Source organism: Ranitomeya imitator, chromosome 1, assembly GCF_032444005.1.
Source record: "Ranitomeya imitator isolate aRanImi1 chromosome 1, aRanImi1.pri, whole genome shotgun sequence".
NCBI classification, from domain to species: domain Eukaryota; kingdom Metazoa; phylum Chordata; class Amphibia; order Anura; family Dendrobatidae; genus Ranitomeya; species Ranitomeya imitator.
In genome coordinates this window covers 600,937,414-601,009,502 of record NC_091282.1, presented here as the reverse complement: position 1 = coordinate 601,009,502, position 72,089 = coordinate 600,937,414, and the positions used below count along the sequence as shown (strand labels likewise).

Here is a 72,089-nt window from a genome sequence, read left to right as displayed (position 1 = left end):
CCATTTTAGAGAACCGGTCACAAACAACCCAGATAACAAACATCTTCTGGGAAACAGGAAGATCCGAAATAAAATCCATGGAAATATGCGTCCAGGGCCTCTCAGGGACCGGCAAAGGCAGAAGCAACCCACTAGCGCAGGAACAGCAAGGCTTGACCCGGGCGCAAGTACCACAGGACTGCACAAAAGCACGCACATCGCGTGACAAGGAAGGCCACCAAAAGGACCTAGCAACCAAATCTCTGGTACCAAAAATCCCAGGATGCCCAGCCAACACTGAACAATGAACCTCAGAAATTACCTTACTTGTCCATCTATCTGGAACAAACAGCTTCCCCACTGGACAGCGGTCAGGCCTATCAGCCTGAAATTCCTGAAGCACCCGCCGCAAATCAGGGGAGATAGCAGAAAGAATCACCCCCTCCTTAAGAATGCCAACCGGCTCAAGGACTCCAGGAGAATCAGGCGAAAAACTCCTAGAGAGGGCATCAGCCTTAACATTCTTAGATCCCGGAAGATACGAGACCACAAAATCAAAACGGGAGAAAAACAGGGACCATCGAGCCTGTCTAGGATTCAGCCGCTTGGCCGACTCGAGGTAAATCAGATTCTTATGATCGGTCAGGACCACAACACGGTGTTTAGCTCCCTCAAGCCAATGTCGCCACTCCTCAAACGCCCACTTCATAGCCAACAACTCCCGATTGCCGACATCATAATTGCGTTCCGCAGGCGAAAACTTTCTGGAAAAAAAAGCACACGGTTTCATCAAAGAACCATCAGACTCCCTCTGAGACAAAACGGCCCCTGCCCCAATCTCAGAAGCGTCGACCTCAACCTGAAAAGGAAGAGAAACATCAGGTTGAAGCAACACAGGGGCAGAAGTAAATCGGCGTTTAAGCTCCTGAAAGGCCTCAACAGCCTCAGAGGACCAATTCGTCACATCAGCGCCTTTCTTCGTCAAATCAGTAAGGGGCTTAACCACACTGGAAAAGTTGGCAATGAAACGGCGATAGAAATTAGCAAAACCCAAAAATTTTTGAAGACCCTTCACAGATGTGGGTTGGATCCAGTCATGAATAGCTTGGACCTTAACAGGATCGATTTCTATAGATGAGGGAGAAAAAATAAAACCCCCAAAAGAGACCTTCTGAACTCCGAATAGGCACTTAGACCCCTTCACAAATAAAGCATTATCACGAAGGATCTGGAACACCATCCTGGCCTGCTTCACATGAGACTCCCAATCATCGGAAAAAATCAAAATATCCTCCAAATATACGACCATGAATTTATCAAGATAATTGCGGAAAATATCATGCATGAAAGACTGAAACACAGATGGAGCATTAGAGAGCCCAAATGGCATCACAAGGTATTCAAAATGGCCTTGGGCGTATTAAATGCAGTTTTCCATTCGTCACCCTGTTTAATACGAACAAGATTATATGCCCCTCGGAGGTCAATCTTAGTAAACCAACTAGCCCCCTTAATCTGAGCAAACAAATCAGTAAGCAAAGGCAAGGGGTATTGGAATTTGACCGTGATCTTATTAAGAAGACGATAATCAATACAGGGTCTCAAGGAGCCATCCTCCTTAGCAACAAAAAAGAAACCCGCTCCCAATGGTGATGAAGAGGGCCGAATATGCCCTTTCTCCAAAGATTCCTTAACATAGCTCCGCATGGCAGCATGCTCTGGCACAGACAGATTGAAAAGTCGGCCCTTAGGGAACTTGCAACCAGGAATCAAGTTAATAGCACAATCACAGTCCCTGTGCGGAGGAAGGGAACTGGACTTGGGCTCATCAAATACATCCTGGAAATCCGACAAAAACTCAGGGACCTCAGAAGAGGGGGAAGAGGAAATTGACATCAAAGGAACGTCACTATGTACTCCTCGACAACCCCAACTAGTCACCGACATAGTTTTCCAATCCAGCACTGGATTATGTTCCTGTAACCATGGAAATCCCAGTACAACAACATCATGCAGGTTATGCAACACCAGAAAACGGCAATCTTCCTGATGTGCAGGAGCCATGTACATAGTCATCTGTGTCCAGTACTGAGGTTTATCCTTGGCCAAGGGTGTAGCATCAATGCCCCTCAAAGGAATAGGGCTCTGCAAAGGCTGCAAGGAAAAACCACAGCGCCTGGCGAATTCTAAGTCCATTAAGTTCAGGGCAGCGCCTGAATCCACAAATGCCATGACAGAAAAGGATGACAATGAGCAAATCAGGGTCACAGATAAGAGAAATGTAGGCTGTATAGTACTAATGGTAACAGACCTAGCGACTCTCTTAGTATGCTTAGGGCAATCAGAGATAACATGAGCAGAATCACCACAGTAAAAACACAGCCTATGCTGACGTCTGAATTCCTGCCGTTCTATTCTAGTCAAAATCCTATCACATTGCATAGGTTCAGGACTTTGCTCAGAGGATACTGCCATATGGTGCACAGCTTTGCGCTCGCGCAGACGCTGATCAATCTGAATGGCTAGAGACATAGATTCGTTCAAACCGGCAGGCGTAGGAAAGCCCACCATAACATCTTTAAGGGTTTCAGAAAGACCTTTTCTGAAAATAGCAGCCAGAGCCTCTTCATTCCATTTAGTGAGCACAGACCATTTTCTAAATTTCTGGCAGTATAACTCTGCCGCTTCCTGACCTTGACACAAGGCCAACAGGGTTTTTTCTGCATGATCCACAGAATTAGGTTCGTCATACAATAATCCGAGCGCTTGAAAAAATGTATCTACATTCAATAATGCCGGATCCGCTGTTTCAAGAGAAAAAGCCCGGTCTTGAGGGTCACCACGCAGCAAGGATAGGGTGATTTTTACTTGCTGAATGGGATCACCAGAAGAACGGGGTTTCAAAGCAAAAAACAATTTGCAGTTATTTTTAAAGTTCAAAAACTTGGATCTGTCCCCAAAAAACAAATCAGGAGTAGGAATTCTGGGCTCTAAAGCCGGAGTCTGGACAACATAGTCCTGGATACTCTGTACTCTTGCAGCAAGTTGATCCACACGAGAAAACAAACCCTGAACATCCATGCCAAAGCATATATCCTGAACCACCCAGATATCAAGAGGAAAAGCAAAAAAAAAGGACAAACTAGAGCACAGAAAAAAAAATGGTTCAGAACTTTCTTTTCCTTCTTTTGAGATGCATTTAATTCATTTTTGGCCACTTGTACTGTTATGATACGGTGGTCTAGGAGCAACATGGAATGAGCTCTGAAGGAAGTGGTAACTGTACTGACCGCAGTCCCTAGACTAGAAGTAGCCGTGGAATGCTCCTAACTCTCCCTAGGCATCTCGTCACAGCCTAAGAGCTAACTACCCCTAAAGATAGAAGCAGGAAAGCTATCTTGCCTCAGAGAAAATCCCCAAAGGATCGATTAGCCCCCCACAAATAATGACTGTGAGTGGAGAGGGAAAAGACATACACAGAATGAAACCAGGATGAGCACAGGAGGCCAGTCTAACTAAATAGATAGGACAGGATGGAATATTGCGCGGTCAGTATAAAACACTACAAAAATCCATGCAGAGTTTACAAAAAACCTCCACACCTGACTAAAGGTGTGGAGGGCAAATCTGCCTCCCAGAGCTTCCAGCAAGACAGAATTAATTCACACTGATAAGCTGGACAAACATAGAAAGCACAGAATGGATAAGTCCACAATCTATGGACAGAAAAGGGTGTCACGCTCACGCCCTGACTGGTGGGCGTGAGCTCGGGGGGTTTGTGGCCCCACTGTGCCACAAATCAGACTACCCTGGAAGGGGCATAACTATGACAGCTGCCTGGGTTTTCACTGGAGCATCTGATGGTGAGGTCAGGCTTGTGCAGCAGGCAGCTGCCAGGTGCTACTCCAGGGTGGTGTCTGGCTGTGGCTGCTGATCCCACTTGGGAGACAGGAACACCAGGATTGGTGTGGGCATTAGGCAGGTCAGCAGAAGAGCACGGCTGGAACTCAGACGAGTAGGCTGGCACGGCTGAGACAGAGCTGGCAGAGACACGGCAGAGAACACAGGGCTGGCAGAGACACGGCAGGAAACAGGACTGGCTAGGACAGCAGGAACACAAGACTGGAAGGCAGGGCAGGAACGGAAGGACTGTCAGGAACACAGGATAGGGAGGCACGGCAGAGAACACAGGACTGGTTGATGTGGTATATGAAGGAACAGGTAGGGGCCTGTTCACACTGGAGGTGCAGGTACAGATATGTATTTTGGAGGAACAGGTAGGGACCTGTTCACACTGGAGGTGCAGGTACAGATATATAGTTTGGAGGAACAGGTAGGGACCTGTTATGACCTGGTGGTCAGGACAATAATGGACCTGGTGGTTAAGAGCGCACGGAATGACCTGATAGTTTCTGATAATAAAGGACAAGCTCTGGGACGTGGGAACTCTGCTGACCGCAATCCCTAATCCTATCAAACACACTAGAAATAGCCGTGGATTGCGCCTAACGCTCCCTATGCAACTCGGTACAGCCTAAGGAACTAGCTAGCCCTGAAGATAGAAAAATGAATCCTACCTTGCCTCAGAGAAATTCCCCAAAGGAAAAGGCAGCCCCCCACATATAATGACTGTGAGTAAAGATGAAAATACAAACACAGAGATGAAATAGATTTAGCAAAGTGAGGCCCGACTTACTGAACAGACCGAGGATAGGAAAGGTTACTTTGCGGTCAGCACAAAAACCTACAAAAAGACCACGCAGAGGGCGCAAAAAGACCCTCCGCACCGACTCACGGTGCGGAGGCGCTCCCTCTGCGTCCCAGAGCTTCCAGCAAGCAAGACAACAATAAAAATAGCGAGCTGGACAGAAAAATAGCAAACCCAAGAAATACAAGCTGGAACTTAGCTTTTGCTGGGAAGACAGGTCACAAGAACGATCCAGGAGTGAACTAGACCAATACTGGAACATTGACAGGTGGCATGGAGCAAATATCTAAGTGGAGTTAAATAGAGCAGCCAGCTAACGAATTAACCTCGTTACCTGAGGAAGGAAACTCAGAAACACCCACCAGAGGAAGTCCATGGACAGAACCAGCCGAAGTACCATTCATGACCACAGGAGGGAGCCCGACAACAGAATTCACAACAGTACCCCCCCCCCCCCTTGAGGAGGGGTCACCGAACCCTCACCAGAGCCCCCAGGCCGACCAGGATGAGCCAAATGAAAGGCACGAACCAGATCGGCAGCATGAACATCAGAGGCAAAAACCCAGGAATTATCTTCCTGACCATAACCCTTCCACTTGACCAGGTACTGGAGTTTCCGTCTCGAAACACGAGATTCTAAAATCTTCTCCACCACATACTCCAACTCCCCCTCAACCAACACCGGGGCAGGAGGATCAACGGATGGAACCACAGGCACCACGTATCTCCGCAATAACGACCTATGGAACACATTATGGATGGCAAAAGCAGGAAGGGCCAAACGAAATGACACAGGATTGATAACCTCAGAAATCTTATACGGACCAATGAAACGAGGCTTAAACTTAGGAGAGGAAACCTTCATAGGAACATAACGAGATGACAACCAAACCAAATCCCCAACACAAAGATGGGGACCCACACAGCGCCGGCGGTTAGCGAAACGTTGAGCCTTCTCCTGGGACAATGTCAAATTGTCCACCACATGAGTCCAAATCTGCTGCAACCTATCCACCACAGTATCTACACCAGGACAGTCCGAAGACTCAACCTGCCCTGAAGAGAAACGAGGATGGAAACCAGAATTGCAGAAAAACGGCGAAACCAAAGTAGCCGAGCTGGCCCGATTATTAAGGGCGAACTCAGCCAACGGCAAAAAGGACACCCAATCATCCTGATCAGCAGAAACAAAGCATCTCAGATATGTTTCCAAAGTTTGATTAGTTTGTTCGGTTTGGCCATTTGTCTGAGGATGGAAAGCCGAGGAGAAAGACAAATCAATGCCCATCCTAGCACAAAAGGATCGCCAAAACCTCGAAACAAACTGGGAACCACTGTCAGAAACGATGTTCTCCGGGATACCATGTAAAAGAACCACATGCTGGAAAAATAATGGCACCAAATCAGAGGAGGAAGGCAATTTAGACAAAGGTACCAAATGGACCATCTTAGAAAAGCGATCACAAACCACCCAAATGACCGACATCTTTTGAGAGACGGGGAGATCCGAAATAAAATCCATAGAAATATGCGTCCAGGGCCTCTTCGGGACCGGCAAGGGCAAAGGCAACCCACTGGCACGAGAACAGCAGGGCTTAGCCCAAGCACAAGTCCCACAGGACTGCACAAAAGAACGCACATCCCGTGACAAAGACGGCCACCAGAAGGATCTAGCCACCAAATCTCTGGTACCAAAGATTCCAGGATGCCCAGCCAACACTGAACAATGAATCTCAGAGATAACTCTACTAGTCCATCTATCAGGGACAAACAGTTTCTCCGCTGGGCAACGGTCAGGTCTATCAGCCTGAAATTTTTGCAGCACCCGCCGCAAATCAGGGGAGATGGCAGACAAAATTACCCCCTCTTTGAGAATACCCGCCGGCTCAGGAACACCCGGAGAGTCAGGCACAAAACTCCTTGACAGGGCATCAGCCTTCACATTCTTAGAGCCCGGAAGGTACGAAACCTCAAAATCAAAACGGGAGAAAAATAACGACCATCGAGCCTGTCTCGGATTCAACCGTTTGGCAGACTCAAGATAAGTCAAATTCTTGTGATCTGTCAAGACCACCACGCGATGCTTGGCTCCTTCCAGCCAATGACGCCACTCCTCGAATGCCCACTTCATGGCCAACAACTCACGATTACCAACATCATAGTTACGCTCAGCAGGCGAAAACTTTCTAGAAAAGAAAGCACATGGCTTCATCACCGAGCCATCAGAACTTCTTTGCGACAAAACAGCCCCTGCTCCAATCTCAGAAGCATCAACCTCAACCTGAAACGGAAGCGAAACATCTGGCTGGCACAACACAGGGGCAGAAGAAAAACGACGCTTCAACTCCTGAAAAGCCTCTACAGCTGCAGAAGATCAATTGACCACATCAGCACCCTTCTTGGTCAAATCAGTCAACGGTTTAGCAACAGTAGAAAAATTAGCGATGAAGCGCAGACAAAAATTAGCAAAAGCCCAGGAACTTTTGCAGGCTCTTCACAGATGTCGGCTGAGTCCAATCGTAAATGGCCTGGACTTTAACAGGGTCCATCTCGATAGTAGAAGGGGAAAAAATGAACCCCAAAAATGAAACCTTCTGAACTCCAAAGAGACACTTTGACCCCTTCACAAACAAGGAATTCGCACGAAGGACCTGGAACACCATTCTGACCTGCTTCACATGAGACTCCCAATCATCCGAAAAGACCAAAATATCATCCAAATACACAATCAGGAATTTATCCAGGTACTCTCGGAAGATATCATGCATAAAGGACTGAAATACTGATGGAGCATTGGAAAGCCCGAATGGCATAACCAGGTACTCAAAATGGCCCTCGGGCGTATTAAATGCTGTTTTCCATTCATTGCCTTGTTTAATACGCACAAGATTATACGCCCCTCGAAGATCTATCTTGGTGAACCAACTAGCCCCTTTAATACGAGCAAACAAATCAGACAGCAACGGCAAAGGATACTGAAATTTGACTGTAATTTTATTAAGAAGGCGGTAATCAATACAAGGTCTCAGCGAACCATCCTTCTTGGCCACAAAAAAGAACCCTGCTCCTAACGGTGATGACGACGGGCGAATATGGCCTTTCTCCAAGGATTCCTCTATATAACTCCGCATAGCGGTGTGTTCTGGCACAGATAAATTAAACAATCGGCCCTTAGGAAACTTACTACCAGGAATCAAATTAATTGCACAATCGCAATCCCTATGAGGAGGTAGGGCACTGGCTTTGGGCTCATCAAATACATCCCGATAATCCGACAAAAACTCTGGAACTTCAGAGGGAGTGGAAGACGAAATAGACAAAAATGGAACATCACCATGTACCCCCTGGCAACCCCAGCTGGACACAGACATAGATTTCCAGTCCAATACTGGATTATGAACCTGTAGCCATGACAACCCCAAAACGACCACATCATGCAGATTATGCAACACCAGAAAGCGGATATCCTCCTGATGTGCAGGAGCCATGCACATGGTCAATTGGGTCCAGTACTGAGGCTTATTCTTGGCCAAAGGCGTAGCATCAATTCCTCTCAATGGAATAGGATACTGCAAGGGCTCCAAGAAAAAACCACAGCGCCTAGCATACTCCAAGTCCATCATATTCAGGGCAGTGCCTGAATCCACAAATGTCATAACAGAATAGGATAACAAAGAGCAAATCAGAGTAACAGACAATAGAAATTTAGACTGTACCGTACCAATGGTGGCAGACCAAGCGAACCGCTTAGTGCGCTTAGGACAATCGGAGATAGCATGAGTGGAATCACCACAGTAAAAACATAGCCCATTCCGACGTCTGTGTTCTTGCCGTTCAGCTCTGGTCAAAGTCCTATCACATTGCATAGGCTCAGGCCCATGCTCGGATAATACCGCCAAATGGTGCACAGTTTTACGCTCAAGCAAGCGTCGATCGATCTGAATGGCCAAGGACATAGACTCATTCAGACCAGCAGGCATGGGAAACCCCACCATGACATCCTTAAGGGCTTCAGAGAGACCCTTTCTGAAGATTGCTGCCAGGGCACATTCATTCCACTGAGTGAGCACAGACCACTTTCTAAACTTCTGACAATATATCTCCGCTTCATCCTGACCCTGACACAGAGCCAGCAAGATTTTCTCTGCCTGATCCACTGAATTAGGTTCGTCATAAAGCAATCCAAGCGCCAGGAAAAACGCATCAACATCACGCAATGCCGGATCTCCTGGCGCAAGGGAAAATGCCCAGTCTTGAGGGTCACCACGTAACAAAGAAATAATGATCTTTACTTGTTGAACAGGGTCAACTGAGGAGCGAGGTTTCAAGGCAAGAAACAATTTACAATTATTTTTGAAATTCAAGAACTTAGATCTATCACCAAAAAACAAATCAGGAATTGGAATCCTAGGCTCTGACATCGGATTCTGAACCACAAAATCTTGAATGTTTTGTACCCTTGTAGTGAGATTATCCATCCAAGAGGACAGACCTTGAATGTCCATGTTTACACCAGTGTCCTGAACCACCCAGAGGTAAAGGGGAAGAGAGAGACAAAACACACTGCAAAGAAAAAAAAAATGGTCTCAGAACTTCTCTTATCCCTCTATTGAGATGCATTAGTACTTTGGGCCACTTGTACTGTTATGACCTGGTGGTCAGGACAATAATGGACATGGTGGTTAAGAGCACACGGAATGACCTGATAGTTTCTGATAATAAAGGACGAGCTCTGGAACGTGGGAACTCTGCTGACCGCAATCCCTAATCCTATCAAACACACTAGAAATAGCCATGGATTGCGCCTAACGCTCCCTATGCAACTCGGCACAGCCTAAGGAACTAGCTAGCCCTGAAGATAGAAAAATAAAGCCTACCTTGCCTCAGAGAAATTCCCCAAAGGAAAAGGCAGCCCCCCACATATAATGACTGTGAGTAAAGATGAAAATACAAACACAGAGATGAAATAGATTTAGCAAAGTGAGGCCCGACTTACTGAACAGACCGAGGATAGGAAAGGTTACTTTGCGGTCAGCACAAAAACATACAAAAAGACCACGCAGAGGGCGCAAAAAGACCCTCCGCACCGACTCACGGTGCGGAGGCGCTCCCTCTGCGTCCCAGAGCTTCCAGCAAGCAAGACAACAATAAGAATAGCGAGCTGGACAGAAAAATAACAAACCCAAGAAATACAAGCTGGAACTTAGCTTTTGCTGGGAAGACAGGTCACAAGAACGATCCAGGAGTGAACTAGACCAATACTGGAAAATTGACAGGTGGCATGGAGCAAAGATCTAAGTGGAGTTAAATAGAGCAGCCAGCTAACGAATTAACCTCGCACCTGAGGAAGGAAACTCAGAAACACCCACCAGAGGAAGTCCATGGACAGAACCAGCCGAAGTACCATTCATTACCACAGGAGGGAGCCCGACAACAGAATTCACAACAGAGACCTGTTCACACTGGAGGTGCAGGAACAGATATGAAATATGAAGGAACAGGTAGGGACCTGTTCACACAGGAGGTGCAGGAAAGGAAACAAGCAGAAAGGAATGAGGTATGAAGAAACAGGTTGGGACCTGTTCACACAGGAGAGGAGTGCAAGACTGCAGATAGGAGTGGAAAAGCAGCAAGAGATAGCGTAGCAACAAAAGCTGAGCAGAGCCACAAAGAATGTGGAGAGAAGCTGCAGCAAGAGATACTGCAGAAGCTAAGCAGAGTGGAACCGCAAGGATTGCAGAGAGGAACTGCAGCAAGAGGTTTCTGCAGCAACTGGAGCGGAGCAGAGTAGAACGGAGCAGAACCGCAGGAGTGCGGAGCAGCAGTAAAGCCACCAAGATACAGAGCAGGCAGAGCCGCAAGAGTGCGGAGTGTAAGCAGACAGAGAACACAAGGAAAGACACAGCAGGGAAGGAAGCCACAGACAAGGAGACCGAGAAAAGACAAAGTACAGACAAGGCAATGGAACAAGACACAGGGACAAAGACACAGGGACCAGGATATTCTGCCTCCTGGAGGGCGGACTACAAGATCAAGGCAATAGCACAGAGAAAAGCCTCCAGAGAGGGAGTAACTCAGAGCAGGACCTGGAAACTCAGAAGCAAGAAACAAACTGAGCTAACACATTGCACAGGCCCAGACCACAGGGTGGAGCTGCACTATATACAGGAGGCCTCTTGATAATTGGTCAGGAACTGATTAGACAGATGCACCTGATTCCTATCAGAACCAGAGAGTTCAGGCGCCGGCCCCCTATACACATAGCCATGAGGCATGCAGAGAGCAGAGACACAGAACATGGAGATGGCATGAAACAGAAACCACATCATGGCCTGGAGCAGTGGGTAAGATTGTGTGAGAGATGTGAGGCCATGCTGTGATGCCAGCAGAGTTGTTACAAAGGGCAAGCAAAAACTTAGCTTAGCTGAACTGGTCAGGATAACAGGGAACTCCAAAGAGATGTGAATCCAACCAGGAACCATTTACAAGTGGCACTGGCTGAAGATAGAGCCAGACTTAAATAGCCGAGCAGAAAAGACGATAAGTGGAGGCAGCTGAAGACAGCTAACTCCAAGGAGCAGCCATACCACTAGAAACCACAAGAGGGAGCCCAAGAGCAGAACTCACAAAAGTGTCACTTACAACCACCGGAGGGAGCCCAAGAGCAGAATTCACAACAATTATCGTAACAACAAAGCACAACCGACAGTCACTATAATAGATCACAACAAACAGGCATCATAAAGGAGCGCATCCGACAGTCATCATAATAGATCATAACCGGCAGTCATCATAAAAGAGTGCAACCGACAGTCATCATAAAAGAGCACAACCGATAGTCATAATAGATCACAATCGACAGTCATCATAACAGAGTGCAACCAACAGTCCTCATAACAGAGCGCAACCGACAGTCATCATAAAAGAGCGCAACCGACACTCATCATAAAAGAGCGCCACTAACAGTCATCATAAAAGAGCGCAGCCGACAGTCACCATAATAGTGCACAAAAGACAGCCTTCATAAAAGAGTGCAACCAACAGTGATCATAACAGAGCGCAACCAACAGTCATCATAACAGAGGACAACCGACAGTCATCATAACAGAAAGCAACTGTCAGTCATGAAAGAGCCCAAACGGCAGTCATCATAAAAGAGTGCACCCGACAGTCATCATACCAGAGAGCAACCGACAGTCACCATAACAGAGAGCAACTGACAGTCATCATAAAAGCAAACAACTCACAGTCATCATAAAACAGCGCAACTGACAGACATCATACCAGAGAGCAACCGACAGTCCTCACAACAAAGCGCAACCGACAGTCATCATAAAAGAGCGCAACCGACAGTTAACATAAAAGAGCGCAACCGACAGTCACCATAACAGAGAACAACTGACAGTCATCATAAAATAGCGCAATCGACAGTCATAAAAGAGCGCAAGAGACCGTCTTCATAATAGATCACAACTGACAGTCATCATAAAAGAGTGCAACCTACAGTCATGATAATAGATCACAACCGAAAGTCATCATACTGTAATAGATCACAACCGACAGTCATCATAGAAGAGCGCAACCGACACTCATCATTTAATTGCAGTACCAAGAAAAGCCGCTACTTTGCCTACATAACTGGATCTCGTAGATAATGAAGGGATTGTGACAACCAAAGGCTATGGAACCTCATTCTGATGCTCCATAAACTTTGCCTACAGCCACATTTGGTTCCGCTGCGCAGCACGAGACACGGTGACTCTGAAGAGTGGTGACATCAGAAACGTCACCGCTCTTCAGATATTCCGGGTCTTGCCCTGACCTCGGCGACTGTGAAGAGAGGTATTGTTACTACCGTCACCGCTCTTCAGAGTCGCTGGGTCTCGCCAGGTCTGGGCTAGTAGTAGGGTTGTCTGATAGACACCTCTCCATTACTTACACCAGGGATTGATAGCAGCTGACATTACGCAGCTGACATCAACCCTACAAATCATTACACATACCAGAATTAAATGCTCTGGCGGCTGGGAAAAGCAGTAGAGTTAGCACTATTCCCAGGCGCTGGGTGCTAACTACTACTGTCATCATCCTTGCCTGGTCTCCCTGCGAAGCATTTCTGCTGTATTTACATGCGCTGTGTTGTGAATTCTGTGGTCAAGCTCCCTCCTGTGGTCATGAGTGGTACTTCGGCTGGTTCTGTCTATGAGCTTCCTCTGGTGGATGTGAGTGGGGCTGCGGTTTCTGAGTTTCCTTCCTCAGGTGACGAGGTTAAGTCGTTAGGTGCTGCTCTATTTAACTCCACCTAGTTCTTTGTGCCTTGCCTCCAGTCAATGTTCCAGTATTGGTCTTGCTCTCTCCTGGATCGTTCTTGTGGCCTGTCTGCACTGCATAAGCTAAGTTTTGCTGGTGTTACTTTTGTTTGCTATTTTTTCTGTCCAGCTTGCTATATTGGTTTTCTTGCTTGCTGGAAGCTCTGAGACGCAGAGGGAGCACTTCCATACCGTTAGTCGGTGCGGAGGGTCTTTTTGCGCCCTCTGCGTGGTTGTTTGTAGGTTTTTGTGCGGACCGCAAAGCTATCTTTCCTATCCTCGGTCTATTCAGTAAGTCGGGCCTCACTTTGCTAAAATCTATTTCATCTCTGTGTTTGTATTTTCATCTTTACTCACAGTCATTATATGTGGGGGGCTGCCTCTTCCTTTGGGGAATTTCTCTGACGCAAGGTAGGCTTATTTTTCTATCTTCAGGGCTAGCTAGTTTCTCAGGCTGTGCCCGAGGCGCCTAGGTCTGGTCAGGAGCGCTCCACGGCTACCTCTAGTGTGGTATGATAGGATTAGGGATTGCGGTCAGCAGAGTTCCCACGTCTCAGAGCTCGTCCTATGTTATTAGTAACTATCAGGTCACTTTGTGTGCTCTTAACCACTAGGTCCATTGTGGTTCTGAATCACCAGCTCATAACAGTACTGGAGGCCAAAAGTACTAATGCTTCTCAATAGAGGGAAAAGAGAAGTTCTGAGACCATTTTTTTTCTCTGCACTGTGTTTTGTCTTTCTTTTCCCCTAGACATTTGCATGGTTCAGGACACAGGTGTAGTGATGGACATTAAAGGTCTGTCTTTTTGTGTGGATCATCTCACTGCAAGAGTACAAAATATTCAAGACTTTGTGGTTCAGAATTCTATTTTAGAACCAAGAATTCCTATTCCTGATTTGTTTTCTGGAGATAGAGCTAAGTTTCTGAGTTTTAAAAATAATTGTAAACTGTTTCTGGCTTTGAAACCCCGCTCCTTTGGTGACCCAGTTCAACAAGTTAAGATCATAATTTCTTTATTACGTGGCGACCCTCAAGACTGGGCATTTTCCCTTGCGCCAGGAGATCCTGCATTATGTAATATTGATGCGTTTTTTTCTGGCGCTCGGATTGCTTTATGATGAACCTAATTCAGTGGATCAGGTAGAGAAAAATTTGCTGGCTCTGTGTCAGGGTCAGGATGAGGTAGAGATATATTGTCAGAAGTTTAGGAAGTGGTCTGTGCTCACTCAATGGAATGAATGTGCGCTGGCAGCAATTTTCAGAAAGGGTCTCTCTGAAACCCTTAAGGATGTCATGGTGGGATTTCCTATGCCTGCTGGTCTGAATGAGTCTATGTCTTTGGCCATTCAGATCGATCGACGCTTGTGTGAGCGTAAAACTGTGCACCATTTGGCGGTATTATCTGAGCATAAACCTGAGCCTATGCAATGCGATAGGACTTTGACCAGAGCTGAACGGCAAGAACACAGACGTCAGAATGGGCTGTGTTTTTACTGTGGTGATTCCACTCATGCTATCTCCGATTGTCCTAAGCGCACTAAGCGGTTCGCTAAGTCTGCAACCATTGGTACAGTACAGTCGAAATTTCTTTTGTCCGTTACTTTGATCTGCTCTTTGTCATCCTATTCTGTCATGGCATTTGTGAATTCAGGCACTGCCCTGAATTTGATGGACTTGGAGTTTGCTAGGCGCTGTGGGTTTTTCTTGGAGGCCTTGCAGTATCCTATTCCATTGAGAGGAATTGATGCTACGCCTTTGGCCAAGAATAAGCCTCAGTACTGGACCCAACTGACCATGTGCATGGCTCCTGCGCATCAGGAGGATATTCGCTTTTTGGTGTTGCATAATCTGCATGATGTGGTCGTGTTGGGGTTGCCATGGCTACAGGTCCATAACCCAGTATTGGATTGGAAATCAATGTCTGTGTCCAGCTGGGGTTGTCAGGGGGTACATGGTGATTTTCCATTCCTGTCTATTTCATCATCCACCCCTTCTGAGGTCCCAGAGTTCTTGTCGGATTACCGGGATGTATTTGATGAGCCCAAGTCCAGTGCCCTACCTCCGCATAGGGATTGCGATTGTGCTATCGATTTGATTCCTGGTAGTAAGTTTCCTAAAGGTCGACTGTTTAATTTGTCTGTGCCTGAGCACGCCGCTATGCAGAGTTACGTAAAGGAATCCTTGGAGAAGGGTCATATTTGCCCGTCGTCGTCGCCATTGGGAGCAGGGTTCTTTTTTGTGGCCAAGAAGGATGGTTCGCTGAGACCTTGTATTGATTACCACCTTCTAAATAAAATCACAGTCAAATTTCAGTACCCCTTGCCGCTGCTGTCTGATTTGTTTGCTCGGATTAAGGGGGCTAGTTGGTTCACCAAGATAGATCTTCGTGGTGCGTATAATCTTGTGCGTATTAAACAGGGCGATGAATGGAAAACAGCATTTAATACGCCCGAGGGCCATTTTGAGTACCTGGTTATGCCATTCGGGCTTTCTAATGCTCCATCAGTATTTCAGTCCTTTATGCATGACATCTTCCGAGAGTACCTGGATAAATTCCTGATTGTATACTTGGATGATATTTTGGTCTTCTCGGATGATTGGGAGTCTCACGTGAAGCAGGTTAGAATGGTGTTCCAGGTCCTGCGTGCGAATTCTTTGTTTGTGAAGGGGTCAAAGTGTCTCTTTGGTGTTCAGAAGGTTTCATTTTTGGGTTTCATTTTTTCCCCTTCTACTATCGAGATGGACCCTGTTAAAGTTCAGGCCATTTATGATTGGACTCAGCCGACATCTCTGAAGAGTCTGCAAAAGTTCCTGGGCTTTGCTAATTTTTATCGTCGCTTCATCAATAATTTTTCTAGTATTGCTAAACCGTTGACTGATTTAACCAAGAAGGGTGCTGATGTGGTCAATTGGTCTTCTGCTGCTGTGGAAGCTTTTCAGGAGTTGAAGCGTCGTTTTTCTTCTGCCCCTGTGTTGTGTCAACCAGATGTTTCGCTCCCGTTCCAGGTCGAGGTTGATGCTTCTGAGATTGGAGCAGGGGCTGTTTTGTCGCAAAGAAGTTCTGATGGCTCGGTGATGAAACCATGCGCCTTCTTTTCCAGGAAGTTTTCGCCTGCTGAGCGTAATTATGATGTTGGCAATCGAGAGTTGCTGGCCATGAAGTGGGCATTCGAGGAGTGGCGTCATTGGCTTGAAGGAGCTAAGCATCGCGTGGTGGTCTTGACTGATCACAAGAACTTGACTTATCTCGAGTCTGCCAAACGGTTGAATCCTAGACAGGCTCGTTGGTCGCTGTTTTTCTCCCGTTTTGACTTTGTGGTTTCGTACCTTCCGGGCTCTAAAAATGTGAAGGCGGATGCCCTGTCTAGGAGTTTTGTGCCAGACTCTCCGGGTTTGCCTGAGCCGGTGGGTATTCTCAAAGAGGGGGTAATTTTGTCTGCCATCTCCCCTGATTTGCGGCGGGTGCTGCAAAAATTTCAGGCTAATAGACCTGACTGTTGCCCAGCGGAGAAACTGTTTGTCCCTGATAAATGGACGAGCAGAGTTATCTCTGAGGTTCATTGTTCGGTGTTGGCTGGTCATCCTGGAATCTTTGGTACCAGAGATTTGGTGGCTAGATCCTTTTGGTGGCCGTCTCTGTCGCGGGATGTGCGTTCGTTTGTGCAGTCCTGTGGGATTTGTACTCGGGCTAAGCCCTGCTGTTCTCGTGCCAGTGGGTTGCTTTTGCCCTTGCCGGTCCCAAAGAGGCCCTGGACACATATCTATATGGATTTTATTTCGGATCTCCCCGTCTCTCAAAAAATGTCGGTCATTTGGGTGGTTTGTGATCGCTTCTCTAAGATGGTCCATTTGGTACCCTTGTCTAAATTGCCTTCCTCCTCTGATTTGGTGCCATTGTTCTTCCAGCATGTGGTTCGTTTACATGGCATTCCGGAGAACATCGTTTCTGACAGAGGTTCCCAGTTTGTTTCGACGTTTTGGCGAGCCTTTTGTGCTAGGATGGGCATTGATTTGTCTTTTTCCTCGGCTTTCCATCCTCAGACAAATGGCCAGACTGAACGAACCAATCAGACCTTGGAAACATATCTGAGATGTTTTGTTTCTGCTGATCAGGATGATTGGGTGTCCTTTTTGCCTTTGGTTGAGTTCGCCCTTAATAATCGGGCTAGCTCGGCTACTTTGGTTTCGCCGTTTTTCTGCAATTTTGGTTTCCATCCTCGTTTCTCTTCAGGGCAGGTTGAGTCTTCAGACTGTCCTGGTGTATATACTGTGGTGGATAGGTTGCAGCAGATTTGAACTCATGTAGTGGACAATTTGACATTGTCCCAGGAGAAGGCTCAATGTTTCGCTAACCGCAGGCGCTGTGTGGGTCCCCGACTTCGTGTTGGGGATTTGGTTTGGTTGTCATCTCGTTATATTCCTATGAAAGTTTCCTCTCCTAAGTTTAAGCCTCGTTTCATTGGTCCGTATAGGATTTCTGAGGTTCTTAATCCTGTGCCTTTTCGTTTGACCCTTCCAGCTTCTTTTTCCATTCATAATGTATTCCATTGGTCATTGTTGCGGAGATACGTGGTACCTGTGGTTCCATCCGTTGATCCTCCTGCCCCGGTTTTGGTTGAGGGGGAGTTGGAGTATATAGTGGTGAAGATTTTGGATTCTCGTATTTCGAGACGCAAACTCCAGTACCTGGTTAAGTGGAAGGGTTATGGTCAGGAAGATAATTCCTGGGTCTTTGCCTCTGATGTTCATGCTGCCGATCTGGTTCGTGCCTTTCATTTGGCTCATCCTGGTCGGCCTGGGGGCTCTGGTGAGGGTTCGGTGACCCCTCCTCAAGGGGGGGTACTGTTGTGAATTCTGTGGTCAAGCTCCCTCCTGTGGTCATGAGTGGTACTTCGGCTGGTTCTGTCTATGAGCTTCCTCTGGTGGATGTGAGTGGGGCTGCGGCTTCTGAGTTTCCTTGCTCAGGTGACGAGGTTAAGTCGTTAGGTGCTGCTCTATTTAACTCCACCTAGTTCTTTGTTCCTTGCCTCCAGTCAATGTTCCAGTATTGGTCTTGCTCTCTCCTGGATCGTTCTTGTGGCCTGTCTGCCCTGCATAAGCTAAGTTTTGCTGGTGTTACTTTTGTTTGCTATTTTTTCTGTCCAGCTTGCTATATTGGTTTTCTTGCTTGCTGGAAGCTCTGAGACGCAGAGGGAGCACCTCCGTACCGTTAGTCGATGCGGAGGGTCTTTTTGCGCCCTCTGCGTGGTTGTTTGTAGGTTTTTGTGCGGACCGCAAAGCTATCTTTCCTATCCTCGGTCTATTCAGTAAGTCGGGCCTCACTTTGCTAAAATCTATTTCATCTCTGTGTTTGTATTTTCATCTTTACTCACAGTCATTATATGTGGGGGGCTGCCTTTTCCTTTGGGGAATTTCTCTGACGCAAGGTAGGCTTATTTTTCTATCTTCAGGGCTAGCTAGTTTCTCAGGCTGTGCCCGAGGCGCCTAGGTCTGGTCAGGAGCGCTCCACGGCTACCTCTAGTGTGGTATGATAGGATTAGGGATTGCGGTCAGCAGAGTTCCCACGTCTCAGAGCTCGTCCTATGTTATTAGTAACTATCAGGTCACTTTGTGTGCTCTTAACCACTAGGTCCATTGTGGTTCTGAATCACCAGTTCATAACAGCGCTGATCTCAGGCCACGAAACGAGTGTGATCGACAATAGTGAAGTCGTTCGCTTGTTTCCCGGCCTCTTTACACCAATTGAGAAAGAATGAAGGGAACAGAACAATCACAAATAGATCAATCTGTCCCCATACAGTATCATGTTATCAGCAGCACATCTACAGTTTACACCGGCGATGTGCTGCTGAGAACAAGGATTTCTGTTCCCACATAAACAATTCAATCACTCGATGAATAGGCAGCATTTTGCTTGTTTAGTATAATACACCCCATAGTCCTCCATATATTATAATGTGCACCTCAGTCCTCCATATAGTGTAATACACTCCTCAGTCCTCCATATAGTATAATATCCTCCTCATAGTCCTCCATATAGTACAATACACTCCTCAGTCCTCCATATAGTATAATACACTCCTCAGTCCTTCATATAGTATAATACACTCCTCAGTCCTCCATATAGTATATTACACTCCTCAGTCCTCCATATAGTATAATACACTCCTCAGTCCTCCATATATTAAAATACACTGCAATTCCTCCACATAGTATAATGCACTCCTCAGTCCTCCAAATAGTATAATACATTCCTCAGTCCTCCAAATAGTATAATACATTCCTCAGTCCTCCAAATAGTATAATACATTCCTCATAGTGCTCCATATAGTATAATGCCCTGCCATTGTCATCCATGTAGTACAATTCACTTCCCATAGTATAATGCATCCCATAGTTCTTCATATAGACACCAGTATAGTTGAATGCGGCGGCGCTGGCGGGGGGGGGGGGGGGGGGGGTGAGTCAGCGGCAGGGGGGTGAGTCAGGGGGGGGGGCGGTAGTCGGCGCTGACGAGTGGCCCACCACTGCCACTGGCCCTTCTGGCATTTGCCAGAGCTGCCCGATGGCCAGTCCGGCGCTGGTTATAGATATCGTTAACGGTAAACAGATTTACAATAACAGACTAGTAAGGAGGGGAGAGGACCCTGTCCTTGAGGACTCGCACTCTTCGGGATAATAGGGAAAAGATAGGAGGTCGGGGTGCTGCAGCACTGGTGGTGGTGAGGCGGAAGCTCGGGTGGTTGGTGAGGCCGCAGCTCGTGTGGTTGGTGAGTAGGCAGCGGTGGTGACGCTGCAGCTTGGGTGGTTAGTAATGTGGCAGCAGCTTGGGTGGTTGGTGAGGCGGCAGCTCGGGTGGTTGGTGAGGCGGCAGAATGGTTACTGCAGGCTGAAGGCTTTCCTGAAGAGATGGGTTTTCAGGTTCCGTCTGAAGGATCCGAGGGGGGTGGATAATCAGACATGTTGAGGCTTGGAATTCCAGAGGATGGGGGATATTCGGGAGAAATCTTGGAGGCGGTTGTGTGAGGAACGAATAAGTGATCATAAAAGAGTGCAACAGTCATCATAACAGAGCGCAACCGAGTCATCCTAATAATGCGCAAAAGACAATCCTCCTAAAAGAGTGCAACCAACAGTCATCATAGTAGATCACAACTGACAGTCATCATAAAAGAGTGCAACCGACAGTCATTATAATAGATCACAACCGACATTCATCATAAAAGTGCGCAACCGACAGTCATCATAACAGAGCGCAACCGACAGTCCTCATAACAAAGCTCAACCGACAGTCATCATAAAAGTGTGCAACCAACAGTCATCATAATAGATCACAACCAACAGTCATCATAAAGGATTGCAACCGGCAGTCATCATAAAAGAGTGCAACCGACAGTCACCATAACAGAGAGTAACTGACAGTCATCATAAAAGAGCGCAACCGACAGTCATCATAAAAGAGCGCAACCGACAGTGATCATAATAGATCACAACCAACAGTCATCATAAAAGAGTGCAACCGACAGTCATCATAATAGATCACAACTGACAGTCATCATAAAAGAGTGCAACCAACAGTCATGATAATAGATCACAACTGACAGTCATCATAATAGATCACAACTGGCAGTCACCATAGTAGATCACAACTGACAGTCATCATAAAAGAGCGCAACCAACAGTCATCATAACAGAGAGCAACTGTCAATCATCATAAAAGAGCACAGCTGACAGTCATCATAAAAGAGCGCAACCAACAGTCATCATAATAGATCGCAACCGACAGTCATCATAAAAGAGTGCAACCGACAGTTATTATTATTTATTTATATAGCACCATTAATTCCATGGTGCTGTACATGAAAAAAGGGGTTACATACAGGGTTATAGATATCGTTAACAGTAAACAAATAACAGACTAGTAAGGAGGGGAGAGGACCCTGTCCTTGAGAACTTGCACTCTTCGGGATAACGGGGAAAAGACAGGAGGTTGGGGTGCTGCAGCACTGGTGGTGGTGAGGCAGCAGCTCTGGTGGTGGTGAGGCGGCAGCTCGGGTGGTTGGTGAGGAGGCAGCTCGGTGGTTGGTGAGTAGGCAGCTCTGGCGGTGGTGACGCGGCAGCTCGGGTGGTTGGTGATGTGGCAGCAGTTCGGGTGGTTGGTGAGGCGGCAGCTCGGGTGGTTGGTAAGGCAGCAGAATGGTTACTGCAGGCTGTAGGCTTTCCTGAAGAGATGGGTTTTAAGCTTCCATCTGAAGGATCCGAGGGTGGTGGATAATCGGACGTGTTGAGGCGTGGAATTCCAGAGGATGGGGGATATTCGGGAGAAATCTTGGAGGCAGTTGTGTGAGGAACGAATAAGTGATCATAAAAGAGTGCAACAGACAGTCATCATAATAGAGCGCAACCGACAGTCATCCTAATAATGCACAAAAGACAATCCTCTTAAAAGAGTGCAACCAACAGTCATCATAGTAGATCACAACCGACAGTCATCATAAAAGAGTGCAACCGACAGTCTTCATAATAGATCACAACTGACAGTCATCATAATAGATCACAACCGACAGTCACCATAGTAGATCACAACTGACAGTCATCATAAAAGAGCGCAACCGACATTCATCATAACAGAGAGCAACTGTCAATGATCATAAAAGAGCGCAACCGACAGTCATAAAAGAGCGCAACCGACAGTAATCATAAAAGAGTGAAACCGACAGTCATCATAAAAGAGTGCAACCGACAGTCATCATAATAGATCGCAACCGACAGTCATCATAAAAGAGTGCAACCGACAGTAATCATAAAAGGGTGCAACCGACAGTCATCATAAAAGAGCGCAACTGACAGTCATCATAATAGATCACAACCATCATTCATCATAAACGAGTGCAACCGACGGTCATCATAATAGATCACAACCGACAGTCATCATGTAAGAGTGCAACCAACAGTCATCATAATAGATCACAACCGACAGTCATCATAAAAGAGCACAACCAACAGTCATCCAGTCATCATAACAGAGTGCAACTGACAGTCGTCATAAAAGAGTGCAACCGACAGTCATCATAATGTAGAGTGCAACCAACAGTCATCATAATAGTGCACAAAAGACAATCCTCATAAAAGAGCGCAACCAACAGTCATCATAACAGAGCGCAACTGACAGTAATCATAAAAGAGCACAACCAACAATCCTCATAACAGAGCGCAACCGACAGTCATTGTCACGATACTGTAAAAATGCCATATTGTGGGTTTAGTTTCAGTAGGTTACATAGCTTCCTGACACACGTTGCAGTTTCGACTCCCCTTTCTCCCCCTCTGCATTCGCTCATACAACAAACAAAGCCCTATGGCAGATACTCTGTGCAACGTGATACCAATGTGTGAGCAGTTTATGGCTTTTAACTGCAGAAGACCAATCCCCTAAATCCACTCATTCCCCCTCCCTTACCAACCCAAGGAATGTCTTTGTCTGGTGAAAACAAAGCGTATAATCTAGGAAAAGGGGGGATTTCATTCCCTAAGTGATGTGCCTAGGTTTTAGGCTAAGAAACAAGTAGTGAAGCAAGCAGTTTTCTGAAGTCTTTGTGTCCGGGGTGTAGCTGATATATAGATGGGACATGCATTTAGATGTGTGGATCCTACAAAGCCCACAGGCCAGCCATGATGATAGGAAATTATCTGAACACTATGTAAGTGTTTTTTTCAATTTTAATCCTTTTATTTGTAATTGTATTGTACACATATATTTATCTTCTTTATAATATCTTTGTAATACTTTGTAAACACTGCCTACCTTTTTTTGGAGTAAAATATACTAGCTTGTCTCTACATGCTCTAAACAAACTGTCGTATCCTCTGAGGTGAATTACGCTACTGATTTGGGTTGGCTCTGGACCGGTTAATCCTTAGGAAATTGGAGCTGGTGGCAGCATACTTTGTTCTATGCGATTGGGAAATATTGTTCCCGCCTGAGTGGGAGTAGTTATATTGCTCTCGCTGCTGCGTGCCCAATAGCCAGTACATAGTATTTCGCTGCTCACGCTGCTCTGTTCCTTGAGCGCGTGCCTTTCTCGCTCTCTGCCCAGCTTCCTTCCTGTCCCAGTCTCTAAGTCTGCCCCCTGGGGAACCTGTAGCACAGCTCAATGGTTCCAGGCACAGAGCCGAGAAGGTAACCGCCCCCGGACTCTTCTTGTGCTTCACCTCCTTACATATAGAGCAGAGGTCCCCAACTCCAGTCCTCAAGGCCCACCAACATGTCATGTTTTCAGGATTTCCTTAGTTTTGCCCAGGTAATAATTGCATCACCTGTGCAATGCAAAGGAAATCCTGAAAACATGACCTGTTGGTGGGCCTTGAGGACTGGAGTTGGGGACCTCTGATATAGAGAACACTAAATCCTACTGGATGCAGGACCTGGTCCCTCTGCCCTCTGGGAAATAGCTGCTCTGTATAGAGAACACTAAATCCTACTGGCTGTAGGACCTGGCCCTTCTGCCCCCTGGATAATAGCTCGCTCTGTTTAGAGAACACTTAATCCTACTGGATGCAGGACCTGGTCCCTCTGCCTCCTGGGAAATAGCCGCTCTGTATAGAGAACACTAAATCCTACTGGATGCAGGACCTGGTCCTTCTGCCCCCTGGGGAATTAGCCGCTCTGTATAGAGAACACTAGATCCTACTGGCTGCAGGACCTGGTCCTTCTGCCTACTGGGAAATAGCCACTCTGTAGAGAGAACACTAAATCCTAGTGACTGCAGGACCTGGTCCCGCTGCCCTCTGTGAAATAGACGCTCTGTATAGAGAACACTAAATCCTACGGGCTGCAGGACCTGGTCCCTCTGCCTTCAGGGAAATAGCTGCTCTGTATAGAGAACACTTAGGATATGTGCACACGTTCCGGATTATTCGCAGATTTTTTGCGCGTTTTTTCGGTGGTATTCCGTGGCAAAAATGCATAAAAAACACATACATTATGCATCCCATCATTTCCAATGAATTCTGCAATTTTTGTGCACATGTTGCGGATTTTTCCACAAAAAAAAGCATGCGGAAAAATACGCAACATGTTCAATAATTTTGCTGATTTTTTGCGGATTTCCCACTATGTTATTGATTTGGGAAGCTCAGGAAAAATAAGCAAAAAATCCGCACAAAATCCACGCAAAAAAAACACGACAAAACCGCGAGTAAAAGGCGAGAAAAACGCGTGCGGATTCTATGCAGGAAAATCTCCGGTTTTGCTCAGGAAATTTCCACATAAAATCCTGAAGTGTGCACATAGCCTTAATCCTACTGGATGCAGGACCTGGTCCCTCTGCCTCCTGGGAAACAACCGCTTTGCATAGAGAACACTTAGGCTATGTGCACATGTCAGGATTTCTTGCAGAGATTTCCTGAACAAAACCGGACATGTTCTGCAAGAAATCCGCATGTGTTTTTTTCGTGTTTTTTGTGCGGATTTTTCCGGAGGTTCCCAAGGCAATAATATAGTGGGAAATCCGCAGAAAATCTGCAAAATTAATGAACATGCTGCGTTTTTTACCGTGATGCGTTTTTTTCATGGAAAAAAACGCAACATATGCACAAAAATTGCGGAATGCATTCTAAATGATGGGATGCATATGTATGCGTTTTTTATGCATTTTTGTCACGTTTTTATGTGCACACAGCCTCAATCCTACTAGATGCAGGACCTGGTCCTTCTGCCCCCTGGGAAATAGCCACTCTGTATAGAGAACACTAAATCCTACTGGATGCAGGACTTGTTCCTTCTGCCCCCTGGGAAATAGCCGCTCTGTATAGAGAACACTAAATCCTACTGGCTGTAGGACCTGGTCCCTCTGATTCCTGGGAAATTGCCGCTCTGTATAGATAACACTAAATCCTAGTGGCTGCAGGATCTGGTCCCTCTGCCCCCTTGGAAATAACCGCTGACAGGAACATGAGTGTGAATGTGTGAGTCTCTACCTAACTCTACAACACATGCTGCGGGCCATTCCGACCCCCCATCTTCTCACTCTGCCTGTGTGTCAAGAATTTTTATTGCTTTTCCCTGCAAATACCAGGCTCTGTGCAGGCTCCTCATACCTCCTCCCATCTAGTACTAGTTGGAACTGGTGCGAAAGCCCAGAGTTTCTTTGTTCAATTAAAATTATATATCGCAACACCGATTTGGGCTAGACCACTAAGAATTATATATGCCGGATGTTTCATAGTGTAAGTAAAGAGGAGGTTTCATCTTCTAAGTGATGTCACAACAGGGGGAGTGCCTGGGATTTGGGCTAGAATAACTTGGTAAGATCAGCATTCTGGGAGTGTATTATCCCCAGGGTATTGCTGATGTGCAGATTTATAATGCATATGGATATATGGAAGCCCTTTCTTCTCTTGAGCACACGGCCGCCAAGCCGATATGAAATGATCTGAATGACCTGTAAGTGTTCTCTATTCAATGTTAATCCTATTTTTTTGTAATCTGCAATAAACACATGAATTTGTCTTCCTTGTAATATCTGTTCTACTTTGTAAACACTGCCTAACTTTTTATGGAGTAAAATATATAATTTACTAGCTGTCTCTTCCTGCTCTATAAAGGAACTGTTGCTTCATCTGAAGTGAATTACACTACTGATTTGGGTTGGCTCTGAACCCGTTAACCTTTGGTGAAATCGGAGCTGGTGGCAGCATACCTTGTTCTGTGCGATTGGGAATCTTTGTAGCGACGGCGGCATTGATAATCATTGTTCCCTCCTGTGTGGGAATAGTTATATTGCCTTCTCTGCGGCATGCCCAATAACCAATAGATAGCAAGCAGCCTTTCTGGCGACTAATAACCCTAGATGCAGTACCTAATCTGACCTTAAGGTAAGGGGGCACCAGAGAGCTGCAAGTTCCAAACTGGAACCGGGAAGTGCGATATAGATAAATCCTCTTCAGAAGGAACCAGGGCAAACGAAAACAACCCCGGTTCGTGACAAATTGGGGTGAGTAGTGGGGACGATAAAGATATCCTCCCTGGGATCTCTGACCTATTGTTGGGATCCGTGACATATTGTTGGCAGCACGGTGTGAACCGTGACATATTGGTGGCAGCGGTGAGATAATAGAGCATTAGTGGTCTGGTTTGAGCAATCATTCCTCTCACTAAAACTTGCACTTGGAGAGCAAGCTCAGTGTTTACTAGTCCTGAGACGATACCGTGTGTACTTGCGATTACCCCTCCCTTTCTCTTTGTTTTTCTATCCTGTCTTTTATTTGGCAATGATGGCCGCAAGAGAAGAAGGCTGGTATAAGCAGGATAACAAGGACACTCTTATTGCCCTCTGTGGGCAAAAGCAAAAGCCAACTGGTCGCGGCTCTGGTGCAATGGGAAATCGCTCAGAGCCCCGAGGATGCAGAAGCCGGCCTGAGCGAAAATAGGGCTGCAGCGGAGGTCCAAACACTGAATGCCGGCCCTACTTGCAACCAGAGAGAATTGAACCCTCACCTGCTGGCGGCCTTGGAACAACTCCTCGCTGAGCTTGGGCAGGAGGCCCAAGCTCAGCGAGAGGCCAAGTGGGAGGCGGAGGGAGCCGAGCGCAGAGCTGAGGTGGAAAGAGCCGAGCGGCAAGAGGAGCGGAAGTATCAGCTGCAGTTAGCCCGACTCCAGGTGCCGGGGTCGTACCAGTCCAGCGGCGAGCCCAACAGCGCTCAGACCCCTAAACCCCGGCCAGAGCACTTTCCTGTGATGGAAAAGGATGGGGACTTGGACACTTTCCTGAGGGCATTTGAGAAAGCCCGCCGATAGTACTGACTGCCTGGGAACCAATAGGCTTGATTCCTGACCGCAGGTCTTAGAGGCAAAGCTCTGGAGGTGTTTGCTTCTCTCCCACAAGACCAAGATGAAGATTATGAGGACATCAAGCAGGCCCTGATAAAGAAGTACCAGCTTACATCTGAGGTTTACCGTAAAAAGTTCCGGAACCTCCAACGTGGCACACACAACAGTCATAGCGATGTGATGCATGGGCTCAGGACCCACTTTATCCAGTGGATCCAAGGACTGTTAGTGACCACCTCTGAGCAGCTGGGAGACCTGTTGATCAGAGACTAGTTCTTACATTTTTGCCCAGCTGAGGTGCGACAGTACGTGATTGACAGAGAGCCCAAAGACACGGATAAAGCAGCGCAGATTGCCGATGCCTATGAGGCCAACCATAAATCGGAAGTCTGGAAGCCAGTCACCGCCAGCTGGAGAAGGAGTAAGCCTGCAACAAACGCTAGTACCCCAGCCAGTCAACACAACAGAGGCCCTGTCCTCATTGCCAACAGCATCAGACCTACCACCGACCCTCGCCAGTGTTTTTCCTGCAAGCGGACTGGTCACATCAGCTCCCTGTGTCCAGAGAAGCAGAGGAACCTCACAGAAAAGGCCCCAGGGCCTAATGCAGCAGTTCTTTTGGTGGGTGGGGCGGTTGGGAGCGTGTGTGACAATGTGCAGCACGTCACCGTGGGGGGCCATGTCGTTACAGACCTCAAGTACACCGGGGCTCAACGAACCATAATCCGACCCGCCTGGCGGCCCCTGAAGAGATAATTCCAGGGAAAACCCTGACTGTCACCGGGATTGGGGACATTAGCTGTCCCTTGCCAATGGCCCGAGTTTATATAGATTGGGGTGCCGGGAGCGGGGTGAAGGAAGTGGGACTGCCCACTGATGTTTTATTGGGGACTGATTTGGGGACAATGGTTGCATATTATGTCCCTGACTCTCCTCCCCGATCGAATGCTGATGATAGCAACGGGAAATTGCACGTGTTACCTCACAATGCGTTATCGGTTAATAATGTACAGTGCCTACAAGTAGTATTCAACCCCCTGCAGATTTAGTAGGTTTACACATTTGGAATTAACTTGGCATTAACTTGGCATTGTGACATTTGGACTGTAGATCAGCCTGGAAGTGTGAAATGCACTGCAGCAAAAAAGAATGTTATGTCTTTGTTTATTTTTTTTTTTAAATTGTGAAAAGTCTTTTCAGAGGGTCATTTATTATTCAACCCCTCAACCCACCAGAATTCTGTTTGGTTCCCCTAAAGTATTAAGAAGTAGTTCAGGCACAAAGAATAATGAGATTCACGTTTGGATTAATTATCTCTTTTTCCAGCCTTTTCTGACTATTTAAGACCCTCCCCAAACTTGTGAACAGCACTCATACATGGTCAACATGGGAAAGACCAAGGAGCATTCCAAGGCCATCAGAGACAAGATCGTGGAGGGCCACAAGGCTGGCAAGGGGTACAAAACCCTTTCCAAGGAGTTGGGCCTACCTGTCTCCACTGTTGGGAGCATCATCCGGAAGTGGAAGGCTTATTGAACTACTGTTAGCCTTCCACGGCCTGGACAGTCTTTGAAAGTTTCCTCCCGTGCCGAGGCCAGGCTTTTCCGAAGAGTCAAGGCTAACCCAAGGACAACAAGGAAGGAGCTCTGGGAAGATCTCATGGCAGTGGGGACATTGGTTTCAGTCAATACCATAAGTAACGTACTCCACCGCAATGGTCTCCGTTCCAGACGAGCCCGTAAGGTACCTTTACTTTCAAAGCGTCATGTCAAGGCTCGTCTACAGTTTGCTCATGATCACTTGGAGGACTCTGAGACTGAATGGTTCAAGGTTCTCTGGTCTGATGAGACCAAGATCGAGATCTTTGGTGCCAACCACACACGTGACGTTTGGAGACTGGATGGCACTGCATATGACCCCAAGAATACCATCCCTACAGTCAAGCATTGTGGTGGCAGCATCATGCTGTGGGGCTGTCTCTCAGCCAAGGGGCCTGGCCATCTGGTCCGCATCCATGGGAAGATGGATAGCATGGCCTACCTGGAGATTTTGGCCAAGAACCTCTGCTCCTCCATCAAGGATCTTAACATGGGTCGTCATTTCATCTTCCAACAAGACAACGACCCAAAGCACACAGCCAAGAAAACCAAGGCCTTGTTCAAGAGGCAAAAAATCAAGGTGTTGCAGTGGCCTAGTCAGTCTCCTGACCTTAACCCAATTGAAAACTTGTGGAAGGAGCTCAAGATTAAAGTCCACATGAGACACCCAAAGAACCTAGATAACTTGGAGAAGATCTGCATGGAGGAGTGGGCCAAGATATCTCCAGAGACCTGTGCCGGCCTGATCAGGTCTTATAAAAGACGATTATTAGCTGTAATTGCAAACAAAGGTTATTCCACAAAATATTAAACCTAGGGGTTGAATAATAATTGACCCACACTTTTATGTTTAAAATTTATAAAAATTTAACTGAGCAACAAAACTTTTTGGTTTGTAAGATTTATGCATCTGTTAATAAATCCTGCTCTTGTTTGAAGTTTGAAGGCTCTAACTTATTTGCATCTTATTAAACCTGCTAAATCTGCAGGGGGTTGAATACTACTTGTAGGCATTGCACTTGATAATGATTTTTCTGAAAATGTGGAGAGTAATACTGATGATGCGAATGATGAAAGTTTGCATGTGTTACCTGATAACCATTTGTTTCCTAGGAATGATGTGTTCACAGGTGCAGGAGTGTTCAGCCACGTCACTCTGAGGGGTGGGATGGCTGAGGAACCCCTAACAGGAGCAAGTGATGGTGCTCAAGGAAATGGGGAGATGCATGGGAACCGTGAGGAAGGTGATGCCGTGCAACTGATCAGTGCCACAGAGGAAGGTAACTGCCCCATAAGTAGCACTGCTCCTGGAATGTTTGGGGTGGAGGTAATACCCATAGCAGCGCCGGCTGATGGGTCTGTGGAAATCCCCAGGGAGACAGCCTACGTAGCTTCTGTCACCCGCAGTCAGAGTGCCTGGAACGCAGATAACGTTCTGCCCTCTAGACCCTCCTCAGTCACATGTGTGATTGAACCAGAGATGGACCCAGAGCAGGTCCCAGAGGGTTCCCGTGGGGAAGTGACCCTGACGTCGCGTCTGGTTGCCTCCAGCCAGGAGTTCCAGGCTGCTCTGCATTCAGATGCGAGCCTGGAGAATTTGAGACACCTTGCAGAGACCCCCACCTGCGTGACTGATAAGGAGAGGGTGTTCTGGAAACGAGGGAGGTTTTACCGGGAGACAATACCCAGAAAATTACAAAAGGAGTGGTTGTGGGAAAGATAGCTGGTCGTCCCGCACCAATTCCGGAGTTTCTTGTTGCAGATTGTCCATGAGATCCCACTCGCTGGACAATTAGGGATCAGCAAAACTAAGGCCCACTGTCTCAACACTTCTATTGGCCCAAAATGGAGACAGATGTGACAAACTACTGCCACTCCTGTATCAGATGTTAAAGAGTGGGGAGGAAGATCCCCTTCCTAGACATGCAGGCCCAACCCAAGGCCGATGGGTCCATTGAGGACGTGGAGATAAGTGCCTTGCTAACCGAACCCCAGCGGTCGCAGTTGCGGACCACGCTGGAACCCTTTTGGGCTGTGTTCTCCAACCGACCTGGAAGGACTATGTTAGCGATCCACGAGGTGGACACCAGGAATCATGCCCCACTACGGCGAACACCCCATTGGATCTCCGACGAGGTGCAGCAGGTTAAGCGTCAGGAGATCGATGAGATGTTACAGCTGGGGGTGATTCAACCGTCAAAGAGCTCGTGGGCCTCACCTGTAGTTCTCGTGCCAAAGAAGGATCTGACCACCCAGTCTGCATGGACTACAGGGGGTTCAACGCCATCACGGCCTCTGAGGCGCGCCCAATGCCACGCATCGAGGAGCTGCTTGAGAGGTTAGCTGGCGCAAAATATCTAACCATAATGGATCTGGGTCGAGGATACTGGCAGATTCCCAGAAGTCCACCTTTATCACACCCTTCGGACTGTACGAGTCCACGGTCATGCCCTTTGGCATGAAGAATGCCCCTGCCACTTTCCAGCAGATTGTCAACCACCTGCTTCAGGGACTGGAGAAGTGCGAGGTGGGGTACCTGGATGACATTGTCATCTTCAGTTCCTCCTGGGATGAACACCTGCAGCATCTTGAGGAGGTGCTCAGGCGAATTCACCGAGCCGGCCTGACCATCAAGCCAGCAAAGTGCCAGAAGGGCATGAGAGAGGTCCACTACCTGGGGTACCGAGTATGTGGGAAGTCCATAAAGCCAGAGCCTGGGAAATTGAACGCGATCGTGTCCTGGCCCACCCCCAGGACCAAGAAACAGGTGATGTCCTTCCAGGGCACAGCAGGGTGCCATAGGCGCTTTGTACAGAACTATAGTAGCCTGGCAAAACCCTTGACGGACCTCTCCCGGAAGAAGCTACCCCACAGTCAACTGGACCGACGGCTGTGTGGGGGCCTTCCAGGCGTTGAAAACAGCCCTGTGCAACGCTCCTGTGTTGAAAGCAGTCGATCGTTCTTGGTGCAGACCGACGCCGGTGAATTTGGCCTCGGTGCTGTGCTCAGCCAGGTCGAATCGGGGAACGACCGCCCCGTGTTGTACCTGAGCCTGAAGCTTCTGCCGAGGGAAAGTGGCCTATTCCATCATTGAGAAGGAGTGCCTGGCCATAGTCTGGGCCCTGCAATGGTTGGAGCCCTAATTGAATGGTTGCACCTTCGCTGTGGTGACCGACCACAACCCTCTGTGCTGGCTACAAGCCATGTGTGGAAACAACGGAAGGTTGTTACGCTGGAGCCTTGCCCTCCAGCAGTATGACTTTACCATCGAACACAAAACAGGCAGGGAGCATGGCAATGCAGATGGGTTGTCCCGCCAAGGTGAACCTGCTGAGGTGCGCATGGAGGAGTACCGAGAGGTTCTGCTTCTGTAGAGCAGGCCAAAAGGGGGGGGGGTGTTACGATAATGTGAATATGCTATGTTTGAGTCTCTACCTAACTCTACAACACATGCTGCAGGTCATTCCGACCCCCCCTCTTCTCACTCTGCCTGTGTGTGAAGAATTTTTATTGCTTTTCCCCTGCAAATACCAGGTTCTATGCAGGCTGCTCATCCCTCCTCCCATCTAGTACTAGTTGGAACTGGTGTGAAAGCCGGATGTGTTCGATTAAAGTTATATATTGCAGCACCGATTTGGGCTAGACTGCTAAGAATTATAAATTCTGGATGTCCACCGGTAGACCTATCACTGTTGTGAATTCTGCTTTTGGGCTCCCTCCGGTGGTTGTAGAGGGTAATGCAGTTGTGCCTGGACTGCAGGATTGGACAGGTGTATCTGCTAATTGCAAGGCTGACTGGGGTATTTAGCTTTGCAGAACTCATTAGCCCCTGCCAGTTTTCAATGTTCCTTTGGAAGTGTTGGTCCTGCCTGGCCTCTCCTGCTTGCTGCCATTTCAGCAAAGATAAGTGTTTGCTTCATTTTTTTAGACACACTGCTGTGTGTTTATTTTCTGTGCTATCTTGTTTCTATTTTGTTCCTGCTAGACTGTGCCTGATTGTTTTTCTCAGTCTAGTTGGATTCGCTGGAGTCGCAGATATACTCTCCACATCTTTAGTTAGGTGGTGGAGTTTTTGTATTTTTCTGCTGTGGATATTTTGTAGTGTTTTATGCTGACCGCATAGTATCCTGTACTTTCCTTTCCTATCTAGGTAGAAGTGCCTCCTTTGCTTATCCCTGTTTTCAGTCTGCGTATGTCTTTTCCTCTCCTACTCAGTCATTATTTGTGGGGGGCTGTCTATCCTTTGGGGGTCTACTTTGAGGCAAGAGAGTTTTCCTATTTCCATCTTTAGGGATATTTAGTTCTCCGGCTGTGTCGAGGTGTCTAGGTCTGGTTAGGCACACCTCACGGCTACTTCTAGTTGCGGTGATAGGATCAGGGTTTGCGGTCAGTATAGTTACCACTGCTCCAGCGAAGGTCATTTCATGCTGCTCCAAGGCCACCTGATCATAACAGTACAACTGGCCAACAATGAGTTAAATGCATCTCAGAAGAAGGGAGGAAAAGTCTTGAGCCATTTTTTTTCTCCAGTTTCATCTGTCTTCTCCTCCCTCTTAATCTCTGGGTGGCTGAGGAACCTAGTACTAACATGAATGTTCAGGAGTTAGCTTCTCGTGTGGATGAGCTTGCTGCTAGGGTACAGGGTATTTCGGATTATATTGTTCAGACTCCTGCTTTAGAACCTAAGATTCCCACTCCTGATTTATTTTTTGGTGACAGGTCCAAGTTTTTGAGTTTCAAAAATAACTGTAAACTGTTTTTTGCATTGAGACCCCGGTCCTCTGGTGATCCCATTCAGCAGGTTAAAATCATCATATCCCTGCTGCGTGGTGACCCACAGGATTGGCCATTTTCCCTGGAATCTGGCAATCCTGCTTTGCTTAATATTGATTCTTTCTTTCAAGCATTGGGGTTATTGTATGATGAGCCTAATTCTGTGGATCAAGCTGAGAAGACCTTGTTGGCCCTGTCTCAGGGGCAAGAGGCGGCTGAATTGTATTGTCAGAAATTCAGAAAATGGTCTGTGCTGACTAAATGGAATGATGATGCTTTGGCGGCAATTTTCAGAAAGGGTCTTTCTGAATCCGTTAAGGATGTTATGGTGGGGTTTCCCACACCCTCCAATCTGAGTGATTCTATGTCTTTGGCCATTCAGATTGACCGGCACTTGCGGGAACGCAGAACTGTGCACGCTATGGCGTTATCCTCAGAGCAAATTCCTGAGCCTAGACAGTGTGATAGGATTCTGTCTAAAACGGAACGACAAGGTTTCAGACGTCTCAACAGGTTGTGTTTTTATTGTGGCGACGCTTCTCATGTCATTTCTGTCTGCCCTAAGCGGACAAAAAGGATCGCCAGTTCATTTACCATCAGTACTGTACAACCTAAATTTCTGTTATCTGTGTCCTTGATCTGCTCATTGTCGTCATTTTCTGTCATGGCGTTTGTGGATTCAGGCGCCGCCTTGAATTTGATGGACTTTGACTTTGCTAGGCGTTGTGGTTTTCCCTTGCAGCCTTTGCAGAATCCTATTCCTTTAAGGGGCATTGATGCTACACCCTTGGCTAAAGATAAGCCCCAGTTTTGGATACAGGTGACCATGCGCATGGCGCCAGCCCACCAGAAAGATTGTCGATTTCTGGTGTTGCATAATTTGCATGATGCTGTCGTGCTGGGTTTTCCGTGGTTGCAGGTCCATAATCCTGTTTTGGATTGGAAGTCCATGTCTGTAACTAGTTGGGGTTGTCAGGGAGTTCATAATGATGTTCCTCTGATGTCAATTGCCCCTTCTCCCTCTTCTGAAGTTCCGGAGTTTTTGTCTGATTTTCAGGATGTATTCGATGAGCCTAAGTCCAGTTTCCTTCCACCGCACAGGGACTGCGATTGTGCTATTGATTTGATTCCAGGCTGTAAGTTTCCTAAGGGTCGACTTTTCAACCTTTCTGTACCTGAACATATCGCCATGCGGAGTTATATTAAGGAGTCTTTGGAGAAAGGGCATATTCGGCCATCTTCTTCACCGTTGGGAGCAGGGTTCTTTTTTGTTGCTAAAAAAGATGGATCTTTGAGACCCTGTATTGATTATCGCCTCTTAAATAAGATCACGGTCAAGTTTCAATACCCCTTGCCTTTGCTTTCTGATTTATTTGCTAGGATTAAGGGAGCTAGTTAGTTTACTAAGATTGACCTTCGGGGGGCTTATAATCTTGTTCGTATAAAGCAGGGTGATGAATGGAAAACTGCGTTTAACATGCCCGAAGGTCATTTTGAATACCTTGTGATGCCATTCGGACTCTCTAATGCTCCATCTGTTTTTCAGTCCTTCATGCATGATATCTTCCGGAGTTATCTTGATAAATTCTTGATCATTTATTTGGACGATATTTTGATTTTTTCCGATGATTGGGAGTCTCATGTGCAGCAGGTCAGGATGGTATTTCAGATCCTTCGTGACAATGCCTTGTTTGTGAAAGGGTCCAAGTGTCTTTTTGGGGTGCAGAAGGTTTCCTTTTTGGGCTTTATTTTTTCTCCCTCATCTATTGAGTTGAATCCGGTTAAGGTTCAGGCCATTCATGATTGGATTCAGCCCACATCCGTGAAGAGCCTTCAGAAATTTTTGGGTTTCGCAAATTTTTATTGCCGTTTCATTGCTAATTTTTCCAGCGTGGTTAAACCCTTGACTGATTTGACTAAGAAAGGCGCTGATGTGGCGAATTGGCCCTCTGCGGCTGTCTCTGCCTTTCAAGAACTTAAACGTCGTTTTTCTTCTGCTCCAGTGTTGCGCCAGCCGGATGTTTCTCTTCCGTTTCAGGTTGAGGTTGACGCTTCTGAGATTGGGGCAGGGGCCGTTTTGTCTCAGAGGGATCCTGTTGGTTCCTTGATGAAACCGTGTGCATTCTTTTCCCGTAAATTTTCGCCTGCGGAACGCAATTATGATGTCGGTAATTGGGAGTTGTTGGCTATGAAGTGGGCGTTTGAGGAGTGGCGACATTGGCTTGAGGGAGCTAAGCACCATATTGTGGTCTTGACCGACCATAAGAATTTGATTTACCTCGAGTCTGCCAAACGGTTGAATCCTAGACAGGCTCGATGGTCCTTGTTATTTTCTTGTTTTGATTTTGTGGTCTCGTACCTTCCTGGTACTAAGAATGTTAAGGCTGATGCCCTCTCTAGGAGTTTTTTGCCTGATTCTCCTGAGGTTTTGGAACCAGTCGGTATTTTGAAGGAAGGGGTGGTCCTTTCTGCCATTTCTCCTGATTTACGACGGGTTCTTCAGAAATTTCAGGCTGACAAACCTGACCGTTGTCCTGTAGGGAAACTGTTCCTGACAAATGGACTAGTAGAGTGATTTCTGAGGTTCATTGTTCTGTGTTGGCTGGTCATCCTGGTATTTTTGGTACCAGAGACTTGGTTGGTAGGTCCTTTTGGTGGCCTTCCTTGTCACGCGATGTGCGGTCTTTTGTGCAGTCCTGTGGGACTTGTGCGTGGGCCAAGCCTTGTTGCTCCCGTGCTAGTGGGTTGCTTTAGCCATTGCCGGTCTCCGAGAGGCCCAGGACACATATTTCTATGGATTTTATTTCGGATCTTCCTGTTTCCCAAAGGATGTCGGTTATCTGGGTTGTTTGTGACCGATTTTCTAAGATGGTTCATTTGGTGCCTTTGCCTAAATTGCCTACTTCTTCTGATTTGATTCCGTTGTTTTTTCAGCATGTGGTTCGTTTGCATGGTATTCCGGAGAATATTGTGTCCGACAGAGGTTTCCAGTTTGTTTCTAGGTTTTGGCGGGCCTTTTGTGCCAAGCTGGGATTTGATTTGTCTTTTTCTTCTGCATTTCATCCTCAGACAAATGGCCAGACTGAGCGAACTAATCAGACCTTGGAGACCTATTTGAGATGCTTTGTGTCTGCTGATCAGGATGATTGGGTGGCTTTTTTGCCATTGGCCGAGTTTGCCCTTAATAATCGGTCTAGTTCGGCTACTTTGGTTTCGCCTTTTTTTTGTAATTTTGGTTTTCATCCTCGTTTTTCTTCTGGGCGGGTTGAGCCTTCTGACCTTCGTGGTGTGGATTCTGTGGTCGACAGGTTGCAGCAGATTTGGGCTCATGTGGTGGACAATTTGGTGCTGTCTCAGGAGGCTCAACGTTTTGCTAACCGTCGTCGGTGTGTTGGTTCCCGGCTTCGGTTTGGGGATCTGGTTTGGTTATCTTCCCGTCATGTTCCTATGAAGGTTTCTTCCCCTAAGTTTAAGCCACGATTTATTGGTCCTTATAGGATTTCTGAGATTATTAATCCGGTGTCCTTTCACCTGGGGCTTCCGGCCTCTTTTGCTATTCATAATGTCTTCCATAGATCTTTGTTGCGGAAATATGTGGAGCCCGTTGTTCCCTCTGTTGATCCTCCGGCCCCTGTGTTAGTCGATGGAGAGTTGGAATATGTTGTTGAGAAGATTTTGGATTCTCGTTTTTTGAGGCGGAAGCTTCAGTACCTTGTCAAATGGAAGGGTTATGGCCAGGAGGATAATTCTTGGGTTTCTGCCTCTGATGTCCATGCCGCCGATTTGGTTCGTACCTTTCATCGAGCTCATCCTGATCGGCCTGGGGGCTCTGGTGATGGTTCGGTGACCCCTCCTCAAGGGGGGGGTACTGTTGTGAATTCTGCTTTTGGGCTCCCTCCGGTGGTTGTAGAGGGTAATGCAGTTGTGCCTGGACTGCAGGATTGGACAGGTGTATCTGCTAATTGCAAGGCTGACTGGGGTATTTAGCTTTGCAGAACTCATTAGTCCCTGCCAGTTGTCAATGTTCCTTTGGAAGTGTTGGTCCTGCCTGGCCTCTCCTGCTTGCTGCCATTTCAGCAAAGATAAGTGTTTGCTTCATTTTTTTAGACACACTGCTGTGTTTATTTTCTGTGCTATCTTGTTTCTATTTTGTTCCTGCTAGACTGTGCCTGATTGTTTTTCTCAGTCTAGTTGGATTTGCTGGAGTCGCAGATATACTCTCCACATCTTTAGTTAGGTGGTGGAGTTTTTGTATTTTTCTGCTATGGATATTTTGTAGTGTTTTATGCTGACCGCATAGTATCCTGTACTTTCCTTTCCTATCTAGGTAGAAGTGCCTCCTTTGCTTATCCCTGTTTTCAGTCTGCGTGTCTTTTCCTCTCCTACTCACAGTCATTATTTGTGGGGGGCTGTCTATCCTTTGGGAGTCTACTCTGAGGCAAGAGTTTTCCTATTTCCATCTTTAGGGATATTTAGTTCTCCGGCTGTGTCGAGGTGTCTAGGTCTGGTTAGGCACACCCCACGGCTACTTCTAGTTGCGATGATAGGATCAGGGTTTGCGGTCAGTATAGTTACCACTGCTCCAGCGAAGGTCATTTCATGCTGCTCCAAGGCCACCTGATCATAACATATCACCCACTGAAAGCACGAGTAGCTAAACGCAACGAGTGCAAAGTGCAGATTTCTCAGTAAGCAGTTCAGGTAATTGCTACGTATTTACACTTAAAAGAACACCCCTGATGTGGGGAACATCATGAGCATCGTGTCGTACTTATGTAAGGTTCACACAGCGAGATATGCGTAAAAAGTAGTTTTCATATTGTAAGAGGAGGTTTCAGCTTCTAAGTGATGTCACCACAGGGGGAGTGCCTGGGATTTGGGCTAGAATAACTTGGTGAGATTAGCATTCTGGGAGTGTATTCTGCCCGAGGTCTTGCTGCTGTGCAGATGAATAATAAACAAGATAGTTAACACCTTAGGAGACCAGTAAATACCAAAATAATCAAATAAAAAATATATATATGTGTAGGAAAATATTTATCCAACCCCAGTGCAACAAAGAAAAAGAGTGGAAACCACTCAATTATTCGCAAAAGCCAACCACCAGAGCTATGGACCAACTCCTAAAAAATTACTAGCAAGGATATAAAATTTATAATTGTACTTTATTTGCAGCAGTTAATTTACAATATAAATGTTTAAGGACAAAAATAGAGAATATATACTAACAAATATATATAAAAAATCAATAGTACAGTATATAAAAATCTAAATAGGCGTAGGGGGCACCAGGAAAGGATGGATGATATAAAGATCTCCTGGGAAACTAAATGTAATCGAAAAACTCCACAAGTGACCCCATAAATATGGAAGTAAACTAAAAAATCATATATCTTAGCTTGAAACGTGACTGGGTACATCAAGCAACGCAAAAACTGGTATGAGGCAACAATGTGCAAAAAAGTGCAATGTGCAAAAAAGTAAAGGATTAAATAGATCATATACCTTTCGGGTGCCACCTGGTCCAGACAACGCGCACACCCCGACATGTTTTTCGGATTGAAAATCCTTCGTCGGGGTGAGTGAAACTGCACCACAGCCATCACTGATCTCATTTCAGGACATGTAGATGATAGGGGCTCACATAAAAGTACTGAGTGACGGAGGAATCTGCACCACAGCCATCGCTGGTCTCACTTGAGGACGTGTAAATGATAGGGACTCATAGAGGAACCAAGTGACGGAGGAATCTGTACCGCGGTTATTGATGGTCCAATTGCAGGATGTGTACATGATAGGGGCTCACTTTGAGGAACGGAGTGACGGAGGAAATTGCACTGCAGCCATCGCTGTTCTCTCTTGAGGACATATATATGATAGGGACTCACATAAAGGAACTGAGTGACGTACGAATCTGCATTGCAGAACCGAGTGACAGAGGAGTCTGCACTGTAGCCATCTGTGGTCTCACTTCAGGACATGTACATGATAGGGGCTCACATAGAGGAACTGAGTGACGACGGAACCTGCACCACGGTTATTGCTGGTTTCTCTTGATTACATGTACGTGACAGGGGATCACATAGAGGAACCGAGTGATGGAAGAATCTGCACCGCGGCCATCACTGGTCTCACTGCTGGATGTGTACATGATAGGGGCTCACATAGAGGAACTGAGTGATCGAGGAATCTTCACCGCAGATATTGACGGTCTCACTGCAGGACGAGTACATGATAGGGGTGGGGAACGCCAGGCCCCCGGGCAATTTACAGCCCTCGATGAACTTTTATCAGCCCCCCCTGAGCACTGAAGGGCATGCAAAGAAAGGTTACGTCCTCACAGCAGTGCCAGTCAGGATGTACTTTGGAGGCGGTGTTTGTACGGCCCCGAGGATGGTAAAAATATCCAAATGGCCCTTGGTTGAAAAAAGATTACCCACCCGATATAGAGGAACAGAGTGACGAAGGAATCTGCACAGCGGTTATTGCAGGTCTCACTTCAGGACATGAACATAATAGGGGATCACATAGAGGAACCGAGTGGTGAAGGCATCTGCACCACAGCCATCGCTGGTCTCACTGCAGAACGTGAACATGACAGGGGCTCACACAGAGGAACCGAGTGGCGGAGTAATCTGTACCGTGGTAGATTGTAAGCTTGCGAGAAGGGACCTCACCCCTAATGTCACTGTTTAAATTGTCTTAACTTGTATTGAATTTATTGTCTGTACACGTCCCCGCTTAATTGTAAAGTGCTGCAGAATGTTGGCGCTACATAAATAAAAATTATTATAAATTATTATTGTTGATCCCTCTGCAGGACATATACAAGATAGGGGCTCACATAGAGGAACTGAGTGACGGAGGAACGTGCACTGCTGTTATTGCTGGTTTCACTTCAGGACGTGTACATGATAGGGGCTCACATAAAGGAACTGAATGAGGGAGGAACCTTAAAGGGACACTGTCACCTGAATTTGGAGGGAACAATCTTCAGCCATGGAGGCGGGGTTTTTGGGTGTTTGATTCACCCTTTCCTTACCCGCTGGCTGCATGCTGGCTACAATATTGGATTGAAGTTCATTCTCTGTGCTCCGTAGTACATGCCTGCACAAGGCAATCTTGCCTTGCGCAGGCGTGTACTATGGAGGACAGAGAATGAACTTCAATCCAATATTGCAGCCAGCATGCAGCCAGCGGGTAAGGAAAGGGTGAATCAAACACCCAAAAACCCCGCCTCCATGGCTGAAGATTGTTCCCTCCAAATTCAGGTGAGAGAGTCCCTTTAACCACAGCCAACGCTGGTCTCACTGCAGGAAGTGTACATGACAGGGGCTCACATAGAAGAACCAAGTGATGGAGGAATCTGCGCTGCGGTTATTGCTGGTCTCATGGCAGGGTGTGTACATGTTAGGTATTAAACAAAACAAGGAGGGCACCATCAAAAATATATATACAGTTACGTCCATATATATTTGGACAGAGACAACATTTTTCTAATTTTGGTTATAGACATTACCACAATATCGTTTAATACTACAGATGGACAATGACCCAAAACATAAAGCCAAAGCAAGCCAGGAGTTTATTAAAGCAAAGAAGTGGAATATTCTGGAATGGCCAAGTCAGTCACCTGATCTCAACCCAATTGAGCATGCATTTCACTTGTTAAAGACTAAACGTCAGACAGAAAGGCCCACAAACAAACAGCAACTGAAAACCACCGCAGTGAAGGCCTGGCAGAGCATCAAAAAGGAGGAAACACAGCGTCTGGTGATGTCCATGAGTTCAAGACTTCAGGCAGTCATTGCCAACAAAGGGTTTTCAACCAAGTACCAAAAATGACCATTTTATTTTAAATTATTGAATCTGTCCAATTACTTTTGGTCCCTTTAAAAACAGCGTGGCACATGTTAAGGAGCTGAAACTCCTAAACCCTTCATCCAATTTTAATGTGGATACCCTCAAATGAAAGCTGAAAGTCGGAACTTCAACTGCATCTGAATTGTTTTTTTTTTTTAAAATCATTGTTGTAATGTCTATAACCAAAATTTGAAAAATGTTGTCTCTGTCCAAATATATATGGACTTATCTATATAAAGTATGAAAGGGCTCCACCTGCAGTATGTCTATATATGAACAATTAGAAGCCAAAAACAAGAGGACATACAAGGAAGCAGGGATCACCTTTAGAAAGTATATCAAATTTATAAGTTTGAATATTCCTCTTAACAAATCTATTGGACCACAGCACTTCCATTTTGTATCCATCTTCTTGTACTTGGTGCCAATCTCCGGTTGTTAGAAATTTATTACATTAATATATATTTGATACATGATTATCTGACCACCCTTTAATCAATATATAGACCCCTATAGTCTATATGTCAGACTGAACCTCTATATGCATGATTGTTTGGTGTTATTAGGCTAATCATGGTTCCTGTTGGGTTAGGCCATATTAAGTGGCAATATCTTTTTTGTGTATTTTAAATGTTTTTTAAAACAATTTTTGTGTGCGCGCTTTTTCTGGTTCTTGTGTGTATTCATAAAATTTGATATACTTTCTAAAGGTGATCCCTGTTTCCTTGTATGTCCTCCCATGTACATGTTAGGGGCTCATATGGAGGAACTGAGAGACGGAAAAACCTTCACCACATTCATCTATGGTTTCATTGCAGGACATGTACATGATAGGGGCTCACATACAAGAAGCGAGTGAAGGAGGAATCTGCACTGCGGATATTGAAGGTCTCACTGAAGGACGAGTACATGATAAGGGTTCACATGGACGAACAGAGTGACGGAGGAATCTCCACCGCAGTTATTGCTGGTCTAACTACAGGACATGTACATGATAGTAGCCCACATAGAGGAACTGAGTGGAGGAATCTTCACCGCTGATATTGAAGGTATCACTGCAAGACGAGTGCATGATAGGGGTTCACATAGAGGAACAGTGACGGAGGAATCTGCACCGCGGTTATTGCTGGTCCCACTGCAGGGCGCGTACATGATAGGGACTGTCAGGAAATAGGAAGAAGCTCTGATTACTGCAATTACATTTACATATAAAGTGCTCTCAGCTGCAGTTTCCTGTGCCTGCCAGCAGAAGGCTGGAATCCTAAACCCCTCATTTCCCCCCTCCCTCAAAAATTTTTACGGCTTTGAGCTGCGAAAGCAGGTCTCCCTACACTCCTCATTCCCCCCTCCCACCTGGTACTGGCTAAAACTGGTACAGAAAGCAGGGGATTCTATTGTTCTTATAAGGTTATATATATTGGTACCGATCAGGGCTAGAGATATAAGGATTATATATTCCAGATGTCCATCGAGATATCTATAACTCCCTGAAATCGCTAGAAGCTAAACCCGAGTGTAAGGAGCGGGTTTCTCTGCAAGCGGGTCAGGTAACTACGCCGTGTTTACACTTAAAAGAATCCCCCGACGTGGTGCAGGACGTGGTGCACCTCCTGATCATTGTGTCGTCAGTATACGAGGTTCATACAGCGAGCCATGTCAAAAAATGGTTTGTCTTAACTCTAAGAGGAGTGCATTTCATGACTCAGCCCACTCAGTGATGTGAAGAGAAGGTATATCTTAACCCTGCTGAGTTGTGAGTGGGTCTTTTGTCCAGGGTCTAGCTGCTATACAGAGGTGTGATATGCATCTAGATGTGGCCCCTGAGCACATAGGCAGTCAGGAGATGAAATGATCTAAACGAAATGTAAGTGTTCTCTTCAACTTTAATCCCATTTTATTTGTAATTGTACTGTACATACGACACTTGTCTTCTTTATAATATCTTTTTATATCTCTGTAAACACTGCCTACCTTTTTTTGGAGTAAAATATAAAATTACTAGCTTTGTCTCTCCCTGCTCTATAATGAACCGTCACGTCCTCTGAAGTGAATTACGCTACTAATGTGGGTTGGCTCCAGACTCGTTAATAATTAAGAAATCAGAGCTGATGGCAGCGGATTTGTCCTGTGCGCTTGGGAGTCTTTGTAGCGACTGGCAGCGTAGATAATTATTGTTCCTGCCTGAGTGGGAGTAGTTATATCGCCTCGCAGCAGTGTGCCCATTAGCCAGTACAAAGAAAGGCAGCCTTTCTGGCAACAAATCCTAGGTGCGGTACTCGGTCTGACCTGAGGGTAAGGGAACTGGGATATAGATAAATCCCCTTCAAAAAGAACCAAGGGCAACCAAACAACCCTGGTTCTTGACAAATTGGTGTGTGGTGAGGATGATAAAGGTATCCTCCCCGTGAACTGTGATAGGGGCTCACATAGGGGAAATGAGTGGAGGAATTTGCACCGTAGCCATCGTTGGTCTTGCTTCAGGACATTTACATGATAGGGGCTCACGTAAAGGAACTGAGTGACAGAGGAATCTGCACTGCAGTTATTGCTGGTCTCACTTCAGGACATGTACATGACAGGGGCTCACAAAGAGGAACCGAGTGACGGAGGATTCTGCACCGTAGTTTATTGTCTATCCCTCTGCAGGATGTATACATGATAGGGGCTCACACAGAGGTACTGAGTGATGGAGGAACCTGCACTGCTGTTATTGCTGGTTTCACTTCAGGACGTGTACATGATAAGAGCTCACATAGAGGAACTGAATGATGGAGGAATCTGCACCGCGGACATTGAAGGTCTCACTGCAAGATGAGTACATGATAGGGGCTCAAATACAGGAAACAAGTGACAGAGAAATCTGCACCGTGGTGTGAGGTTCCAAGGGGAGAAGTACTAGAAAACAGATATGTTTCTCCCCGTTTCATTTCATATGTATCACGGTATTGATTGTGAATCTGTTAATTTCACTGTAATCCGCTCCTGGTTTTCTTTAGTGATCAGCCTGAAAGGACTGGTGCTTCCCTTCCACACATTCAATCCAGCTTTTGACTCCTGACTGATTCAGCTGATATAATCAGGAACTGCTGGGATCTCAGTCTCTCATCTGCTGGTCTGGGAAGCTGACACAGTAAGGTTGCACAAACTTCTTTCTTGTTGTGTAGGTTTATTTTGCAGTTAGTATTTTGTTGTTAGTTAGTGGCCAGACGGCCTTAGACATTTTATTTCATGTTTGGCACGTGTAACATTGTACGGCAAATGTGTACAATAAATACACCTGACACATACCTGTGTGGAACTCGCTAGCCTGCTATTGTTCGCTGTGACTCCATAGCCACCTGCTTGGGCCAAAGCAGAGATCCCTGATGAGCTATATCTCCACAGTGGTTATTGGTGGTCTCACTGCAGGACATGTACATAACAGGGGCTAACATAGAGGAACTAAGTGACAGAGGAATCTGCACCGCGTTTATTGCTGGTCTCACTGCAGGACATGTACATAATAGGGGCTCACAGAGGAACCGAGTGATGGAGGAATCTGCACCACTGGTCTCACTGCTGGATGCATACATGACAGATGCTGAAATAAAGGAAGAGTGACGGAGGAATCTGCACCGCAGACTTCACTGGTCTCACTGCAGGATGTGTACATTATAGGGTCTCACATAAAGGAACAGAGTGACGGAGGAATCTGTACCGTGGCCATCACTGTAGACTCCTGAGTTTTCCATCATACTAACACATTGCACACCTGCTACATACATTTCTGAAAAACAGTCCTGTATGTGGGATTGTTTCTGCAAACCAGTTCTGTATATCTGAAAGTACGATAAAAAAGGAGTTTCTGAATCCTTATCCCACGGTCACAGCACATAACCCTGTATTACCATGCTTTACATTGCAGCTCTCACCACTCCAGGGTGAGCAGTAAAATGAACAGACGCTGAAGCGGTTTATAAGAAATCTGGTATTAGCCAATCTGTGATTATCACATGAAATAGATGAGCGGACGCTGGTTGGGTGGTATATACATGTATATGATGACTGTATGGCTGTATTCCCAGTGACAGTTCTGTGCAGCGTGTGATATAGGAATGCCAAACTACACCTCATTTGGCCAGTCCTACACTGGAAGTCTCATCTTGCTCCAGCTTTAGGCTGTCCCCCGGCCGTGCCGTCCACTGAGACAGGCTCTGCCGGCCGTCCTGGATGACACTGACCTGGTTAGGCACAGTCTCGGGTACTATCTTTGTGTCATCTCCAACTGCAGCATCCAATATGTCTACCATTCTGTGAGATACTGTCAGCTGGTTGTCAGTTCCAGTAATGGTGGTTCTGTCTTGTGCTAGTGGTCTGGGTAACACTGAAGGGTTGAAGGACCCCCTGTCACTGTTCCTCCTTTGCCCAGAGGTGTTGCTGTCTGTGATGACCTTCTTTGGAGCCATACTTGCTTGTGAAGGTGATTTGACAGGAACACCCTGTGAGGCGTCCATCTTTCTTGGACGGCCCCGTTTTCTCTTGGACTGTCCTTCTTCTGTAGATGCAGCCATGCGCCTGGATACTTTACTGTCGGCCATGCTGCCCGCAAAGTCTTTGCTGCCATTCTGGTTAGTTTTGCTGAGAGTGTGAGATTCCAGATTACTCATATCGGGTAATATCATGCTGATGACCGGCGGGGTCACCGGCTGCGATACCAGGCCAGTCCCATTCATTCCAGTCACTTTTAGGGGCATCCCGTGGGTAAAGGGCAGAGGGGACACTTTTAATTGTCCAGGAATAATATTAGGTGCCAGGACTGGTGGGTTAAATCGGACAGGGGGGCTGGAGCTTAAATACTTCTCTTCTGTTGGAAGTCGAGGTAAGAGGACAGGGAGACGGGCCACCAAGGCATCAACTTGTGGGCTGTTGGCCGGCTTCTGAGGTTCTGTCGGCCGTTTCTTCACCTGTGACGGACTCCCAGGATGGGCTATTGTGGTTTTCTTGTTCTGAGAGATAAAAAAAAACACATGGAAAAATCGGCACAAAATCAGCAGCAATGATAACTGGAGAAATTGATGTCCAACTGGGTAGCCAGAGCCAAATCCAGCCATCTAGTGCAAGTAGCCAAGCGGTCAGTGCCCAACTGCAGGCAGACAGGAAAATACCTTAGTGGTGGCTTCTGCTCCGCTGTCAGGAGACCCCGGCCTCTTACTTCCTGCAGCCTCTGGTAGCGGTTTCTGGACTTTCTGCCCGCTGCTCTGGGAATTTTCTGCTCCAAAGACAAAGACACCATCACTGAGATGTCTGAAAATCTTAAGCACAAAATCCAAACCAATTGGGGGGGTGGGAGGCCGTGCAATTACCTGAAAGAACCATGGAGAGGACAAGCTCGGCGTTGGCGCTGCGGGGGTTAATGATGTGCTGCTGAATTAGAAACTGGGCAACCTCCACCACATTGTTGAAGGATCTCTTCAAGATCTTCTCGGCCCAGTTACAGATCAGGGCGCAGGAGGCGTTAATCACATCATTGTTGTAGGACTGGACCAGGTCGGTCAGCTCTGACTGCGGAGAAGCACACGCGGGTATACACATTATATACTGGTGAAACAGGAGACGCGGGAGGAGGTGGGTGAGGGCAACTTACACTTTCTGTCATCTTCAGGTCCAAGCTGGGTAAGGGTGGCATGCTGACCATGCTCTTCCTCCGCAGACCGCTGTAGCAATACGTTCATGTGGCTAAGGACACAGACATGATCCTTCCCTGCCCCCATCCACATGATCCTTCCCTGCCCCCAGCCACACATGATCCTTCCCTGCCCCCAGCCACACATGATCCTTCCCTGCCCCCGCCCTCACATGTGCATGATCCTTCCCTGCCCCCGCCCTCACAGGTGCATGATCCTTCCCTGCCCCCGCCCTCACAGGCACATGATCCTTCCCTGCCCCCACCCTCACAGGCGCATGATCCTTCCCTGCCCCCACCCACATCCTTCCCTGCCCCCACTCACAGACGCATGATCCTTCCTTCCCCCACCCACAGACGCATGATCCTTCCCTGCCCCACCCACAGACGCATGGTCCTTCCCTGCCCCACGCATGATCCTTCCCTGCCCCCACCCAGACGCATGATCCTTCCCTGCCCCCACCCACAAACGCATGATCCTTCCCTGCCCCCACCCACAAACGCATGATCCTTCCCTGCCCCCACCCAGACGCATGATCCTTCCCTGCCCCCACCCACAAACGCATGATCCTTCCCTGCCCCCACCCACAAACGCATGATCCTTCCCTGCCGCACCAGACGCATGATCCCTCCCTGCCCCCACCCACAAATGCATGATCCTTCCCTGCCCCCACCCACAGACGCATGATCCTTCCCTGCCCCCACCCAGACGCATGATCATTCCCTGCCCCCACCCAGACGCATGATCATGCCCTGCCCCAACCCAGACGCATGATCCTTCCCTGCCCCAACCCAGACGCATGATCCTTCCCTGCCCCACCCACAGACGCATGATCCTTCCCTGCCCCACCCACAGACGCATGATCCTTCCCTGCCCCACCCACAGACGCATGATCCTTCCCTACCCCACCCACAGACGCATGATCCTTCCCTGCTCCCACCCAAACGCATGATCCGTCCCTGCCCCACCCACAGACACATGATCCTTCCCTGCCCCACCTACACAGATGCAAGATCCTTTCCTTCCCCCACCCAGACGCATGATCCTTCCCTGCCCCCACCCACAAATGCATGATCCTTCCCTGCCCCCACCCACAGACGCATGATCCTTCCCTGCCCCCACCCAGACGCATGATCATTCCCTGCCTCCACCCAGACGCATGATCCTTCCCTGCCCCCACCCACAGATGCATGATCCTTCCCTACCCCACCCACAGACGCATGATCCTTCCCTGCTCCCACCCAAACGCTTGATCCGTCCCTGCCCCACCCAGACACATGATCCTTCCCTGCCCCACCTACACAGATGCATGATCCTTTCCTTCCCCCACCCACAGACGCATGATCCTTCCCTGCCCCCATCCAAACGCATGATCCGTCCCTGCCCCACCCAGACGCATGATCCTTCCCTGCCCCACCCAGACGCATGATCCTTCCCTGCCCCACCCAGACGCATGATCCTTCCCTGCCCCACCCACAGACGCATGATCCTTCCCTGCCCCCACCCACAAATGCATGATCCTTCCCTGCCCCCACCCACAAACGCATGATCCTTCCCTGCCCCCACCCACAAACGCATGATCCTTCCCTGCCCCCACCCAGACGCATAATCCTTCCCTGCCTCCACCCAGACGCATGATCATTCCCTGCCCTCACCCAGACGCATGATCCTTCCCTGCCCCCACCCAGACGCATGATCCTTCCCTGCCCCCACCCAGACGCATGATCCTTCCCTGCCCCCATTCAGACGCATGATCCATCCCTGTCTAAGACGCATGATCCTTCCCTGCCCAACCCAGACGCATGATCCTTCCCTGCCCCCATCAAGACGCATGATCCTTCCCTGCCCCCATCAAGACGCATGATCCTTCCCTGCCCCACCCACAAACGCATGATCCTTCCCTGCCCCACCCACAGACGCATGATCCTTCCCTGCCCCACCCACAGACGCATGATCCTTCCCTGCCCCCACCCACAGATGCATGATCCTTCCCTACCCCACCCACAGACGCATGATCCTTCCCTGCCCCCACCCAGACGCATGATCCTTCCCTGCCCCCATCCAAACGCATGATCCGTCCCTGCCCCACCCACAGACACATGATCCTTCCCTGCCCCATCCACACAGATGCATCATCCTTCCCTTCCCCCACCCAGACGCATGATCCTTCCCTGCCCCCATCCAAACGCATGATCCGTCCCTGCCCCACCCAGACGCATGATCCTTCCCTGCCCCACCCACAGACGCATGATCCTTCCCTAACCCACCCACAGACGCATGATCCTTCCCTGCCCCCACCCACACAGACGCATGATCCTTCTCTGCCCCCACCCTTACAGAACCATTCTACATCCCATATTAAATTCCTAGTAGACGGATATTTGGACTGTCCTCTTCCTCCCAGCCTCCTGGCCTTGATATTAGGGAATATCTCTCGAATGATCTTCCCAAAGTTGGCCACGCTGAGTGGTCTCCCGCACAGGTTGTCACAGTAGCGTCTACACAAAAGGCACAACAAAGTTGTATGAGGTGGAGATGGTTGTGAAGGAGGGTCAGGGGGCAGCTGGTGCCATACCCACTTGTAGGCATCATACACGTCCTGCTTGGGCAGGCAGGTGTCCGTGTGCTCCTCCAGGTGGTTGCGGATCCATGTGCAAGCATGCATATGTTCTGCTGTGGTCACAGAGCTCACGTCAAGGCTGCGCAGACACAGAAAGGCCATTACTGACACTATCAGTACAAGCCACAAGCTGCAGTGCAACTATTGTGCTCCCCACACCCTCTAGCCTGGGGTCCCAGCTGGTACCTTTTCTCTGGGCCGCTGGGTCCCGGCGGCAGCTGCAGGTACAGATAGAGCTTGTCATAATCCGTCAGCTTCTGAACGTCTCCCTGTAGGAGAGAAGCACAGAGAGGGTCAGTCACTGCCCCCCAGAGACAAGATGGCACTCCGCCTACGTACCAGGATACTGTCCACTTTATTCTGAACCGATTTCCTGCAGTAAGAAAAGAAAGCGACAGTCACCCGACGGCAAAAAACAGGCATCCATTATAAGTAATCCGACTGCCTATTCGTTGTCCCGCCAGCCTGCGGACCACTAAGGCTATGTGCACACGTTCAGGTTTTTTCGCGGTAAAAACGCTATAAAAACTCATTAAAAATGCATACATTATGCATCCTATCATTTAGAATGCATTCTGCATGTTTTGTGCACATGATGCGTTTTTTTCCGCAAAAAAACGCATCGCGGTAAAAAAAGCAGCATGTTCATTAATTTTGCGGATTTTCTGCGTTTTTCCCCACTATTCTATGAATTTGGGAAAAAAAGCATAAAAAAAACGCACCAAAAACACGTCAAAAACGCGTTAAAAATCGCATGTGGATTTCTGGCAGAAATGTCCGGTTTTTGTCAGGAAAATTTCTGCAAGAAATCCTGACGTGTGCACATACCCTCAGTGGTTTCGGCCGCACTCAGCCTGCAGCTGTAGAATCAGCTCTGGGGGCCGGACCCACAGCGCACCCTGCACTAGTCATGTGGAAGCTGCTCACGAGATGCGGTCGCGCAGTTTCTGCAGGAGATTGCTGGGCTCAGTCTCCTCCGGGGCGTCTCCAGCAGTCAGTCCTCTTTTCTTCGAGAGGTTTTCATACAGCACGTCCTCGGCCATTCCCTCCTGTGTGCAAGACCTGCGGACACAGAGACAACAACCTCAATCATCTACAGGCGTGCTCATGTGCAGAAAATATCGCAGATCTTTCATTTATGACATGGTCAAATAAACATCTGCAACTAGTCTGCTGCATGCGAGTCACTGGGACTCCCCACAGCCACTGGAAAACATCACAGCCACCACGACACCCCAATGCCATCGGGACACCCCACACCACCAGAAAGCATTACAGCCACAGTAACACCCCACACCACCAAAAATCATCACAGGCACCAGAAAACATCACAGCTAACGGGACACCCCACAGCCACCATCACAACCTGCACCTTCACAGGGACACCCCAGAGCCATCAGGATACCCTACAGTCACTGGGAAACCCCACAGCCACCACCACAATCTTCACCTTCACCAGGACACCCCACAGTCATCGGCATACCTGCTCCTTGAATATGTTCACCCCTCAGCCCCTGATGTGGGGAGGAGGAGAACTGAATATAACTTTGGATCCGGACTTGGGGTGGTCTATTCCTCCCATGGCCCCCAATGTGAAGTATCTATTCCTCTCAGCCATCCAGTGTGGGGGTTGTATTCTCTCCTCGGCCCATGGTGTGAGGGACTATATCCCCCTCGGTCCCCAGTGTGTATGTTGGGGCTATTCTCCCTTCAGACTCCGGTAAGTGGGGGCTGTCCCCTCGGACCCCGGCGAGGAGGGGTCTATTCTCCCCTCGGACCCCGGCGAGGAGGGGTCTATTCTCCCCTCGGACCCCGGCGAGGAGGGGTCTATTCTCCCCTCGGCCCCCAATGAGGGGGGTCTATTCTCCCCTCGGCCCCCAATGAGGGGGGTCTACTCTCCCCTCGGCCCCCGATGAGGGGGGTCTATTCTCCCCTCGGCCCCCAATGAGGAGGGTCTACTCTCCCCTCGGCCTCCGATGAGGGGGGGTCTATTCTCCCCTTGGCCCCCGGGGAGGGGGGGGGTCTATTCTCCCCTTGGCCCCCGGGGAGGGGGGGGGTCTATTCTCCCCTTGGCCCCCGGGGAGGACAGGGGGTCTATTCTCCCCTTGGCCCCCGGGGAGGGGGGGGGGGGTCTATTCTCCCCTCGGCCCCCAATGAGGGGGGTCTACTCTCCCCTCGGCCTCTGATGAGGGGGGGTCTATTCTCCCCTTGGCCCCCGGGGAGGGGTCTATTCTCCCCTTGGCCCCCGGGGAGGGGGGGGTCTATTCTCCCCTTGGCCCCCGGGGAGGTGGGGGGTCTATTCTCCCCTCGGCCCCCGGGGAGGTGGGGGGTCTATTCTCCCCTCGGCCCCCGGGGAGGGGGGTCTACTCTCCCCTCGGCCTCTGATGAGGGGGGGTCTATTCTCCCCTTGGCCCCCGGGGAGGGGTCTATTCTCCCCTTGGCCCCCGGGGAGGGGGGGTCTATTCTCCCCTCGGCCCCCGGTGAGGGAGGAGTCTGTTCTTCCTTCGTCCCCATATGGGTGCTTTTCTCCCAGTATCTACCCCTCTAGGCTTTGGGCGGGGTAATATTAAGCGATGACCTCATCCTCAGCTATTTCCTCCACGTGCCCACTCGTGACAAGACAACCGCCAATCGCGATGTGATAGTTTGAGCTGGCGGACATGGGAGCATCGCTCGCCCGTGTGACATAGAACTGGGGACCGGGACATAGTGACCCCACGGACACAAGAGAAAATCCCGGGAATCAACCTACCGCCGCCACGGGAGCCTCCGCCGAATCTTTTTTTCTGATTGGCTGACGCCACCGCTTCTCTTCTCCCAGGATAAAAATACTATTGGTTCCCGTGACAAAACTCACCAAGAAACTAAAAAGCCGAGGGTTTTCATTGGATGACTGTCCGACTTCTGCTTAGTAACAGTAATTTGATTGGCTTTACTGTTAGGCGCGCAAAAAGGGTGTAGTTTGTGTCAAAACATTCAAGACTAGTTGAGGCGTAATATAGTAACGAAACCACGCCCCTGAGAAAGGCGTGGTCTCATGGAAATTACTAACCAATAAGAAACGTTATGTGCCCGGAGCCTGCTGGTGCTTGTAGTACCTGAGCATTCACAGTACTAGCTCTTGCGTCACGTGGCGGTTCTACAACTGGTGGCGGAAATGAGACCACGTCGGTCCGAGGCTCTAACAGTAGTGGCACTATAGGGGGTGCTGTGGTCACGCTGGCTGTTATCCTCTATAGGGGGCGCTGTGGTCACATTGGGTGTTATCCTCTATAGGGGGTGCTGTGGTCACATTGGGTGTTATCCTCTATAGGGGGTGCTGTGGTCACATTGGGTGTTATCCTCTATAGGGGGCGCTGTGGTCACATTGGGTGTTATCCTCTATAGGGGGCGCTGTGGTCACACGGGCTGTTATCCTCTATAGGGGGCGCTGTGGTCACACGGGCTGTTATCCTCTATAGGGGGCGCTGTGGTCACACGGGCTGTTATCCTCTATAGGGGGCGCTGTGGTCACACGGGCTGTTATCCTCTATAGGGGGCGCTGTGGTCACGCAGGCTGTTATCCTCTATAGGGGGCGCTGTGGTCACATTGGGTGTTATCCTCTATAGGGGGCGCTGTGGTCACATTGGGTGTTATCCTCTATAGGGGGCGCTGTGGTCACATTGGGTGTTATCCTCTATAGGGGGTGCTGTGGTCACATTGGGTGTTATCCTCTATAGGGGGCGCTGTGGTCACATTGGGTGTTATCCTCTATAGGGGGCGCTGTGGTCACACGGGCTGTTATCCTCTATAGGGGGCGCTGTGGTCACACGGGCTGTTATCCTCTATAGGGGGCGCTGTGGTCACACGGGCTATTATCCTCTATAGGGGGCGCTGTGGTCACGCGGGCTGTTAGCCTCTATAGGGGGCGCTGTGGTCACATTGGGTGTTATCCTCTATAGGGGGCGCTGTGGTCACATTGGGTGTTATCCTCTATAGGGGGCGCTGTGGTCACATTGGGTGTTATCCTCTATAGGGGGCGCTGTGGTCACATTGGGTGTTATCCTCTATAGGGGGCGCTGTGGTCACGCGGGCTGTTATCCTCTATAAGGGGCGCTGTGGTCACGCGGGCTGTTATCCTCTATAGGGGGCGCTGTGGTCACGCTGGCTGTTATCCTCTATAGGGGGCGCTGTGGTCACACGGGCTGTTATTCTCTATAGGGGGGCGCTGTGGTCACATTGGGTGTTATCCTCTATAGGGGGCGCTGTGGTCACATTGGGTGTTATCCTCTATAGGGGGCGCTGTGGTCACATTGGGTGTTATCCTCTATAGGGGGCGCTGTGGTCACGCGGGCTGTTATCCTCTATAAGGGGCGCTGTGGTCACACGGGCTGTTATCCTCTATAGGGGGCGCTGTGGTCACGCTGGCTGTTATCCTCTATAGGGGGCGCTGTGGTCACACGGGCTGTTATCCTCTATAGGGGGCGCTGTGGTCACATTGGGTGTTATCCTCTATAGGGGGCGCTGTGGTCACATTGGGTGTTATCCTCTATAGGGGGCGCTGTGGTCACATTGGGTGTTATCCTCTATAGGGTGCGCTGTGGTCACATTCGGTGTTATCCTCTATAGGGGGCGCTGTGGTCACGCGGGCTGTTATCCTCTATAAGGGGCGCTGTGGTCACACGGGCTGTTATCCTCTATAGGGGGCGCTGTGGTCACACGGGCTGTTATCCTCTATAGGGGGCGCTGTGGTCACATTGGGTGTTATCCTCTATAGGGGGCGCTGTGGTCACACGGGCTGTTATCCTCTATAGGGGGCGCTGTGGTCACATTGGGTGTTATCCTCTATAGGGGGCGCTGTGGTCACATTGGGTGTTATCCTCTATAGGGGGCGCTGTGGTCACATTGGGTGTTATCCTCTATAGGGGGCACTGTGGTCACATTGGGTGTTATCCTCTATAGGGGGCGCTGTGGTCACATTGGGTGTTATCCTCTATAGGGGGCGCTGTGGTCACATTGGGTGTTATCCTCTATAGGGGGTGCTGTGGTCACATAGGGTGTTATCCTCTATAGGGGGCGCTGTGGTCACATTGGGTGTTATCCTCTATAGGGGGCGCTGTGGTCACACGGGCTGTTATCCTCTATAGGGGGCGCTGTGGTCACATTTGGGTGTTATCCTCTTTAGGGGGCGCTGTGGTCACATTGGGTGTTATCCTCTATAGGGGGCGCTGTGGTCACATTGGGTGTTATCCTCTATAGAGGGCGCTGTGGTCACATTGGGTGTTATCCTCTATAGGGGGCGCTGTGGTCACACGGGCTGTTATCCTCTATAGGGGGTGCTGTGGTCACATGGGGAGTTATATATAGGGGCGCTGTGGTCACATGGGGCGTTATCCTCTATAGGGGCACCGTGGTTACATGGGACGTTATATATAGGGTGCACTGTGATCACATGGGGCGTTATCCTCTATAGGGGCGCTGTGATCACATGGGGCATTATATATAGGGTGCACTGTGATCACATGGGGCGTTATCCTCTATAGGGGCGCTGTGGTCACATTGGGTGTTATCCTCTATAGGGGGCGCTGTGGTCACGCGGGCTGTTATCCTCTATAAGGGGCGCTGTGGTCACGGGCTGTTATCCTCTATAGGGGGCGCTGTGGTCACATTGGGTGTTATCCTCTATAGGGGGCGCTGTGGTCACACGGGCTGTTATCCTCTATAGGGGGCGCTGTGGTCACATTGGGTGTTATCCTCTATAGGGGGCGCTGTGGTCACATTGGGTGTTATCCTCTATAGGGGGCGCTGTGGTCACATTGGGTGTTATCCTCTATAGGGGGTGCTGTGGTCACATTGGGTGTTATCCTCTATAGGGGCGCTGTGATCACATGGGGCGTTATATATAGGGTGCACTGTGATCACATGGGGCGTTATCCTCTATAGGGGCGCTGTGGTCACATGGGGCGTTATCCTCTATAGGGGCACTATGGTCACAGGGCATTATATATAGGGTGCACTGTGATCACATGGGGTGTTATCCTCTATAGGGGCGCTGTGATCACATGGGGCGTTATATATAGGGTGCACAGTGATCACATGGGGCGTTATCCTCTATAGGGGCGCTATGGTCACATGGGGCGTTATATATAGGGTGCACTGTGATCACATTGGGTGTTATGCTCTATAGGGGCGCTGTGGCCACATGGGGCATTATTCTATATAGAGTGCACTGTGGTCACATGGGGCATTATCCTCTATAGGGGTGACGTGGTCACATGGGGCATTATTATATATAGGGTGCACTGTGATCACATGGGGTGTTATCCTCTATAGGAGCGCTGTGGTCACATGGGGCGTTATATATAGGGTGCACTGTGATCACATGGGGTGTTATCCTCTATAGGAGCGCTGTGGCCACATGGGGCGTTATTCTATATAGGGTACACTGTGGTCACATGGGGCGTTATCTTCTATAGGGGCGCTCTGGTCACATGGGGCGTTATTCTATAAAGGGTGCACTGTGGTCACATGGGGCGTTATCCTCTATAGGGATGCTGTGGTCACATGGGGCGTTATCCTCTATAGAGGCACTGTGATCACATGGGATGTTATCCTCTATAGAAGGCGCTGTGGTCACATGGGGCATTATTCGATATAGGGTGCACTGTGGTCACATGAGGCGTTATCCTCAATAGGGGGCGCTATGGTCACATGGGGTGTTATCCTCTATATGGGGCACTGTGGTCACATGAGGTGTTATCCTCTATGGGACGCTGTGGTCACATGGGGCGTTATTCTATATAGGGTGCACTGTGGTCACATGGGGCGTTATCCTCTATAGGGACGCTGTGGTCACATGGGGCGTTTTCCTCTATAGAGGCACTGTGATCACATGAGGTGTTATCCTCTTTAGGGGCACTGTGGTCACATGGGGTGTTATTCTATATAGGGTGCACTGTAGTCACAATGGGCATTATCCTCTATAGGTGTACTGTGATCACATGGGGTGTTATCCTCTATAGAGGGCTCTGTGATCACAGGTGGTGTTATCCTCTATAGGGGGCGCTGTGGTCACATAGGGCATTATTCTATATAGGGGCGCTATGGTCACATGGGGAGTTATCCTCTATAGGGGCGCTGTGGTCACGTGGGGCTTTATTCTATATAGGGTGCACTGTGGTCACATGGGGCGTTATCCTCTATAGGGGTGCTGTGATCACATGGGGAGTTATCCTCTATAGGGGCGCTGTGGTCACGTGGGGCTCTATTCTATATAGGGTGCACTGTGATCACATTGGGTGTTATGCTCTATAGGGGCGCTGTGGCCACATGGGGCCTTATTCTATATAGGGTGCACTGTGATCACATGGGGTGTTATCCTCTATAGGGGCGCTGTGATCACATGGGGCGTTATATATAGGGTGCACTGTGATCACATGGAGTGTTATCCTCTATAGGAGCGCTGTGGCCACATGGAGCGTTATTCTATATAGGGTAAACTGTGGTCACATGGGGCGTTATCTTCTATAGGGGCGCTCTGGTCACATGGGGCGTTATCCTCTATAGCGGCACTGTGATCACATGGGATGTTATCCTCTATAGAGGGCGCTGTGGTCACATGGGGTGTTGTTCTGTATAGGGTACACTGTAGTCACAATAGTCGTTATCCTCTATAGAGGCACTGTGATCACATGGGATGTTATCCTCTATAGAGGGCGCTGTGGTCATATGGGTCATTATTCTATATAGGTTGCACTGTGGTCACATGAGGTGTTATCCTCTATGGGGCGCTGTGGTTACATGGGGCGTTATTCTATATAGGGTGCACTGTTGTCACATTGGGCGTTTTCCTCTATAGGGGCACTGTGGTCACATGGGGTGTTATTCTATATACAGTCATGGCCAAAAGTATTAACACCCCTGCAATTCTGTCAGATAATACTCAGTTTCTTCCTGAAAATGATTGCAATCACAAATTCTTTGGTGATTATTATCTTCATTTAATTTGTCTTAAATGAAAAAAACACAAAAGAGAATGAAGCAAAAAGCAAAACATTGATCATTTCACACAAAACTCCAAAAATAGGCCAGACAAAAGTATTGGCACCCTCAGCCTAATACTTGGTTGCATAACCTTTAGCCAAAATAACTGCGACCAACCGCTTCCGGTAACCATCTATGAGTTTCTTACAATGCTCTGCTGGAATTTTAGACCATTCTTCTTTGGCAAACTGCTCCAGGTCCCTGATATTTGAAGGGTGCCTTCTCCAAACTGCCATTTTTAGATCTCTCCACAGGTGTTCTATGGGATTCAGGTCTGGACTCATTGCTGGCCACCTTAGAAGTCTCCAGTGCTTTCTCTCAAACCATTTCTAGTGCTTTTCGAAGTGTGTTTTGGGTCATTGTCCTGCTGGAAGACCCATGACCTCTGAGGGAGACCCAGCTTTCTCACACTGGGCCCTACATTATGCTGCAAAATTTGTTGGTAGTCTTCAGACTTCATAATGCCATGCACACGGTCAAGCAGTCCAGTGCCAGAGGCAGCAAAGCAACCCCAAAACATCAGGGAACCTCCGCCATGTTTGACTGTAGGGACTGTGTTCTTTTCTTTGAATGCCTCTTTTTTTTTCTCCTGTAAACTCTATGTTGATACCTTTGCCCAAAAAGCTCTACTTTTGTCTCATCTGACCAGAGAACATTCTTCCAAAACGTTTTAGGCTTTTTCAGGTAAGTATTGGCAAACTCCAGCCTGGCTTTTTTATGTCTTGGGGTAAGAAGTGGGGTCTTCCTGGGTCTCCTACCATACAGTCCCTTTTCATTCAGACGCCGACGGATAGTACGGGTTGACACTTTTGTACCCTCGGACTGCAGGGCAGCTTGAACTTGTTTGGATGTTAGTCGAGGTTCTTTATTCAACATCCGCACAATCTTGCGTTGAAATCTCTTGTGAATTTTTCTTTTCCGTCCACATCTAGGGAGGTTAGCCACAGTGCCATGGGCTTTAAACTTCTTGAGGACATTGCGCACGGTAGACACAGGAACATTCAGGTCTTTGGAGATGGACTTGTAGCCTTGAGATTGCTCATGCTTCCTCACAATTTGGTTTCTCAAGTCCTCAGACAGTTCTTTGATCTTCTTTCTTTTCTCCATGTTCAATGTGGTACACACAAGGACACAGGACAGAGGTTGAGTCAGCTTTAATCCATGTCAACTGTCTGCAAGTGTGATTTAGTTAGTGCCAACACCTGTTAGGTGCTACAGGTAAGTTACAGGTGCTGTTAATTACACAAATTAGGGAAGCATCACGTGATTTTTCGAACGGTGCCAATACTTTTGTCCACCCCCTTTTTTATGTTTGGTGTGGAATTATATCCAATTTGGCTTTAGGACAATTCTTTTTGTGTTTTTTCATTTAAGACAAATTAAATGAAGATAATAATACCAAAGAATTTGTGATTGCAATCATTTTCAGGAAGAAACTGAGTATTATCTGACAGAATTGCAGGGATGTTAATACTTTTGGCCATGACTGTAGGGTGCACTGTAGTCACAATGGGCATTATCCTCTATACGGGCGCTGTGGTCACGTGGGGCTTTATTCTATATAGGGTGCACTGTGGTCACATGAGGCGTTATGCTCTATAGGGGCGCTGTGGTCACATGGCCATTGTTCTATATAGGGTGAAATGTGGTCACATGGGGCATTATTCTATATAGGGTGCACTGTGGTCACATGGGGCGTTATCCTCTATAGAGGCGCTCTGGTCACTTGGGGCATTATTCTATATAGGGTGCACTGTGGTTACATGGGTGTGTTATCGTCTATAGGGTTGCTGTGGTCACATGGGGCCTTATCCTCTATAGGGGCGCTGTGATCACATGGGGTGTTATCCTCTATAGAGGGTGCTATGATCACATGGGGTGTTATCCTCTATAGGGGGTGCTGTGGTCACATGGGGGGTTATCCTCTATAGGTGGTGCTGTGGTCACATGGTGCTATCTTCAATAGAGGGCGCTGTGGTCACATAGGGTTATTTCTTGTATAGAGGGCGCTGTGGTCACATTGGGCGTTATCTTCTATATAGGGTGCTGTGGTGAAATAGAGAAAAAAAGGGGAAGGATCCAGCGATGGACGGGGGAGACTAAAAAGTAACTTTTATTATAATGTTAATGTGAATACTTTTCTGCCCAATGATGACAAAAGTATTCTAGGAGTGATACCTTTATTGGCTAACCAGAAAATAGTATGTTTGCAAGCTTTCAGTACACAGTGTCTCCTTCTTCAGACTTATTACAAATAGATTAATAAGAAACAAGCACAACATTTAAAGAATACTACAGTGGGACATTTGTTCAGGGGGTGGGAAGTGTGATGAGTCCATAGGTAAGCCAAGGAAATCAAATTAGGTATTTTCTTACAAATGGAGAGGCAGTGGGAATAATGTTCTTTGTTATCTGGAGTCTGTCTGGTCGAGGTGTGAATTGTATCCATGTAGTGTCTCATAAATCCACGTGTTAAATTGAGTCCTAGTGTCAACGAATTAAACATCTTTTAGTAGTGATGAGTGAACGTGCTCGCCACTACTAGTTACTCGTCCGAGTATCACTGTACTCAGCAAGCACCGAGCTTTTCCGGGATTATTCGGCGGTAACTGGTGTCTCCACCCAGCATTTTTGGCGGACTTTAGAGACCCAATCACGCTGCAGGGATTGTCTGCCAGGCCATGAAACGCCGCAGCCATCTTTGCTGTGGTTGTGCAGTGATTGGCTTGGCCGCACAGCATCATCCCGAGTATAAGAGACCTGGCGCTGCCCTGCTTGCCGCATTCTGCTCCGGATTCACTGAGAGTAGGGAGAGCTGCTGCCGAGATAGGGTCAGAATCGTGGTTTTTATAGTTAGTGTAGGTCTGCAACTGTTAAATCCACAACTCCTGAGAAACCAACAGTCCTTTTTAGGGCTAATTCGTGGGTCCTGATATTGCAGCGCTAGGTAGGCAGGGCACAGCATATCCACATCAGTGCAAGGCCTGCAGGCACTGTATGTGCGTCCATTGCTCCCACTGCATCCTTCCCAAAGCTCCATAACTGCCTGCTGCTGCAGCTTCTTTACTATATACCTAGTTGCAATTTTTTTTTCCCCAAAAAAATACAGTCTGTTCTGTCAGACAGAGGCCTGTTTAAAAATCATAGTTTTTCAGGCATGAGTAGCATAGTTGTGTGTGCTAGCCTTGTTCTACTATTTTTTTTGTGTTTTAAATTCACTTTAGGCCTCATAGATCTGCGTGCTCCAAGTTTTGCATTGTAGGCCGGTGTACCATTTTTTTTGCTGTCTGTTACTCTAATTATATACAACACTATTTAGCATAAAAAATATAAAAAGGCACATATTTGCCAGTGTGTTATTTCCGTGAGAGCCCTCATATATCTGCGTGCTCCAAGTTTGGGCATTGTAGGCCGGTATACCCCTTTTTTTCTGTCTGTTACTCTACTTATATACAGAACTATTTTGCATAAATTAACTTCACAAAAAAAGCCCCCCAAAATTGAATACAGTCTGTTATGTCAGGCTGAGGTCTGCCTGCTGTTTGGGTTTGAAAAATCATAGATTTTCAGGCATGCTGATCAGATATTATTTTGCTACTAATAAATATATTTTTGTTGAGCATTGAAATAGTGCAGTACTCCATTTTAAATGGGCAAGGCAAGGGACGGGGAAGTGGACGTGATGATGATGGTGCATGCAGAGGACGAGGCTGTGGCCAAGGTGAAAGTGGGCAACAACAAAGACCCACATCTTCTCGCTCGACCTTCCTGTCCCAGTTTCTAGGGGACCGCAGCACACCACTATTGAATCGAGAGCAGTGTGAAACGGTTGATGGTTGGATATCGGATAATGCTTCTGGATCGCCCCCACATAAGGGCAATGGGGTACTCGGTACCGGGTCCTTCAGTTCCCTCAGCGAGGATGTCACGGTGGCCCGACCCAGACCGTGGCCCTATGAGGGGCGCCCAATAAAAGGCAGAGTTTGTACATAATGGTAGTGTTCATGACGCCACCTGTGGTATTCGGTCAGGGTGACCGACGCTGCTTGGGGGTCCGCTGGGGTGATGGAATGGCAGCTAGATGGTATACCTTCCCACAGGTGAAGTATATCCTCATGGCTTCCCAGAAGTGTAGATGGTGATGGTGGATGATGTAAGGCACGGCAAATAACGAGGACACAATAGGTGCAGTCTCTTTACCTTTACTGAAGGCTTCAGCATCCACAGTCCAGAGCGCCGGATGACAGGGTAGGCAGGGTCCAGCCGGTCTGATGGCAATTCCAGAGTCCCATTATCCAGGTGGAAATCAGTAGCCTTCCCCTTGCGCACAGTAACGTAGTAGGTCCTTACTTGCATTAGCTACCATAAGGTCCTCACTCTTGTTACTTCTCTCTCTCTCTGTCCCCCAGATGGATAGGACATACCTGTATGACGGTGGTGGCCTGAGGCTATTTTATAGGGACCCTAGTGACGCCCCTGCTCCACGATTGCCACCGTGTCTGCTTAGGTGTTCAGATCGGACAGCCAACTTGGAATGAACTGCCCTGCCGGTCTCTAAAGTAAAGCGTAGAGTCTATTACTCCCTCGGTATTCCGGCCACCGGATTTGCGCTTCAGATGGAGGCAGCCTGCTTCTAGCTGGTCTCCCACTGATGTTTCACTCCTGTTGCTATGACTTCTGTGCTCACTCACTACAGCACACTTCCTTTCATGTCCTTTCTTAGGAGGCTGCCGCATGGGTTGCAGGCGCAGCTCCGTGTCCTTCTTTCCTTACTGAGCCGCTGATGTTCTTCCTTCTCCCTCTGTCTACCTGACAGGAATTCCCTGGGCCGAGCCCGGTCTGCTTCTCCTTCCTCTCCCGACTCTTTGACTGACTATCTCCTTCTCCCTCCAGTCAGCTTCTGTCTCTCTTCCTAACCAACCCACCAGTTTTACCCTATGTGAGGAGTGGCCTAGTGAATAGAACCCTTAGCCCCCCTGGTGGACCGGCGTGTGAAGTGTGTGTGTGGCTGTGATAACTGGCAGGGTGAACTCCTTCGGTGCCATCAGATGCAACATCGCTCCCCCTGGTGGAAGAACGACATTACTGCAACGACCAGGACTCTGGGGCGCTGCACTTCCAGTCACTTAGCCACAACCACCATGTCTTCCACAAGGTCAAGTCTGAGTAGCCGTGAGTGTGGCCCGGATATTCCTCACCCTGATCCTCATTCCTCCCACCATGTCGAGTGCCCTGAGACAACTGATCCTGCACTTGGACACTCTGAAGAGCTGTTCAGTTTTCCATTTCAAGTTTCAGAACTCTCAGCCGGTCAACTTGAAGTGGCAACAGATGAGATCGCATGTAGAGATGCCCAAAGCTTTGACCAGCCCCGGTCACGCGAAGGCGATAGTGGGAAAGTGTCAGAAGAGGTGGAGGATGATGAGACACAATTGCCAGAAAGTCAGGAGGAGGAGCAGGGTGCGGATGTGGAAGACGAGGTGGTGGATGACTATGTGACTGACCCAACTTGGCAGGAGGACATGCAGAGCGAGGGCAGCAGCACACATGGGGAAGGAGGCATATCACCCCAACAGGCAGGAAGAAGCAGTGTGGTGGCCACAGACAGAAGGTTCCGCATAACACCAACATGACGGAAGTTGCCATTCCAACTGTTAGATCTTTCCGAGTCTGGTTATTTTTTAAAGACTCTGCTGATAACCCCAAACAGGCCATTTGCAGCACCTGCCATGCCCGCATCATCAGGGGTAGCAAAACAACCAGCCTGACCACCACCAGCATGACCAGGCACATGGCAGCAAAGCACCCGACTTTGTGGGCCGAACCCCAGGCTCCAGGACCACTGCCTGCAGGTCACACCACTGCTTCTTCCACTGTTTTGCGTAGAAGCTAATCCCCAGTACACCGTGCATGTGAAGATGCCTCTAGGCCTGCACCTGTTGTTGCCCACAGTCAAGCAGCACCATTATCAAGCCCGTCCACGTCCTTGTCCCAGCACAGCCTTCAGTTGTTTATACCTCAGTCATTGGAACCCAAGAGGAAATACCCAGCCAACGCCCCACAGGCCACAGTACTAAATTCTAACATTTCTCTTCTGCTTGCGCTAAAAATGCTGCCTTTTAGGCTCGTTGAGACGGAAGCTTTCCACAACCTGATGCCAGCGGCCGTCCCAAGGTACTCGGTCCCCAGTTGCCACTATTTCTCCAGGTGTGCCGTACCCGCATCACACCAGCATGTGTCACACAACATTATCCATGCCCTCAACAATGCTGTTACAGGGAAAGTCCACCTAACCACGGACACAAGGACAAGTGCTTGTGGGCAGGGACGGTACATCTCACTGACGGCACACTGGGTTAACATAGTGGAAGCTGGGACCCAGTCGGACCTTGTGATGGAACACATCCTCCCCACGCCGAGGATTGCTGGCCCTACGTCGATCGGGGTTGCCCCCACAGTCTACAGCTCCTGCACCTCCTCCTTTTCATCCTCCATCTCTGAAATCAACACATCAGTCAGAAGCTGGAAGCACTGCAGCAGTGCCTCAGCCAAGCGGCAACAGGCTGTGCTGAAGCTAATCTGCATAGGTGACAAACCTCACAATGCAGAAGAGTTGTGGACAGCGCTGAAAGAGCAGTCAGATGTTTGGATGACACCACTGAACCTACAGCCAGGCATGGTTGTGTGTGACAATGGCCGTAACCTGGTGGCAGCTCTGAGGCAAGGTGACCTCACACATGTACCTTGCTTGGCCCATGTACAACGCTTTCTGAAAAGCCATGGTTCAACGCTTTCTGAAAAGCTACCTGGAGCTGCTGGATCTGCTAGTGAAAGCTTAAGCCGCCCTTGCTGTGCTTCAGCAGCGTTTGCAGCTTCCAGCTCACTGGCTGGTGTGTGATGTCCCCACGCGCTGGAACTCTACGCTGCATATGTTGGAAAGGATTTGTGAGCAGAAGATGGCAGTTATTGACTACCAACATCAACAAGGCCGTCGATATTCAGTTCAGACTCCACACATAAGACCTGAGGAGTGGACATGGATGTCTGACATATGTACCATCCTCCAAAACTTTGAGGACTGTACCAAGATGATGAGCGGCGATGATGCCATAATTAGCATCACCATCCTTCTCAGCATTCTAAAAACCTCATTGCTCACAATTAAAGAGGATGCATTGCAGGCAAAGCACAAGGATATGGAGCAAGGAATCATACAGGGGGATTACACTCAGCCCAGCCTCATGTCTTCTCAATGTGGATTGGTAGTCATTGAGGAGGAGGAAGAACGAGCTACTTTCATGCACTATAGATGGTACTGCAAACACAGCTGTCTGTTCAGCGGGGATGGCCTGAAGACAGGGAGGAGGTGGAGGAGGACAGCATGGTCTGTCATCCTGTTGGTGAGGACACGGAAGTCTTTCCTGTTAGCAGTCTGGCACGCATGGCTGACTTTATGTTGCGCTGCGTTTCACATGGCCCTCGCATTATAAAAATTTTGGGTGACACTCATTACTTTTTGGTGACACTTGTAGACTCACGCTACAAGAAGAACTTTCAATCTCTTCTACCAGAGGCAGAGAGGTGTACTAAAATGTTGCAGTACCAGAGGGCCCTTGTAGCGGAATTACTTAGAAAATTCCCATGTGAGAACGCTGGCAGCAGACGTCAGAGTTTGTTGTACAAACAAGGAGTCCAAGCAAGAGAGACAGAAGTACAATCCAACTCAGGCTGGGGAACAATGGCAAAGTTTTGGGACAGCTTTCTCAGACCCTCCCATTGTAACGACACAGAGCCAAGGGGTGCTGTCACAAGAAGTGCAATGTTTGGGAAGATGTGAGGGATTACCTTGCAGATCGTACAAACGTCCTCCGTGATTCCTCTGTTCCTTTTAGTTGTTGGGTATCCAAGCTGGACACGTGGCATGAACTGGCTCTCTATGTCTTGGAGGTCCTGACCTGCCCTGCTGCTAGCGTTTTGTCAGAGCGGGTTTTTAGTGCAGCTGGTGGAATTATAACAGATATGCGCATCCGCCTGCCAACTGAAAATGCTGACAGGCTGACTCTTATAAAAATGAATAAGTGCTGGATTGGGAAAGACTTCTGTACACCACCAAGTGAAAACAGCGAAGCATAACCTCAAATACATTCTCTCTTTTGGGGAGGTGTATTCTCATGCACCTCTTCACAACCACACATGGGTATACGCTTCCAGATTTGGTCTGTTTGTTGTTACTCTCCTCCTTATCATCCTCATCATCCAGAACCACTAGATGACCAGGGTGAACATGCTCTGTACTGTTATAGGCCGGTGAATTTTGGACATGGGGGCTGTGATGGCACTATTTTATTTAGTAAAGCAAGGACCCCCACATTGGGGAATTGGGCATGACATTACATTGGACCTACTTCTTAACTCTCCAAAAAGAAGAAAAAAAACGGTTTGCACTCACCAAGTCCAATAAAAGTCTTGTCTTTATTAGGACATGTGTGATACAGACAGGGAGAACATGTAACCAAACATCCTTCGGTTACATGTTCTCCCTGTCTGTATCGCACATGTCCTAATAAAGACAAGACTGTTTTATCGGGCTTGGTGAGTGCAAACCATTTTTTTTCTTCTTTTTGGATTGTCGTGTACTTTTCGGTGTTGCACCCAAAGTGCCCAGGTGTTGAGGTGATTTAAATGCTGGAGCAGCAGTATGAGGCACGCTGATAGATGAGCACAATAAGCAGCAGTGCGAGTATGACCTTTTAATTTTTTTCTGGACATTACTAGTTCTTAACTCCGTTTCCTACAATGTCTCTTCCTTATCTCCGACGACATGACCTGGGTGAACGTGTTCTGTACTTTTATAGACCCCAGAATTTTGAGCAAGGGGGGCTGTGATGGCAATACTATATTTTTAAAAAGGTACCCCCCATTGGTGAAACCACATCCTTGTTGGCAAAGACTTCATAACAATTGTGTACCCTAAAGAGCTCACTTGAAAAGCTCCTTTTTGTGTTGCCTGGTTGCTCACATTGGACACAATACACTTCATATAAATTAAATTTGATAAAGCAATGCTGTTAGTTTGGCTCAGTAGTTCATTACAAATATTTCTTTGTCGACTAAATTAATTTCTCTCCTTGAGAGCCATAACTTTGGCTGCCTCAAATGTACAAATAGCGAATATACAAATGGCAATTTGGAATCAAGATTAAAATACTGTATACCGAATGCATTCAGACAATCACATAGCTGCATTTCTTGTAAAACATTTACAGATGTGACAGACAATGATCATATTGAGAAATGTTTCTTTATTCACTTCACAAACAGTTCTAAGCCTCTATATGTTTGCTGTTTATCATTGTAAAACATTAAGGTTTGCTGAAACTCTGCCTGTGGTGGTTTAACCTAAATCCTTTTGGCTTTTATATTCTAGGGATTTATGGCCCCTCATCTGATGACTCCATGATATTTCAGTTTCATACAACCTTGAAAGCTGGCCACTTGAAGGTCTGGGTGAACCTAGAGTTACTGCATAGTGTAAATCACTATATAAGACCAGAGAAACATGACTAAGACAGATGCCAACGTAATGATAGAAACCACGGCACTCAAGGTTTGTAGGAGGTGCACAAGTTAGGTATCCAACCCGTCAGTCATGTAGAATAAATTACTTGGCACTCAAGAGAAATTCTTTGCAAGGTAAAGCGTGAATAGTTCATTTATTAGGTGCATCCAGTTCCATATAAATTGAACGTTTTCGGTCTAATCAAAAGACCTTCATCAGAAAAGGTTATAAAGTACTGTAATACATGTGTGGAAAAACACAAAAGAAAACATTTTTTAGAAAATGATGCACAGAGAAATATATAGTAAAAAACAGATATGGTACACATTGCTCAATGGAGAAATGATAACTAAACAGACATCACACGTTACACGAAGAGCAGACAACAGCGGCGGTCTAAATGGATCCGACCTGGTGCTCTGTGAGTGGTGAGCTTCGTGGTGGAGATGCTAAAGGCTGTAAATGTGTAGGAAGGATAATGCAAGAGAAAAGAGGGCAGGCAGACACATCACGTCCAACTGAAAAACCGAGCGAGTGGATAGCGAATAGGCCATCCCTAAAGGATACAGGAAGTGCGGTAACCTCTATGACTAGTGGTTGACAGACTAAGGTGCACAGTGAGATGCCTGAAATATAAAACATGAACATGTAAATAATACATAATTGTCATTGTGCAGGAATAGTGCAACATGTATGGGCACACAACCCCGTAGGGAGAAGAGAGCAAAAGAATGAGTAGAGGGCAAGAGAACGGACCCTGCAGTGTGACCACCTACAACCTGCAAGAATGAATAGAGAAATAGCCCAGAGTAGTAAAAGCATATACTTGAAAATTATATTATAGCTACCTGGATGATTAGGGCAATCTGATAGGGCCCATAAGGTGCCAGCATCAGAGCAGGCCTGGGGGAGGGAGGGCGCCTAGGAGGAACAAGGAGAGATAGAGGAACACCTAGCCAAAAGTTGTCTATACCAAGGTAAACCCCTATAGAGTACTAGTCACCATTACCTGTAAGGCAGAGGGTATATAAGGCGAGCGCTGTGGGGGGCGAGCAAATCGCAGGAGCAGACGCGCTGTTGAAAAGAAAATATAATGAGTGACTAAGTCTCTAGGCCGAGGCGGAGTGCCGAGAGAGGGCGAGCGTCACTGTATAATGGGGCAGAGAGTACCTGTAAAGCCGGAGGACCCCGGCGCCGTGTAGCGAAGGCTGTGAGACTCCCAGGGCTGGTGTCTGGCGGCGGCACTTCCGGGTTTATGTGCGCGCCGCCAGGCAATCACCTGACCCGTAGCGTCATAGCAGACACGTGACCGGGTCGGCGGCGCGTGCGCAGAGAGACAAGGACGGAAGGGAGCTGAAGGGCGCTTGCGCCAAGAGAATGAGTGCCGGAGGCTAAAAAAGAAAGCCAGAGGCGGCCCTATACAGCGAGGAGAGAGAGGGGGGGAGGGCGAAACTACAAGGGAGAACAAACGCAGGGAAATTAGAGAGGGCAAGGGAGGCTGGACGAGGAGAACTCAAACAGGGTATATGCAAAATAAAGAGGTAAATGACCTAATACAGAGAAAGGAGGGAAGGTCTAGTAACAGACCTCAAAGGTGGTCACACGCAGGTGATATAGAGACCAGACTAATGCTCTATATCTAGAATGGCATTGAGTGTGGATACTGTACCATATGGGGTGGGGCCAGTGCTCGGTGCGCAGGACGTGACTAGCGGTCCTGTGAAAAGAGGTAAAACAGAAAATTAAAAACATGACATAAACAAATGCGATCAACACATTCCCTGGTTGTGCTCACTTTACATAGACTACAAAACCAGGAATTACAAAAAAGCTGAAATATCGTAATCTCTATTTAATCCCTTTGGTTCTAAGGTCTGGAGTGTATAAATCCAATAAGCTTCCCTTCTTTGAAGCATTCTGGTACGGTTTTGTCCTCTTCTAGGGATATCCACCTGTTCTAAAACCTGAAACCGGAGTTGGGCAATACCGTGATTTTTTATGGCAAAATGGTGTGGGAGGGGAAGATGTGTCTTGTTGCATCGGATGGTGGATTTGTGTTGGGCCACTCTTTCCCTTACTGCTTGCGTGGTCTCGCCTACATAGGCTAGGCCGCATGGGCATTTGATGAGATATACCACGAATGTGGACTCGCAGGTATAGAAACCTTTTATGGGAATGGCCTTACCAGTTTGTGGGTGAAACACAGAGGAGCCCTTTTGTACATTACTACACTGTAGACAATTGAGGCAGGGGAAAGTACCACGTTTCTGGGTGTGAAGAAAAGTTTGTTTTGGGACCACTGAACCTGAGCCAATATCTGCCTTGACCAGCCTGTCCTTAAGGTTTCTAGCACGCTTAAAACATGGTAGGAATGGAGCTTTAAATTCTGGAACTGTCGGGTAACTTTTTGATAAGATATTCCAATGTCTCCTAATAGTAGATTGTACCAAAATTGCTCGAAAAGGGATGAAAGGTAGAGACAAAGGGGACTCTCTTTTGATTGTCCTTAGGTTTACTGTGTGATAGGTCCTGCTTGGCCCCTGTCAATATCCCCTGGGGGTAACCCCTGTCCGTGAATTTCTGTTCCATTTCTGTGAGCCTGGCTCTTTTTAATTCTACATCGGAGACAATCCTGTCTACCTCTGTCGATGGTACTGGAAAAGATTCTAACCCCATTGGTTAAGACCACCCGCTCCTTCCTGTTGGATACTAGTAACTTTATTCAAATCATCAAATCATTGGGTCCCTTGGCTCCTTCTTCCCTGCTTGTCACCTGGGACGTTAACAGTCTGTATACCTCCATAGTACATGAGAAGGGCCTATTAGCCACAGATAGAATTCTAAGTGAGAACAGAGTGGACATCAAAGTCCGTCACTTCTGTGCCGATCTTCTGGGCATAGTACTCAAAGAAAATTACTTCATGTTTCAGGATACTTTCTATGCCCAGTTACAAGGGACAGCCATGGGCGCGAACGTAGCGCCTCCTTACGCTATAGCATATATGGCAGCTTTTGAGAGTGACTTTGTGTACAATCACCCCTTGTTCATGGCTCACTGCAGGGTTTGGCGGAGATATATCGATGATATATTTTGCGTCTGGGATGGCCCGATTGAGTCACTATTGCCTTTCGACCAACACATCAACAGCATCTGGCCTGAACTCAAATTTACCTTACAACATGACACACATAAAATAAGTTTTCTGGATACCCTGATATATAAGGAGAGGGAGGGTCGGTTGGGCATCGATTTATTCACAAAACCTACTGATCGTAATGGCCTATTACACTTTTCCAGCTGCCACCCACCCTCTATCAAGAAGTCCATCCCTAAGTCACAGTTTCACAGGGTAGACAGGATTGTCTCCGATGTAGAATTAAAAAGAACCAGGCTCACAGAAATGGAACAGAAATTCACGGACAGGGGTTACCCCCAGGGGATATTGACAGGGGCCAAGCAGGACCTATCACACAGTAAACCTAAGGACAATCAAAAGAGAATCCCCTTTGTCTCTACCTTTCATCCCTTTTCGAGCCTGGTACAATCTACTATTAGGAGACATTGGAATATCTTATCCAAAAGTTACCCGACAGTTCCAGAATTTAAAGCTCCATTCCTACCATGTTTTAAGCGTGCTAGAAACCTTAAGGACAGGCTGGTCAAGGCAGATATTGGCTCAGGTTCAGTGGTCCCAAAACAAACTTTTCTTCACACCCAGAAACGTGGTACTTTCCCCTGCCTCAATTGTCTACAGTGTAGTAATGTACAAAAGGGCTCCTCTGTGTTTCACCCACAAACTGGTAAGGCCATTCCCATAAAAGGTTTCTATACCTGCGAGTCCACATTCGTGGTATATCTCATCAAATGCCCATGCGGCCTAGCCTATGTAGGCGAGACCACGCAAGCAGTAAGGGAAAGAGTGGCCCAACACAAATCCACCATCCGATGCAACAAGACACATCTTCCCCTCCCACACCATTTTGCCATAAAAAATCACGGTATTGCCCAACTCCGGTTTCAGGTTTTAGAACAGGTGGATATCCCTAGAAGAGGACAAAACCGTACCAGAATGCTTCAAAGAAGGGAAGCTTATTGGATTTATACGCTCCAGACCTTAGAACCAAAGGGATTAAATAGAGATTACGATATTTCAGCTTTTTTGTAATTCCTGGTTTTGTAGTCTATGTAAAGTGAGCACAACCAGGGAATGTGTTGATCGCATTTGTTTATGTCATGTTTTTAATTTTCTGTTTTACCTCTTTTCACAGAACCGCTAGTCACGTCCTGCGCACCGAGCACTGGCCCCACCCCATATGGTACAGTATCCACACTCAATGCCATTCTAGATATAGAGCATTAGTCTGGTCTCTATATCACCTGCGTGTGACCACCTTTGAGGTCTGTTACTAGACCTTCCCTCCTTTCTCTGTATTAGGTCATTTACCTCTTTATTTTGCATGTACCCTGTTTGAGTTCTCCTCGTCCAGCCTCCCTTGCCCTCTCTAATTTTCCTGCGTTTGTTCTCCCTTGTAGTTTCGCCCTCCCCCCCTCTCTCTCCTCGCTGTATAGGGCCGCCTCTGGCTTTCTTTTTTAGCCTCCGGCACTCATTCTCTTGGCGCAAGCGCCCTTCAGCTCCCTTCCGTCCTTGTCTCTCTGCGCACGCGCCGCCGACCCGGTCACGTGTCTGCTATGACGCTACGGGTCAGGTGATTGCCTGGCGGCGCGCACATAAACCCGGAAGTGCCGCCGCCAGACACCAGCCCTGGGAGTCTCACAGCCTTCGCTACACGGCGCCGGGGTCCTCCGGCTTTACAGGTACTCTCTGCCCCATTATACAGTGACGCTCGCCCTCTCTCGGCACTCCGCCTCGGCCTAGAGACTTAGTCACTCATTATATTTTCTTTTCAACAGCGCGTCTGCTCCTGCGATTTGCTCGCCCCCCACAGCGCTCGCCTTATATACCCTCTGCCTTACAGGTAATGGTGACTAGTACTCTATAGGGGTTTACCTTGGTATAGACAACTTTTGGCTAGGTGTTCCTCTATCTCTCCTTGTTCCTCCTAGGCGCCCTCCCTCCCCCAGGCCTGCTCTGATGCTGGCACCTTATGGGCCCTATCAGATTGCCCTAATCATCCAGGTAGCTATAATATAATTTTCAAGT

The 72,089-nt window shown here is 48.0% G+C and overlaps 1 protein-coding gene across 2 annotated transcripts; it reads right to left on the bottom strand.

Annotated features, from left to right (window-relative positions):
- Positions 1-44,508: 44,508 nt before the first annotated feature.
- Positions 44,509-52,229, bottom strand: RFX5 (regulatory factor X5). 2 transcript variants are annotated; one of them, XM_069768490.1, is made up of 10 exons: positions 52,098-52,229; positions 50,273-50,407; positions 49,685-49,718; positions 49,532-49,614; positions 49,305-49,424; positions 49,107-49,223; positions 46,686-46,767; positions 46,405-46,603; positions 46,207-46,310; positions 44,509-46,047 (listed from the first exon to the last, which is right to left on the bottom strand). In XM_069768490.1, the coding sequence occupies exons 2-10, from the start codon at positions 50,386-50,388 to the stop codon at positions 45,172-45,174; spliced, it is 1,731 nt and encodes a 576-aa protein (XP_069624591.1). In that variant the 5' UTR covers positions 50,389-50,407; positions 52,098-52,229; the 3' UTR covers positions 44,509-45,171. The 2 variants fall into 2 exon arrangements, with proteins under 2 accessions (XP_069624591.1, XP_069624600.1); XM_069768499.1 differs by lacking the exon at positions 52,098-52,229 and adding an exon at positions 50,829-52,090.
- Positions 52,230-72,089: the final 19,860 nt, after the last annotated feature.

Coding starts and splice junctions, on each gene's coding strand:
- RFX5 (XM_069768490.1), bottom strand. CDS start 50,388: ATGGCCGAGGACGTGCTGTATGAAAACCTCTCGAAGAAAAGAGGACTG. Junction 49,615..49,684: donor ATAAAGTGGACAGTATCCTG/GTACGTAGGCGG, acceptor TCTCTCCTACAG/GGAGACGTTCAGAAGCTGAC. Junction 46,768..49,106: donor GGAGGAAGAGGACAGTCCAA/ATATCCGTCTAC, acceptor AGCCACATGAAC/GTATTGCTACAGCGGTCTGC.